This window comes from Physcomitrium patens, chromosome 16, assembly GCF_059467195.1.
Source record: "Physcomitrium patens ecotype Gransden chromosome 16, ASM5946719v1, whole genome shotgun sequence".
In the NCBI taxonomy this organism is placed as follows: Eukaryota; Viridiplantae; Streptophyta; class Bryopsida; order Funariales; family Funariaceae; genus Physcomitrium; species Physcomitrium patens.
The window spans coordinates 6,039,522-6,111,610 of NC_143425.1; the positions used below are offsets into that span (position 1 = coordinate 6,039,522).

At 34.1% G+C, this 72,089-nt stretch overlaps 6 protein-coding genes across 8 annotated transcripts; 2 read left to right on the top strand and 4 right to left on the bottom strand.

The window, feature by feature from the left end:
* The first annotated feature begins 17,423 nt into the window (after nt 1–17,423).
* Nucleotides 17,424–19,822, top strand: LOC112293392 (uncharacterized). The gene is made up of 3 exons (XM_024542714.3): nt 17,424–17,871; nt 18,553–18,871; nt 19,463–19,822. Coding segments are annotated over exons 1-3 (579 nt in total). The 5' UTR covers nt 17,424–17,612; the 3' UTR covers nt 19,464–19,822.
* A 1,725-nt stretch (nt 19,823–21,547) lies between these two features.
* LOC112293389 (uncharacterized) lies at nt 21,548–23,034 on the bottom strand. The gene is made up of 2 exons (XM_024542710.3): nt 22,648–23,034; nt 21,548–21,980 (listed from the first exon to the last, which is right to left on the bottom strand). The coding sequence occupies exons 1-2, from the start codon at nt 22,901–22,903 to the stop codon at nt 21,664–21,666; spliced, it is 573 nt and encodes a 190-aa protein (XP_024398478.1). The 5' UTR covers nt 22,904–23,034; the 3' UTR covers nt 21,548–21,663.
* A 1,556-nt stretch (nt 23,035–24,590) lies between these two features.
* On the bottom strand, nt 24,591–28,893 carry LOC112293007 (protein HIGH CHLOROPHYLL FLUORESCENCE PHENOTYPE 173, chloroplastic). Its single transcript, XM_024542042.3, has 13 exons — nt 28,668–28,893; nt 28,296–28,508; nt 27,860–28,064; nt 27,514–27,589; nt 27,175–27,310; nt 26,796–26,900; nt 26,564–26,662; nt 26,349–26,438; nt 26,144–26,209; nt 25,923–25,979; nt 25,621–25,698; nt 25,283–25,330; nt 24,591–25,115 (listed from the first exon to the last, which is right to left on the bottom strand). Exons 1-13 carry the CDS (start codon nt 28,782–28,784, stop codon nt 25,044–25,046), a joined length of 1,362 nt encoding a protein of 453 aa, XP_024397810.2. The 5' UTR covers nt 28,785–28,893; the 3' UTR covers nt 24,591–25,043.
* Nucleotides 28,894–31,291: 2,398 nt separating this feature from the next.
* Nucleotides 31,292–33,052, top strand: LOC112293180 (origin of replication complex subunit 4). Its single transcript, XM_024542346.3, has one exon. The coding sequence runs from the start codon at nt 31,655–31,657 to the stop codon at nt 32,939–32,941; it is 1,287 nt and encodes a 428-aa protein (XP_024398114.1). The 5' UTR covers nt 31,292–31,654; the 3' UTR covers nt 32,942–33,052.
* Nucleotides 33,053–33,208: 156 nt separating this feature from the next.
* LOC112293182 (protein STRICTOSIDINE SYNTHASE-LIKE 6) lies at nt 33,209–34,767 on the bottom strand. The gene has a single exon (XM_024542347.3). It carries the CDS (start codon nt 34,013–34,015, stop codon nt 33,470–33,472), a length of 546 nt encoding a protein of 181 aa, XP_024398115.1. The 5' UTR covers nt 34,016–34,767; the 3' UTR covers nt 33,209–33,469.
* A 5,333-nt stretch (nt 34,768–40,100) lies between these two features.
* On the bottom strand, nt 40,101–42,386 carry LOC112293128 (NAD(P)H-quinone oxidoreductase subunit T, chloroplastic). 3 transcript variants are annotated; one of them, XM_024542248.3, is made up of 4 exons: nt 42,264–42,386; nt 41,344–41,832; nt 40,839–40,971; nt 40,101–40,729 (listed from the first exon to the last, which is right to left on the bottom strand). In XM_024542248.3, exons 2-4 carry the CDS (start codon nt 41,670–41,672, stop codon nt 40,436–40,438), a joined length of 756 nt encoding a protein of 251 aa, XP_024398016.1. In that variant the 5' UTR covers nt 41,673–41,832; nt 42,264–42,386; the 3' UTR covers nt 40,101–40,435. The 3 variants fall into 3 exon arrangements, with proteins under 3 accessions (XP_024398016.1, XP_024398015.1, XP_024398014.1); XM_024542247.2 differs by lacking the exon at nt 42,264–42,386 and adding an exon at nt 41,944–42,261; XM_024542246.2 differs by lacking the exon at nt 42,264–42,386 and having other exon boundaries at nt 41,344–41,927.
* Nucleotides 42,387–72,089: the final 29,703 nt, after the last annotated feature.

Consider the following 72,089-nt stretch of genomic DNA (forward strand, 5'->3'; position numbering starts at 1 on the left):
ACTAACATCGTTTTCTTACCCATTAAAGTATATGAATTACAAGCACAATTATATTTTTTGATAAAAATACTTGATTAAAAAATCGAACTGATTTTACAATTCTCTCTTGATACATGTACACAACTAAAAATAATTAACTTATGTCTTATAAATATTTTGTATCCCTAAAAAACATAACTTTTAAGTCCAAAACAAATCTTGCATGTGAAATTGAATATACATCATGTACAATTTGCAACTTTTTTTCTTGTTAATATTACTAAATATTAACTTTATTAACATTATTATTAAATTATCATCTGAAAGGGTAAATATAATTAGATTATTTTTTTGTTCATTTCTTCTATGAATCGAAAAGAACTGTAAAAACGTATATGGAATGTTTTTGCAGTACAAAAATATCAATTAAAATAACTCTTGCTTTATACAAAGATTTTTCTAGATTCATTGAAAAATTATGATAAACAAATAAAATTATGGTCTTTTGCATTGATTTCAATCATGAATTTATTTTCAACAATATCTATCCCATGTTTAATGATGTGATTTGATTTCTAGTAACATTTGATGAAAAGAATCAATAAAATACATATCACTAACTTTCATTGAACATTGATTAAACCTTCAACATGCTCATCTTTTAGTTTAATTTCCATTGTTATTTTTTTGTAACCTTTTTCCAATTTAGCTCCCAAAGTAGAATTCAAAATTGCATACATTATCTGCATTAGTATCAATTGCATTGAACAAATTTAATAACATCTTAAATTCAATTACATACTTTAATCTGGTTAAATCAAAATTCAAATTGAAGTTTGTTCCACCTCTATTTTTGATACTTAATGTAAAATAAAAATAAAACATTCTCTATAAGCCTTAATTTTTTTTTGTTATTATTTAGCTTGAATTGGTTTTTTTTTTTTTTTTGATTTATTCTTGATTTTTTAAAAATAATAATAATAATGATTTTTAATTATATATGCATTAGTTTGTTATATATATATATATATATATATGTGTGTGTGTGTGTGTGTGTGTTCTTTACAGAACAAGAGCATGTTTCAAAATGTTTTTATGTTAAGCAATGATAAACAAAATTGAATTCTATGAGAGTGAATTATAATTTTTTATGAGACATCTCTACTTCAGCAATTAGCACAAAAAAACAAGATTTAGACTCAGTGTTTGGGATTCATTTGATAAATGAAATGCAGACATTGATTGAAATGCAGTCTGGTGTTTTTTGTTGCACATTATTATTTATTTTTAAAGTTCATTTTCTTTGTTTGCAATATTATTTATGTGTGCTCTATTCTACCATATATATATATGTATATATACATACATCATACACATACATTTTTTTTGTTTTGTTTTGTTTTTGTTCTTTGGATGATTTGATTTTGGTGGCATAATTATTTTACTATTTTTTTTGTCATTTTTTTCTTCTCTCTTATGTCTTGGATTATTACATCAGTTGCATTAAATTACAAATTTTGTTTGAATTGGTTGTAAAATTTAAAGGGATTTTACTTAGTTATTCCACTAATTGTTTAGCATGAGTATCATTGTTTTAGATGATTTTAAATGTGTGCCTTGATTTATCCTTTTTAGAATCTTGTATGTTCATTGTAACTAGTAATACATCCTTTCTAAAAAAGTCGCCTTGGTCAACCATCAATGTGATTCCTTGCAATTGAGTATTCCTTTTATTAAATCTTTTTTCAGAAGCCATTTTAGTAAACTCTTTGTTACACATTATAATTGAGTGTAATTTGCTACATTTGTTTTTTACAAAATGTGATATACAATAAAATATAAATTCCAATTTTTTAAAAGTGCTACTAGATTTATCCATTTATACATGATTATTTTATTTTTATTTTTATCCAAGCTGGATATTTTAAGTACTTTAACAAACAAAAAATGGAATTTCATTAAATATTACTTGTAAAAGAAATGTAGAATTGAGTCTCATAATTTTAAAAAACTAAACATTATTTAATATATAATATTTTTATTTACATTTATTATTAAAGTCTATTTATTGATATTTTAAAAAACATTCATATTTGATAATGTTACATTAAGAATTGGTTTTGATAGATTTAAATACATAATGTATGAATATATATATATATATATATATATATATATATGCATACATTTATAGAAATGATTCTTCTAACTAATATAAAAGATAAGATACTATTATTTTTTTAAAATATTAAGTTAATTTTAATAATAAAATTATCTAAAAAAAATCTCAATTATAAGATGTAATTTTAAAAATTAAAATTTTATATTCAAATATTTTAAAATTTATATATCAATTTAATATTATTTTAAAAAATATTAAAAAATAAATATATAATATTTTGTATTCAATAATGTATAATTTTTTATTTTATTTATAATTGAAGAAATATTCATGTAATGTATAATAATATAAATATAATATTAATAAAATACATTTTATTCCTAATCTTAGTTAGCAAAAAGTAAGATTGAGCTTGGAAGCACTAAGATGCTCCAACAAGTACGATTGGGCTTAAAATCACTAAGGTACTCCAATAAGTAAGATTAGGCCTGAGAGCACTAAGGTGCCCTTGCTCATTATTGAGTGGGGTTTTTAGGACAAAGTAACAAAGACATGGCAAATACAACACAAAGCACGATTTGATAGGAAAATATATCAAACTCATACCCTCAAAATTAACATAATTAATATGAGGTTCAATGTTGAAGTGAGGGACTAAGAGAGTGTCACGGACATACACATGTAAACCAATAATTACTTAAATGATTTACATAATAGTAGGTAAAAGTAAGTCAATTCCATAATATCTTTTATAGAAGCTTCTTAGAAGCTTCATAGATATTGTTTTGACTTTATAGTTGTCTTTAATTCACTTTTTAGGTTAAAAACGTTGTCAACAAGTTGGCCATGTGCCACACATATTGATAGCTTGAAGAACAAGCTAACTATGTGGCCCACATGTAGAAAACTTGCCTTGTAAGCTAAAGCATGTGTCCTGTAAAGTCAACACATATTAGAAGTCCTATAGAACATTGCCATGTAGCTCCTAGTTAGATAGTATATATAGAGGCAAGAGTGAAGCCTACTTTATTCTTGTCAACTCCTTTCTTGTTTCTAGTGTAGTTTCAAGAGTCTCAAGTTTTCTTGTCTTTTGGCAATAAGCCATTACAGTTTCTTTTTAATATATGTACTTAATTATTTTTATTTTTTCACTTTTTCTTTGATACAGATTTCATTGGCTTATACGTCATATTCCAATTCATATCTTTGATAGATTCACAAGAGTATACTTATAATATCAGAGCTTTGTCTTGTCTCGATTAAGAGTAGATTATTCCTTTCTCATGATAAGACATAAGCATATTAGAAGTTGCAAATTACCCTCTTTTAAACTCATATTGTTCTTAGTATTTTCTTTGTCCTCAAGTCCTTTCTTCTACTTATCTTAAGTAGTATTAGATATTTTTCTGAGTATTATTATGACAGAGCTTGTTGAAATGAAGAATACAATGGCACAAATATAAGAGCAATTGAGGGAATTGATGCTTGTGATGTATCAATTTAGCTTACTACCATAAGAATCAACAAGAATGGTATGAAGTGAGGATATAGAGATGATTAGAGTTCCCTCAACATCTGCACCAAATCATGTCCCTACACCCATGGTGGAACATCCTTCAAGTATTAGAGAATTAAGAATTATAGTGCCCAAGAAGTTTGATGGTACAAGATCCAAATTTCAAGGATTTATCATTCAAGTATAATTTGTGATTAAACTTCAACCTCAAAGCTATCCAACTCTAAGATCACAAGTTAGATTCATTGATACACTTCTTTTAAGTTCAGCGCTATTGTGGTTTTCATCTTTTCTTGAATGATAAGATCTAATATTGGATAATCTAGAGGTATTTTTGGTAGAATTTTGGTCCATGTATGGAAAATATGATACAACTCGTATTGCAACCAACAAAATCCATATTTTGCAACAAGGCAATCGATTTGTAACATAATATGCTTCACATTTTTGACAACTTGCAAGTGATATCAAGTAGGATGATGCTGCATTTATTAACCAATTTTTCTATGGATTACAATATGAAGTAAAGAAATTGATACTCAAGTTATTTGATCCTCAAACATTGAGTCAAGCAATTGACTTTGCTATGAAGTGTAATAATTGGCTTTTTAAATTTTGATCTAAGAGTTGCACAAGTGGGCCTCAATGTAACTACAATTCGACGGTAATACCAACATCTTTTCAACACATACATTTAGAAGTAGAGGATATGCAAATTGATGCGGTACGTTTTAAACTTCTTATTAAATAAGAAAAGACTTGTCGTGGTCAAGAAGGATTGTACTTATATTGTAAACAACCTAAACAAACTGCTCAACATTATCCAAAGAAGCGATGAAACCACAAAATAAAGAACATAACTTTCAAAGAAGACAATGTTTCAGAAAATGAATTTATCCAACTACAATAGGAACCGTGCAGCTAAAATCTTCTACAATTTCTCATGAACATCCTATCCTCTCTTCAAAATCCTCTCCTTATTTTATAATAGATGTGCATTTAGGATCTAACAATTATAAAGCCTCCGCCTTGATAGATTCAAGAGCCTTAGCTTGTTTCTTAGATATAGAATTTGTTAAAAGTCATAAAATATCATTAGTACAAAAAACTAAACTTGTTTATGTAGAAGTCATAGATGGTCATCCGTTATCTTCTAGAGATGTTATTCATGAAACACTTCTTATAGATAAATAATAAGCAATAAGTGGTCATAGTAGTTGCAAAATCTTTAATGTAATTAGATATCCTTCTAATCCAATCATTTTAGGTTTATTGTGGTTAGAAAAGTATAATCCTTCCATAGACTAGATTTCTTGTATTCTTGACTTCTCTAAAAGTATAACTAAGAGTGAAATTAATTCAATAGAAAGTCATAAGTCTACCACAATAAAACCTGTGTTTATAAGTGGAAGAGCTTTCTTGCATGCTGCAAAAGAAGGATCACCTTGTGTCATTTATGCCACACTTATTTCTAATGATGCAAAGACTCCAAGTGGCATTCCAAGCCAATATCAAGAGTTTTAAGATGTATTTAAGAAAAAAAATACGGATACTCTTCGAAAACATCATCCTTATAATTGCTCAATTGACCTTTAAGAAGAAACACAACTGCCATTTGAATTAATCTATAATTTATCACAAAATGAATTAGCTTAAGTCAAAGAATATATTGAAGAAAATTTGGCCAAAAATTTCATACGCCATTCTAAATCACCAATAGGAGCTCCACTCTTATTTGTGAAGAAAAAAAAATAGATCATTGCAGATGTATGTTGATTATCGAGGACTCAATAAGATCACCATCAAGAATATGTATCCTCTACCTTAGGATACATCATTTCAAATGATGGACTTCTGATGGATCCTATAAAAGTTCAAATAATTATGAATTAGAATATTCTAAAAATGATAAGAGCTGTCCAATACTTTTTGGACTTTGCCAACTATTATGGATCTTCATCAAAGACTTCTCTCGAGTTGTAACTCTACTTAAATGTTTGATTTGTAAAGACAAACTTGAGCGGGACAAAGAAACTAAAGCATCTTTTGAAGCTTTGAAATCAACCTTTATTTTTGCACCAATCTTATATCAAGTCAACTTTTTTAAGACATTTTTTATGGAAACAGATGCATCAAACTTTGCTTTAGGTGTCGTATTATCACAAATGGGAACATATGATAAACTTTATCTAATAGCTTTTCATTCCAAAAACTTTTCAACAACCAAGATTTAGTATGAAATCCACAACAAAGAGCTTCTTACAATCATTGATTTATTTCAAGAATGGTATCATCATCTAGAAGGCGCTTCCAATCCAATCACCATATACACAGACCATAAGAATCTCGAGTACTTCATGTCAGCACGTCTTTTGAATCATCACAAAGCCTGTTGGAGTATGTTTTTATCAAGATTTGATTTCAAGATCACATATCGATCCAAAAAACAACAAAGTTTGTCAGAGGTCCTTTCTAGACATTCTTATCTTATACCAAAAGAAGAAGATGCATCTTTTGATCAATAAAGAATAATTTTTTTGAAGCCAAAGCATTTTCATCTTCGAGTAATGAAATCAACATTGACTGTTGATTCAACCCTTGTGAAACAAATCCAATCAAGTATGTTTTTTGATCATCTTGTTCACAATATTAAGAATCCTTCTTCTAAATTCCAAGATACTTTTAAGTTTGAATTCAAAAATAACCTATTCTATTTCAAAGGTCAATTATATGTTCCAAAAAAAGAAGTACGATTATGTGTTCTTTAAGCACGTCACTACTTTTCAGCAATAGGACATTTTGGATACAACAAGACTTTGGAGCTTATATCGTGAGGTTTTTGATGGCCACAAATGTGGAAGGATATGAAAAACTTTTTTCATCATGTAACATTTATTCAAGATCAAAAACTCCTTGTCAATGACCTTATGGACTTCTTGAACCATTATTTATTCTACAACAATCATGGTCTTTTGTTTCTATGGATTTTATCACGGATCTCCCAATCTTAGGTTCTTATGACTCTATATTTGTGATAGTAGATCATTTTACTAAGATGGCTTATTTTGTACCATGTACAAAATCTATCATAAGTGAAGAAATATCTAAGTTCTTTGTTGACAACATCTATTGCTATCATGGATTACTTAAGGATATCATATCAGATAGGAGAACTCAATTTGTATCAAGATTTTGGCGGATTTTTTTTTAAGATTCTAAAAGTGGATATAAAATTATCTTCAAAATTCCATCCTCAAACTGATGGACAAACAAAGTGTGTTAATCAAGTTTTTGAGTAGTATTTAAGATGTATTATCAACTACCAACAAGATGATTAGATAACTCTTTTACCATTGGTAAAGTTTATTTATAATAACACAGTACATTTTTCTACAAAACAAACACCTTTTTTTTTGCTAATTATGGCTATCATCCATAACTTGATACTTTTGACTTTTCAGAAGCTGATAATCCTACGATGGAAGATTTGATAAATTATTTTTAGAACTACATGTTACAATGAAGGCACAGTTAAAAGAAGCTCAAGAATAATAAAAGATCAATGTAGATGTCTATCGAAAGAAACAACCACCATTCTATGTTGGTGACAAGATATAGTTATTTTGTCACAATGTTAAGACTACTTGTCCTTGTGACAAGTTACACTATCATAGGTTTGGACCATTTCTTATTTCTGCACAAATCAATCCACTTTCATATCATTTATACCTACTAGAGTCAATGAAAATTCATCCAGTATTCCATGTATCTCTTCTTGAATCATACAAGACAAGGACATACCAATAAGAAAACAAGTGCCACCTTTTCCTATAGAAGTGGAAAATAATAAAATATTTGAAGTAAAAGAAGTCTTAGACTGAAGGGGACACAAAAATAAGTTGGAATATCTTATTCATTGGCATAGATATAATATTAGTGAATGCACATGGGAGCCAATAAAGAATCTTGTGAATGCAGCAAATAAGGTAGAGGCTTTTCATTGACAACATCCATCAAAATGTCAAGGACAAGAATGTGATAAAGACAAATAAATAAGTCAGACTTCTCTCAAAGAAAGATGAAAAAATAGGAATAACTTGATATATATATATATATTAAAAAAGAAAGTAAAATGGCTATAGTCACAAGCCAAGAAAACTAGAGACCTTTGAAACTAGACTGGAAGCAAGAAAGGAGTTGACAAGAATGAAGAAGGCTTCACTCTCATCTCTATATATATTATCTTATTAGGGGCTACATGGCAACATTCTATAGGACCTCCAATATGTGTTGACTTTGTAAGACACATGCCTTGACTTACAAGGCAAGTTTTTCTATGTGTGGGCCACATAGTTAGCTTGATCTTCAAGCTAATAACATGTGTGGTACATGGCCAACTTGTTGACCATATTTCTAATCCCAAAAAGTCAATTAAAGACACTTATAAAGTCAAAGCAGCGTTGTCGTGTTGTAACACGACTATATGGTGAAAATATAAATGAAAAAGCTATTATTAATATTTATTCATCTTGGATGTTAGAAATAGTGGCCAATTCCACTGCCAATATTCAAGGTTAGTTAATGTCACCCCATCGACGTCATTGAACCAAGTACCCTCCGTACCAACACGACAACCAGGATCATTTTTCAACCCTATATGAAACAAGCCTAGTAGGTATATACCGGTGGAGACACCTAATATGCATGATGGAGGTGCAGGAAGACCACTTCATCATTTTTGTTGAAGATAGGTTGGTCATTATGTTGGTGAATGTTCCAATCTCAAAGCCAATGATGATTATGCGCTAGTGTATGTAGAAATTGCATATACTCAAGGCATACTTATCAGTAATATAATGCTCCGTCCAAATTCAATAAACGGGATTAGGAGATCCAATGTCAAGGAAAAATTGAGGAGATAAATCAAGGTCCTCAAGATTCTCGTGTAAATCGGGTGGAATGAGTCCGAGTCGTTCTTACTAGGAGTCAAAAAAAGAAGAAAGGACCAATTCAATATTTGGGTGAGTCTGATGTGAAGGGCTAATTTGATCCAATTACGGAGATATCCAATCCAGGTCGTAGTATGGGCTTCTTACCCAATATGAGACCTGATTTGGTTGGGCAACCCTATGAGGTCCCGAATACGGAGGCTTTGGTTCCATTTTAAGCTGTTCCATTTTCCATGCCATTTAGAGAGAAATGTCTTTTCCGTGGAAAGATCTTCTTAGAGACAAGAATTTAGGGGAAGCGCCGTTGGCTGTTCCAATTTGGAGTCCGAGGCGGGAGAAAAGGAGACCACACAAAGTTAAAAGGGAGGAGAAGATAAGGAAAGGGACATTTGGAGATCATGGTTTTGGAGTCAGAGAGCTAGCTTCAAGCTCCTTCGAAAGATGTAGAATTGGATTTCATAGGGGTTGAGAGGACTTTTGCAATCGTTACTCAAAGTCAGTGTTTGTATTGGTAAATTGGATTTTTTACAATAAAGTAACAGCTGGTACTTTTGACTATTTTGTGAAATTGGAGAAACTTATGCGGTTGAAATTTAGAGGTGTCTAGAAGGTTGAGTATGTCGAGTGCATGCAAAAGTTTGTGCTAATCTGACAGAACAGATAGAGGATATTTGACCATTAGTATAAAGAGGTATCGAAAGTTAGCAGATTTGAATTATTTAAGGTTTCTGTAATATCTCGAGATCTACCGACTAGAATAAGGTGACTTTTGGCATTGTAAGTCGAGGACTTCTAGACGGCGGTCAAAATACATCAGTGTGGATTAATGGCGTTTTCTTGCAATATGTAAGTTAGATTGGATTGAAACTTCTTGAGCATTTAGAAGGCTTGCAAAGACACTAGTGGTAGAAATTTACAACAATCGGATGGTCAGATTGAGAATTACAGCTTGCTGAAGCTCGCTATCTAGAGTTAGGATTAAAAATAAAATAAAAAAATATAATAAAAACAAAAATAAAATAATAAAATAATAAAATAATAAAATAAAATAAAATAAAATAAAAAATAAAAAATAAAACTAACATATAACAAAAGACTTTGTGCTTATATTATCTTGAAATTATTAAAAATAGTGTTTCTAAGCATTTTATATTGAGATTAAGCTTTTATATTGAAATCCGAAATAGTTTATATTTAGATGGTTGAAACCCACTAGCCTATTTGAATATTTGCAAAATATTGTTTTATCTTCTACAGCCAGACGCCCGGTGCGTTCTCAAGCAAGATAGCACGTAATACGATAATGTCTATAAAGCTTCCAGAAAGCTTCTATACCAAATATTATAGAATTAACTTATTTTTACTTATTTTTACTTACTTCTACCTATTTATACATGTAATTATTGGCTTACATGCATATGTCCATGACATTATCCTCCCTTCTAGAGACGAGTTTTATGAAGAGCGATAATCATATGTTGAGGAAATCTATGATGCGACGAATGGTGTTTGCTACATATTGTGATCTTTATTCTCTTCAAAGATGATTGATAGGGCCTCTCAACCATCGATAGTATCCCATACCAGGGCAGGAAGACCACCCAATTATTTGATCATTATTGAGGCCTTCATAACTTTCTTCGATTAAAACATTTGAAATACCATCAGGACTTGTTCCTACCTCTAGTAAAATCACCAAACATCGAGAGTCCCTTCCAAGGTCATGATACCAAATGCATTGTATCTCGCCATCTATTCGAGGAAGAATATGTCGTTCTTGAAGATCTTCATCTCGATTGTGTCATCTTGAAGGTTGTGACAATCGTAATATCTCATTCGATAAGTCAGCAAACAAAGGCTCTTGAGTCAAATCTGCTGGTTGTTGGTTTTCCATCTCCTAAGCGTCACAACTACAAAGAAGCTACAAACAAGGATTGAAAGTAGAATGTTATCTTACCTAGATCTTATTTCTTTTATAAAGAAGGTTTTTATCTTGATTTTGATGGATGTTGTTGATAAAAAGCCTCCACCACCTTTGTTGCATTTACAAGATTCTTTACTAGCTCCCATGTGCATTCACTAATATCATAACCATGCCAATAGACAAGATATTTCAATTTATTTTGGTATTGCCTTGAATCTAAAACTTCTTCCACTTCAAACTCTTCATTATTGTCCACTTCTTTAAGAAGAGGTGAAGCTTGTCTTCTTCTTGGTATGTCCATTGCCTTGTATGGTTCAAGAAGAGATACGTGGAATATTAGATCGATTTTTATTTACTCCGATAGGTGTAAACGATATACAATTGGATTGATTTGTATAGAAATAAAAAATGGTCTAAGCCTTTGATAGTCCAACTTGTCACAAAAATGAGTGGTCTTGATATTACAAGAAAGTAACCATACCTTATCACCCATGTGAAATGCTAGTTGTTCCTTTCGATAGACATCCACATTGTCCTTTTGTTGTTCTTGAGCTTCTTTTAACTATGCCTTCATCGTTGATGGTACATCTTAAATACTGCTCCAAAATTTGATTAACATGCTCCATTTGTCCATCAGTTTGAGGATGGAATGCCGAAGATAGTTTTATATCCACTTTTAGAATCTTGAAAAGAGTCCACCAAAATCTTGATATAAATTAAGTTCTTCTATTTGATATATTATCTTTGGGTAATTCATGATAGCCATAGATATTGTCAAGAAAGAGCTTAGTTGTTTCTTCACATGTGATGGATTTTGTACATGGTATAAAATGTGCCATCTTGGTAAAACGATCTACTATCACAAATATAGAATCATAAGAACCTGAGATTGGAAGATCCGTGATGAAATCCATAGAAACATAAGACCATGGTTGTTCTGGAATAGGTAATGGCTGAAGAAGTTCGTAAGGTCGATGACGAGGAGTTTTTGATTTCGAGCAAACATCATAAGATTGTACAAAATCTTTGACTGCTTTCCACATTTGGGGCCACCAAAAAACTATGGATATTAGTTCTAAAGTTTTATTGTATCCAAAATGTCCTGTTGTTGAAAAGTCATGACGAGCTTAAACAACAAGTAATAGAGCTTCACCTTCTGGAATATATAGGCGTCCCTTAAAATATGGTAGATTCTTCTTGAATTCAAACTTGGAAGTATCATGAGACTTTGAAGGATTTTCCTTAATATCATGAATAAGAAGATCAAAAGACATACTTGACTAAACTTGCTTAATGAAGGTTGAATCAATAGTTAGTATTGATTTCATTGTTCGAAGATGAAGATGCTCTGGCTTCAAGAGAATTGTCCATTGTTGATCAAAAGTAACATCTCCTTCTTTTGATACAAGGTAAGATCGTCTAGAGAGTGTATCTGATAAACCTTGTTGTTTTTTTAGTCGATAAGTGATCTTGAATTTGAATCTTGACAAAAACATAGTCCAACGGGCTTGACGGTGATTCAAAATATGTGTTGACATAAAATATTCAAGGTTCTTGTGATCCGTATACATTGTGACTAGGCTAGAAGCACCTTCTAGATAATGGTGCCATTCTTGAAACAAATCTCCGATTGTAAGAAGTTTTTTGTCGTGGATCTCGTAGTTGATTTTAGATGTTGAAAGTTTTCTAGAATGAAAAGCTATTGAGTGAAGTTTATTATCTATTCCTATTTGTGACAATACAACACCTAAAGCAAAGTCTGATGCATCTATTTCCATAAAAATGGCTTAGAAAAATCGACGCGATACAAGATTGGTACAGAAACAAAGGCTATCTTCAAAGCTTCAAATGCTACTTCTGCTTCTTGATTCCATTGAAGTTTGTCTTTGCAAGTCAAACATGTAAGTGGAGCTGCAACTTGAGAAAAGTCTTTGATGAAGATCTGATAGTAGTTGGCAAATCCCAAAAAACATTGGACATCTCTTACCATTTTTGGGATCTTCTAATCCATAATAGTTTGAACTTTCTTAGGATTCATCATAAGTCCATCATTTGAAATGATGTATCCTAAGGAGTCGACTTGAGTAGTGTGAAATATACACTTTTTTATCTTGGCATAGAGTCCTGCATCTCTTGGTTTTTGTAATACTTGGCGAATATGAAGTTTATGTTCTTTTGAGTTCTTAGAATAGATTAAGATGTCGTTTAGGTAACATACAACAAAATCATCTAAAAACTCTTGAAAGACATTATTCATTAGATGTTGGAATGGTGCTAGTGCATTTGTAAGTCTAAAAGGTATGACGTTGTATTCAAAATGTCCATACCTTGTTCGAAACATAGTCTTCCATTCATCTCCTTCTTTGATCTGTACCAAATTGTACGCTCTCTGTAGATCTATTTTTGTATAGATCTTAGCTTGATTCAAGTGATCAAGAAGTCTAGATATCAAAGGTAGTGGATACCTATTTTTTATAGTGATTTTGTTGAGTCTTCGATTATCAACACATATCCGCAATGATCCATATTTTTTCTTCACAAATAAAATTGGAGCTCTTGTTGGAGATTTGGAATGGCATATCAAGTTCTTGGCCAAATTCTCTTCAATATACTCCTTAAATTCAGCCAACTCATTTTGAGATAAATTATAGATTAGTCTAAATGGCGGTTGTACTCCTTCTTGAAGGTCAATTGAGTAGTCATAGGAACGGTGTTCTAGAAGAGTATCCGCATTTTTTTTTCTCAAATACATCTTGAAAATCTTGATATTGACTTGAGATGCCACTTGAAGTCTTTCCACCAGTAGCAATAGGTGTGGCATAAATGACAGAAGATGATCCTTCTTTTGCAGCATACAAGAAAGCAATTGCAGCTACAAATATAGGTTTAATTATACTAAATTTATGACTTTCTATTTGATTAACTACACTCTTAGTTATACTTTCAAAAAAGTTAAGACTATGAGAAGTCTAATCTATTTTAGGATTATATTTTTTTAGCCATGATAAACCTAAAATGATTGGATTAGAAGGAGATCTAATGATATTAAATATTACAAAGCTAGTATGACTATAAGTTACTATTTCTATAGGAAGGGTTTCATGAGTAATATGTCTTGAAGAAAATGGACGACCATCTATGACTTCTATATGAACAGGTTTAGTTTTCTTTATTAAAAATATGCTATGTCTTTTAACAAATTTTTCATCTAAAAAACATGCTGAGGTTCTTGAATCTAGAAAGGTAGAGGCTTTGAGATGTTTAGGTCCTAGAATAATATTTATTGTAAATCATGGAGAGGGTTCTGAGGAGAAGATAGGACCTTCACTAGGCATTGTACAAGGTTCCAATCGCACGGTCCCTATTTTATCTAGACAAATTTATTTTTCGACATGCTATCTCCTTTGATTGCCGTACTCCTCATTTTATGGTTGCGTTGCTTCTTTGGATAATATTGAGTAGTGTGCTTAGGTTCTCTACAATATAAGTACAATCTTTCTTGACAACGACGAGTCTTTTTTTACTCAGTAAGAGATTTAAAATGTACTGCATCAATTTGCATATCGTCTACTTCAAAATGTATGTGTTAAAGAGATGTTGGTGTTGCTATTGAATTATAGTAACGTTGAGGTCCACTTATACGGTTCTCAGATCGGAATTCAAAAAGGCAATTGTCGCACTTCACAACAAAGTCGATTGTTTGACTCAATGTTTGAAGATCACGTAAGTTGAGCATTAATTTTTTTACCTCATATTGTAATCCGTAGAAAAATTGGCTAATAAGTGGAGCATCATCCTACTTGATATCAGTTACAAGTTTTCAAAATTATGAAGCATACAATGTTATTGATTGATTACCTTATCGTAAAATATGGATCTTATTGGTTGCAATATAAATTGCATCATGTTTTCCATACATGGATCGAAAATCCACCAAAAAAACCTCTAGATTATCCAATATTGGATTCCGTTGTTCAAGAAAAGATAAAAACCATGATAATGTTGAACCTGAAAGAAGAGTACCAATGAATCTAACTTACAATCTTGGAGTTGGATAGCTTTGGGGTTGAAGTTCAATCACAAGTTATACTTGATTGATAAATCCTCTAAATTTTAATCTGGTGCCATCAAACTTCTCTAGTAGGGCAATTCTTGGTTCTCTAACTCTGGAAGGACGTTCTACCATAGAGGAAGGAACATGATTTGGTGCAAATTTTGAAGCAGCTCCAATCATTTCTATATCTTCACTTCTTGCCAATCTTGTTGCTCCTTGTGATGGTAAATTGAGTTGATGCATCGCGAGCATTAATTCCCTCAATTGCTCTTGCATTTGTGCCATTGCACTTTTCATTTCAACAAGTTTTGCTATGATAACACTTAGAAAAGAGAAGATGTCTAATATTGCTTAAGACAAATAAAAGAGAGAACTTGAAAAAAAAGAAAATACTAAGGACAATATCAATTTAGAAGAAGGTAATCCGTAACTTCTAATATGCTTATGTCTTATCAAGAAAAAGGGGTAATCCATTCTTAATTAAGATTAGACAAAGCTCTGATATTATAAGTGTACTCTTGTCAATTTGTCAAGGACAAGAACATGATAAAGACAAATAAACAAGTGAGACTTCTCTCAAAGAAAGATGACAAAATAGAAATAACTTGATATGTATATTAGGAAAGAAACTGAAATGGCTATTGCCAAAAGTGAAGAAAACTAGAGACCCTTGAAACTAGACTGGAAGCAAGAAAAGGATTGATAAGAGTGAAAAAGGCTTTATTTTTATCTCTATATATACTATATTACTAGGGGCTATGTGGCAACGTTCTATAAGACCTCCAATATGTGTTGACTTTGTAGGACATGTGCCTTGGCTTATAAGACAAGTTTTTTTATGTGCGGGCCACATAGTGAGCTTGGTCTTTAAGCTAACAATATGTGTGGGACATGGCCAACTTATTGACCACGTTTTTAATCCCAAAAAGTCAATTAAAGATACTTATAAAGTCAAAGCAGTGTCTATGAAGCTTCTAAAAAGCTTTCATATTAAATATTATAGAATTAATTTATTTTTACTTACTTTTATTTACTTCTATCTATTTATACATATAATTACTAGCTTACATGCATATGTCTGTGATACAAAATCAAGATGAAGATCTTTTCTATAAAAGTAATAAGATCTAAGTAAGATAACATTCTACTTTCAATCTTTGTTTGTAGCTTCTTTGTATTTGTGATGCTAAAGAGATAGAGAACCAACAACTAGTGGATTCGAGTGAAGAGCCTTTGTTTACTAACCTATTGGACGAGACATTGCGATTGTTACAACCTTTAAGATGACGTAATTGAAATAAAGATCCTTAAGAACAACATGTTTTCCCTCCAATAGATGGCAAGATACAACGTGTTTGGTATCACAACCTTAGAGGAGACTTCCGATGTTTGATAATTTTATTAGAGGTAAAAATAACTCTTGATAGTGTTCCAAATGTTTTATTTGAAGGAAGTTATAAAGGTTTCAACAATGATCAAATAATAGGGTGGTTTTCCCGCCTTGGTATGGGATACTATCGATGGTTGAGAGGGCCTATCAATTATCTTTGAAGAGAAGAAAGATCAAAGTATGTGGCAAATACAATTTGCTACATCTTGGATTTCCTCAACATGTGAAGACCGCTACTCATGGAACTTGTTCCTAGAAGGGGAGGTAATGTCATGAACATACACATGTAAACTCATAATTACTTATATGATTTAGATAATAATAGGTAAAAGTAAGTCAATTCCATAATATCTTCTATAGAAGCTTCATTGATGCTACTTTGACTTTATATGTAACTTTAATTCACTTTTTAGATTAAAAATGTGGTGAATAAGTTGGCCATATGCCACACATGTTGATAGCTTAAAGAACAAGCTAATTATGTGGCCCACATGTAAAAAACTTGTTTTATAAGCTAAGGCATGTGTCTTGCAAAGTCAACACATATTAAAGGTCCTATAGAACATTGCCATGTAGCTCTTAATTAGATAGTATATATAGAGGCAAGAGTGAAGTCTTCTTCACTCTTGTCAACTCTCTTCTTGCTCCTAGTGTAGTTTCAAAAATCTCAAGTTTTCTTATCTTTTGGCAATAAGCCATTACAGTTTCTTTTTAATATACGTACTTCCTTATTTTTATTTTGTCACTTTTTCTTTGATATGGATTTCATTGGTTTATACATCATTTTTCAGTTAATATCTTTGATAGAGAGTTGGAGCCAATAATAGTGGATTAAGGTAAAAATAGATTATAGTGGCATCACGTTGGTAGTAGGATTGATTTTGGCCACTTGTGCAAGACACTTTTTATATGAATATAATGTTTTGGCCTTTTTCTACACTTTCTAATTGTTTCTTACTAATCCGTTGGATTAGCCTTTTAGTGATTTTAGGCAAAGCTCCTTTAGCCTTTAGTTCATCCTAGTCCTAAGTTCTAATTGTCACACGAAGGCATGAACAAGAGCAAACAAAATAAAACATTTGTTAAAATTGCATAAAAGCCATTCATGGATGAAAAAAAAAAAAAAAAAAAAAAATTACCATGGTCTAGACTCAATACCTTATTTATTTATTTATTTATATTACCATGCCAACAAAATGAGCTAGCAGAGGCATGGTAGGACAAAGGGGTAGGCAAGTGTAAAGTAGGGTGGGTTTTGGTGGAAAAAATTAAAAAATGAAAAGACGAATAAGTTAAATTTTTGCATACTTTTGTATCACTTACTTTAAGTCGTCACGGTCTTTCCTGAAATGGCGCCACGCATACGTGCCACGTAGACAGAAGTGCACCCTCCACCGTGGACCCTATGGCCGCGAACAATTCTCGAAGAGGACCCAACCCGCATTAAATCCCGTCCGATGCGCCGCATCGACGGCGCAGCGTCCCCTGCAACACAAGCAGGCAGCAGGGCTCCCCCCCCCCCGACGCGCCTTCTTGCACCGCTCGTGAGATTTCTGCCCGTGCTGCTGTGCCCGTCGCGCCCACGTAGCGAATTCCGAAACCTGGGTTTTGTTTCTGCTGATTTAATTTGTCATTTTCGTTAATAAAACTTTGTGGGTTTCGTCATAAATTTGCACCAATGGCTGCGGTAGTGGAGGCAGGAGTGACATGGCCGCGGCTCGTTTCCGCTCGCTCGTCGTCCTCGTCGTCGTCTCTGGCGGCTTCAGCTCGTAGCTCGCCTTTCTTTGTGGGCTTGGGCGTGCGGGAGCTTCCTGTCTTCTGTGGCCTCAGAAGTAGGTCTTCGAGCGCAGTATCGTCACATTCTGCAAGGAAGCGGATCTCCGCCCGTTCCGCACCGACAGGAATTGTGTGCGAATTCCAGGAAACGGTTACCGGAGGTACTTGAATGTTCTACTTTCTGGGTTCAGACGATCTGGACGATTGTGAGTTCAGAAGATTAGTGCTGTTGATCATTTCCTCGATCCCGTTTGAGAGTTTTAAGTCCATTTTGAGAATAAATTCGATTATTCTCTAGGTATATTTTCTTTAGAGTCGATGAAATTTTGAGGTAATTGGTCAGCTTCTCGTATTTGTATTCGCATATGTGTGGAAGAGGAGTGACGCGAATGATCAGTACAAATTGTTAACGGATATGTGATGTGTGACATTCATCAAAATGATATGTCGGACTTTGAACTCATTTTAGCTGTCAGAGCTTGGTCAAGGTCAATTGCTGTGTGCATCAGGTCAGTAAGCTCTTGCATCGAACGCCCTATTCAGATATTCATGAAGTCCTTCCGCTACACACTCGTTCTACACCAGATCGTAGGTTTATTTCCTTAATCATTTAAATACGAATCAAATGTATTTCAAAAGCAGTGAGAACTGGTAAGCGTTGCTGCTGAAATCAGATGGCGCTAAGTAAGTGCGCATGATTTGTACGGTTGGTTTTCATGTACATGTTGCAGCTTGTTATGTTCAGATTGTTTCCCCACGCATGAAGACATCAGATTATTCTATGTCGCTTGCATCCAAGCACTTATTTAATAAGAACTTATTTTTTACACATGGTTTGGCAGTGGCTGGAGTTGTAAACGAATCTACTTGGAAAGAACTCGTGGTGGATTGTGAGATTCCTGTATTGGTGGACTTTTGGGCCCCTTGGTGTGGACCTTGTCGAATGATTGCTCCAATTTTTGATGAGATTGCGAAGCAGTATGCTGGCAAAGTCAGGTGCTTGAAATTGAACACAGATGAGAGCCCGAATATTGCAACTGAATATGGTATTCGTAGCGTTCCTACTGTCATGGTGTTTACGAAGGGAGTGAAGAAGGATACTGTCATCGGTGCTGTGCCCAGGGCTACACTGACTAGCACCATTGATAAATACATTTCATGGTAAGAGAACACTATCTTATGAGGGGCAATGGGAGTTGAATTATCTCAAATCTGTGGATACGCAAGTGGACTTTTTATGCAATTCTTTTACTTTGATGTATGTTTTAATTAATCTTGTAATTCTCAGTTCAGTTGGACGTGCGTCAAATTGGGATGCTTTTTGTACTTGTATTCACTGCTTTGTTTAGGATGATTTGTTCAATAAGCACTTCAGATTTTCAGCAGTCTCTAGGTATTTCAGTTAGTAGACCTGTGGTGCTCCTCGCGTTTTAAAAAAGGAAACATCAACACATTCTTTAGTTTTTCTTCAAATCGATTATACAAGTGGGCTCGTCCCAAGACGTACTTTCTTGCTTGTCTGATGGAAAACTCAGAAATGCTGACTCAGTCTTTAAAACTGTAATAACATCATGACGAAGTATGCATCGTATTTTTCGCAAAGTTTGCAACGTGATTAATAAAAACCTTCCTTATTTTCTAGCTTTCAAAGTGTTTAGGGTTCCACCTTTACCGAAATTCTTGTTCGTTGTTTCTTAGTGCATTTATTATATGTTTGATTGTGCTGACGTGTGTGGAAATTTTGAATATCAGAGGGGGCTTTAAGGTGGCGCTTGTAGTTACGGTCAGGCAGTTACGCAGCTCCATAACGGGAGTTGCGTCAATGTTGTAACAAGTAGGTGATGGTGGGATTATTATCCTCCATGAGGTTAGAAGTTGTCAAGCCTAGCCAGTTGGTTGCTCAGCAAGGTAATGAGTAATTCCATGTGGCTGGTATGGGCGGGGAAAAGGCAAGCGTAATTTACCAAGCTTCACCTTGCCAACTCTTCTTCTACTGTTGATTTCCTTGGCGTCTATTCCTTATCACTTGCTATGTAATTAAATACCGCTTTACCAGTGCAGCACCTGCTCTGTTCCGGTAACTGATATAATTTTGTTCCTTCAATTTCAGCATATGATGTGACTTCTTCAGTCTTCCATGATTTGAGTAATTTGTGTCAATACAATAGAACAGTAAAGTTGTATATGACTTGAATGTCCTGTATTCACAGTGAGGAAGTTCATCTGTGAGAATTTGTTTACCTTAAGACACTGGGTTTCTTTCCATTGGTGAGTTATTAATTGCCACGCAAATGTTAATCAATTAGGGTTGGACTTGGTAATTTACAAGTAACGTGAATCAGTCAGTCTTGGAATGGGTTAGACAATTCCAAAGAGTACCACAGAAAATACTCCTTCAAAAGACTTCGCGACACATAATGTGTGATCTCCCTTTCACAAGTGAGATTTTGGCTTTTGAAGTACGAAACCTAGGGTCTCACATGGAGGTTTCACACAACAGAATCCATTCAGGCAAAAAAAGTTTGGAGTATCACTCCACAGGATGTTCAATAGTTTTCCAACAGGCTTGGAAGAGGTACACATTCTATCCTAAGTTTTTGTCAATGTTTGATGCACGTATGAACTCAGGTGCCACATTTGAAAAATGACACTCATCATGTTTTCGTTGGTTGGGCCGTGTTAACTCCCTAGTCCTTCAACACCTGGGGTTGTAATTGACAGCACACACGGCACTGCAATAGTTTGAGCGAAGGTTGTTGCGTAGGATGAATACCGCAAAGCATTTCTAATTGCTCCGTATATATTATTTGAATTCTGGAAAGAATACCATCCCGCTTATTATGCTAGTAACCCGAGCATTTTCATGCCAGAAAGTCACCAGCTCAAAGGTGGTGGGAGCAAAGCTTGAGATGGGGCACATGCTTAATCAATTAGAACATCGAATCAACCTAGACAAAATGCTTTGGGGTTCAGAGAATTCTACTATCATCTATTTCAAAATGCTAAAGCCACCAGCATCTGGCGCTTAGGTGCATCTTGTCAACCCGAGGGCTTGGTTAAAGACCACTTCCGCAATTATAAATGAGGCAAGTGTGGCACGTATACAACGAAAGCTTAAGGGTGCAGTGAATACTTGTGGTTCACCCAGAAATTCCAGAAATGATGAATACAAGTTGAGATCTGCGAGGCTCTACTGGGCAGATACCGCCGACGATTCAACTTGAACAAACTCACGGAAACCGAAAAGCAGAGTGCAAAAATACTTGAGTCACACAAACCTCTTACAACTCAATTGCAGGACCACTAAGAAGAAATATAAAGGTATGCTCCTTGAGGAAAACAGGACGTAGCTGTAAACTACTCATTAAGACTATCACTTAACCTCGTGAAAACGTCGATCATCACCTAATTCACACACCTACTACATGCCTCAGCTCCGGAGCCGTCATTATCTGAGGTAACCAGGGTTCAGCTACAGAAATTCCCAACTTGTTTCCACTAACGGTATCGGATTTCAACGCCCACACCCACGCACCGGGCTTATGCAAGCTTTTGTCTGGGGTGATTTCGTTAAAATTCGTTTAAAGACGTAAGAACAAGGATGACAACAAAGAGAGTAAAAGTGGAAGCAGAATGCAGACAAAACAAAGACGCACATGGGAAAAGGAAAATTCCACGCTGGGGTTGACAAGAGGGGAAATCATCTCTCTACACGCACAGAACCAGGATGGCATGAAAAAATGACGCCAGTGGATCCCAGCCGTTTCCCATTACAATTTAAGCAGTCATGGCATTCAATGAAGATTTGATCCAATGCCAGACTATTCACAATGAGGATGAGGGTGAAAGTATTAACTCAATTGATTCTATAAAAGTTAACATACACAACTATTTGTAATAAAAATTCCGAACATAAGTCCCCTCCACCAATGTATCAACACGTTGCATACTTACTACAAGTGCTTTTCTAGAGTTGAGGTCAATGTAGACTTGGGCACAGCTCCAATGACAGTATCCTTCTTCTCTCCGCCCTTGAACACCATGACGGTGGGAATACTACGAATGCCGTACTCTGTAGCAATGCCAGGGCTCTCATCTGTGTTCAGTTTCAAGCACTTCACCTTGCCAGCATACGCCTTCGCTATTTCGTCAATCAGAGGGGCAATCATGCGGCAGGGGCCACACCAGGGTGCCCAGAAGTCGACCAGTACGGGGATGTCACTTTCCAATACAAGTTCCTTCCATGTGGTTTCATTGACAACTCCTGCCACTGAAGAAAGCAAAAAATAATTTAGAATAGAAGTACAATATGCTTGTGACAACAATGTTACCATAACAAAACGAGGAGCAAATGAGACGTAGGGGCGTTAGCAAAACACAAGCATCTCGAATAGGCTAATAGTATCTTTATCCACCGTCAGCGATGTAAGCCACCCAGATGGAGACAAGAAAAGAAATAAAAACAAAAATAAAAATTAGTCATCCATCCAAGCAGTTTTCGTAAACCGTCCCTCTACAGGACTCGTGCACAATTCCAGACGCAGCACCAGCAGAGCAGCTAATTCGTACAAACAGGATCTGTAGATTATTTCAGCTAGGTAGCCTATGCCGTAATAAGAACACATCCTACATTAAACTAAATTCTCTTAGTAAGGCGGATCCTACTTGTAGCATTTACCTCTATCCTATTGACACGATTCTTAAGGATTAGGTTCTCAGTATAACAAAGTTACCTAAGGCAATTGCACTACACGTCGACAACCACTCACTCAATGCGATTATTCAATGGTAAACAATATGGCCAAATTCGACGTACGTACATAACAAAGTAGAAATAGGGCAATTCGCGACACGTATACACTTCCACACCCATTCTACAAAAATTAAACCAAAGGAAAAAAGACCGTAGAAAGAGAGGGAGAGCGAGAAGGAGAGACCTCCGGTGACAGTTTCTTGGGCTTCACAGACAATCCCTCTCCTCTGCGCCCGGACGGAGCTCTGCGAAGGGCCCAGCGACGCCAATTTCGTCCTGGATGCGTCGATTCGGAGGCCACGAGCGACGGGCAGGCAGCGCACGCCCATGCCCACCACGCGGGGCGCATTGGAGCTCGACGCCGAGAGCGACGAGGCGACAGTCTGGGCCAGCTGGGCCGCGCACCCAACTACCACCCCTGCCTCCACCAGCACCGCCATTCCCCCTCCTCCGCTTCCACTCACTCGCACGCTGCTCCTCCTGCTCCTGCTCCTGCTCCTGCTGCTGTTCTCTCTTCTCGCGGTCACGGCCACCAGGGAGCGCTCGCTCCAACCAACATCAACCTCTCGGAATCCGCAACAATGCAGCCTCTCTCGTCTGGCATCCACGATGCAATCAGCGCCACGGAATGCCCCCCCCCCCGCCCTTCTCTGTGGCTCTGGACGGGAGGCGCTGGGCCGTCGATGGCCCTCATCCTAAGACCCACCCCCCCCCCCCCAGGAGGGATAAGCGTGGCTGCCACTGTGCAGCCATCCCATAGTTCATCTATCCAACTGTTCATCCATCCACGTCTGTGTTGGATGATTGGTTTGTTATGGATGGTAGTGTGTTTCTCATTCATCGTTCGTGAATGCGTTTGCTTGAAGCGTGGATGGATGACTGTGCTTGCATCTTCTTTGTGGGAATGTGACCATTTTTTTTTTTATGGATTTTCTGGCTAATATTGTATAAAAATTGGAATAAGAGAGTTTTACGAAATATGAATGTTCTGTTGAAAACATTCAGTGGGAATAACATGATTTAATTCAGCACTCATATTGTGTTTTCACGGAAAATTGTATCATGTATCACCATGAATGATTTTTCACTTTTTGCCTTATGAATTTATTCCTAGATATAGTATAGTGACAAATAAAACCCAACAATATGATTCTAGTTATAAAAAATTATAAAATTTTCTGTAAAACTGACCAATAATATTGTACCATAAATTAACTTAAGAAAATTGTAAACATTTTAGAGCTTAGTAGATGGAATTTACTTGCTAGTTACATATTGTTGTTTATTTTATGATGGTATATGTTTTAAATAGTAAGCAATTTAATTCCTAAAAACTTGTACAATTTTCTTGAAATTCTTTGTTGTGAGAATTAAAAATTATGTGCATGTATATAAATAATGGTATTAATATACATAAGGCAACAAATCATACATAAGTAATAATAGTTATGAAATACTTTTTAATGTGTACCTGATACAACATTATAATGTTTATTCTTAAAAGTGAGTTAATACTGGAAACCTCTGTTTTGGATATCTAATATCTGAATTAATTCTGTTCATTTCAAAAATAAATAAATTATATGCATTATATTTTGATTGAAGAAAAATAAGGTACTTATTAAAATTTACAAGTTGCAATTCATCAGCCTGTAACTTGTTATAATCCAATAAAACTCAATATTGTATTAGAAATAATATTTAAGCATGAGCAGTGGTCAAAACCAAACATGCTCATTTTTAATCTTGATTGAAGGAAATATTCTAAACCAAATTTGAAGGTTGTGTCCTACATATTTATGTCATGTCTAACAAATGCACTACTTTATTTCATTAACAACATTGAATCTTGATAAATATAGTGGAAGATATTTTATGAAGGAAATATTTTAGTTAGATAGTCATTACAATCTATTGCTTCCAATAACCTAATATCATTATAATAATCAACCAAAAGTTTAAAAAGTAATGACATAAGAATCACAAAAAAAAACCACGATATTTCTAGCTAATGAAAGGACTTTTCTGTCACTCACATCATATTCTTCACAAGAATCTCTTCTTTTTATTATATATATATATATATATATATATATACACATTCATGCATGCATAAACAAACAACTGTGCTAACATAAATTACATAAATATTATTTCAAAAGAGTCGTGTTCGACTTGATGATCCACCATGTTTTTAATGTGACTTATTTTCTTTCTATTGTGTTTTTTCAGTAATTATTATTGTTATTATTAGGTTTGGTTAAAGTTAAGAATTCATCGAAGTCTCCCACTTTGATATCTTCTACGTGGGCTTTCCAAAACCGCAAATTGGGTTAAAAAATTCAAGCAAGTGTTTATGAAAAAGCTCATGGAGCAGAACGCCACCATGTGGCTGTTACCATTTTCATTATGGTCAGAAGGCAGTTCTTCGTCTCCGACGTCACCTCCAGTGTTGAATTTCCTATGTAATTTGCTTACTGTGAGTAGGGAGCTTCCAGTAGATACAAGCCCATAGAAGCTCACAGAAGCTGCGAGGCAGAGGGTCCTGCACATCTAGGCCAGCAAGTGTGCAATCCTTCATCACGTATTCGTCTCAAGAACAGCCAATGCTGGAGTCAAGTAATTGTTGGATTTGTCTGGCAAGTGTGCCACCTGCACAAACACAGAAACATCCAGTTCATGGACAACCTAGAATGCACGGTTTGACTACTTGAAAGTATTGGGAAAATGCACCCAAGGTGCATGCAAGAGCTCAATGGGTTTTTTCACATTCTGACATTCACATCACGCAAGGACGAGGAAGGAAATTATCGTCTTACCAGCTCGTAAAGGCCAAGACCCTCCTCTGCTGTATACTCATAACATACCTGAAAGGCAAGATAAACTGATAGTGAAAACAAATTCCAATCGACAGTAGAACTTGATGACACGATGATCGGTTATTCGAGCGTATCGATGGCAATGTGTCACTGGGTATGAATATGCATGTGTCGATGATTGAACAGCTAGTAGCAATTTGGCAGCCAGAAGTGGACTCTTTAAAGCTTATCCAACTTGAGTGTGACAATATATCACTACAAACCAGGGGAGCTTCAGAAACTTGACATTGAAGATTGCTAGTGTTAGTGTGCATACAACCTGTAGGAATCAAACTTACATCGAAGCTCTTGTTGCGAGCAGTAGGATTGTGTAAAGCTTTCACGCAGACATCTGCTACATCCGCGCAGCTTATACTCTGTAAGTGCAGATATAAATGAGTTCATGGACTTCATCGGTTACCACCAAAATTTACTGTTGCAAAGAAATACTGGAAAGACGAGATGTGCAAATTGAACATGCATAACGCTGTTGTTCGCAGGTACACAAGTATGGACATATACTCTGTGAGACAATTAGCATCCACAGTATCTGGAAGGACTTCAATGCTGGCAGTGTTAAAAAATTGGTGGTGAGAATTACCTGAGTAATGCGGTCGCCTTGATCGAAAACAAGAGCTTTTTGGCCTCCAGCCTCTTCCTGCAGAGACATTTATAGTAATCATATGAACCTTTGAACATGATTTACACGCAATTATCACAAAATTGTTGCGCTTCTTAGAGTATTGTTTTGAGTTTTCGGAATGCTTCAAGTGACATCAAGCGATGGCCAGAAGAACAGAAATTACACAATCGCTGTAATACCTGAAGAGGTCCAGGTCGTATGATTGTGTAACCTAGGCCCGAGTTTCTCAAGGCTGCCTCCCCGGCCTGTGAATCATTCAGCGATCAAAATAAGTTTCCTGCAACCTAAGTCTATGTCCAACTTACACGATATTCCACAAACCTCTACAATGGCGTGGAGAAAGTTACTGATTCCATAAGATGCGCTCAGTTCACTAGATTTTACCTGCTTTGCTCTCAAAACCTTCTCCCTCATTTCATTTGGAACTCCCGCACCTGAACATGACACTAATATGAAATCTGTTTCTTGACCTCCCTGCACCAAGTGTAACAAACAAAACGTCAGATCTATCCGTCTAACTAGCATCTGCATTGAAATCCATGTCCCTATTTTGAGCAAACCCACGAATCAAAAATAGAGGGCAAATCACGCAAACTTACTGGCAATGCTTTGATATAATCGAGTACAAGTCTAAAGCTATTATGCTGGTTTTCCTGGGCAGGAGGTAAAGTACTGGCAGGACGATTCGCTGAGGATTTCTGCGTGAGATACGGTAAAGGGTTAATTATCATAGTGATGAGACTAGGAATATAAGTTACTGATATATTAGCGTTTAAAATTACGTCAATGAAGTACATAGCAGAGGCAGATGTCTCTTGGATCGTGACCTACTTGCCGTCTGGGCTCAAATCGGAACATAAGTGAATGCACTAGGAAAGGGTCTAGTGGAGGAGACTCAGGATCCATCGGTCGGAATGAACTGAATGGGATCCTAACCTGCTTGAGTTACGAGCACACAGTGAAAACACACTCGAACAAGACAACTTCTAGTGAAAATTTCGGAGCTCCAAGATAAATACAGGTCAGACGTAGTAGGCCTATCAAATGGTTAGTATGGGTAGAATCAACAATAACGGAGACCAGTGTGTAAGACACTTGTGGGCACATTTCGCACTGAGAACAATTCAAACTAGAAATTCAACCCTAGTCTTATGTGGGAATTGAGAATTTTGGTTCTAATACAATCTATATTAGGAGTTAAACCACCAACCCGACTGTATCCCAGCCGTGTGGGAAAGCGAGAGAAGTACTGTCTACATTTGGGATCGTCCTCTGAAGGGTCTGTCTCCACCAAAAGTGTGTAGGACTTGCCATCGCCGCAGACTGATAGAACCAACACTTCATACCTGTTCAATTGCACAGCTAAAGATAAGCTTTCAACACGGAGCTCGCGTAATAGATGTGAATAGCTTACGACGAGCAGACACTGCCCTACAATTTATTCATTAAGCCTTCACTTAGGTTGCATCGAAGTTCCAAGTGGTCTTGTTCGCAGAAATGTTCAAAGCGAAACTCGTGCATTGGTTAAACACGTTATTGCTAATGGCACCTGTCAAGTGTTAAGCCAGGGGGTAACGATATTCTCTTGGCCAGTTCAACATAGCCTCCTCGTGTGAACACATACCCTGTGATCAAAGCACACCTCTAAAACTCAAGAACGGTGTCTGTGTCTTTATCTCGTGACATGGTGAGCCAATAAACAATGAAAGGATGCCTAAGTGCTTTTTGAGTGAAACTATTCAAATGAATTCTACCAAAGGCTGTCGTAATCGGTGACTGAGATGATCAAAAACGGCCGACGGATTACAAGATAATAGATCGTCCTACCTCACATTGATCATTGTTTTTCAAATTACTAGGAACTAAACTCACAGATGAACTGCCCTCTGACGTACCTGTAAAAACAGCATTTCCGTCCTCACCAACCTCAAATTGTGCGTCCATCCCACCATCATACTTTCCAGCAACGTCATCTGTGAAATAAAAACCTTCTCTAAGTTCCCATCCTTCCGAAGCAGTAGCTTGGCTAAATTTGGCGATGGTTAACTTGCTCTTGCTGCTCCGCCCTGCTCTCGTTTGAGCCAGCTTGTGGTTGTAATCCTGTGGATTCAGAAAATAGTAATTCATAGCTCACTTTCCCAAGAAGTTTAATTGAACTACATTAACTGCGATTTTCAAACGTGCAAGAAAAGTGTAGAGTCTGTCAATGTAGGTGAAATGAGAGGATGTAAGGCAAAAAAAAAAAAAAAAAAAAAAAAAATGAAAGGAAAAGAAACATGGAGTTTTGCTCTAAACACTCAAGCAAAAATTAAATTGCAGCCATCAGATTACCTGAAATGCTTTCGACAGATTGTAAACACCTTGATGGTCCACTCGACTTAAATCTCCAGTTATTGAAGACCGTGCACCGGCGCAGAAGACGATTTTGTTGCACCCTTCAACGGCCTCCTTCATTGTAGTTGGATCTCCAACGTCGCCAACAACAATCTGTACTGATCGAGGGATCTTTTCCAGCGTTTGTTCGTCATTCTGCCTCACTAAGGCCTGCACTCCATTTTGACAGAACTCTTGTGTAACATCCACGTTGATCTCAATCAGGAACTAAAATGCGGCTGCCTGGCAACTGAGAATCTTTGTTCACCAATTTTCGTTCACTATTGCAGGAATGTGCTCGGAGACTTGAACGGAGACGTTTAAACGTACCTTAACTTTGTAACCTCGAAGTTGTAACTTACGAATAAGAATGCGTCCCACACGCCCAGTAGCCCCAGCAATAAGAACGGTGGTAAGTTCAGCATTCGGAGTTTGAAAGTCACACATTGGCCCTCCAACTACCACCGTTTCAAAATCATACTCATCGCTAGGCCTGGAAGCACTCGTCAGCAGTCCAAGCTTAGTTAGGCGGCGCCATGCATCGTCAAAAACCTGTCGAGTTCGTCTCCCTAGTCTAACTGGATTCACATCGTCCAGAGTTATTGTCACCTGCATTCAAATCCACATGTGTAAAAGTGATTTCTGATGCTTGGCTTTTCGATGACAGCGATGGGACGGAAAATCTATTCATCCAACCTGCCAGCGCAACTCATGTACACTTTCCTATTATTCAACCTTATATGAGTTTTCTAAACAAAATCTAGGAGCGATACCTACCTGATCAGCATCATCTTTGCCACTATCCTCGGCTTTCAATCTCTGGATAGTTTCCATCTCTTCAGGCTCATTCTTAGAGGCTTCATTATTGTCTTTGCTGTCCTCAGGTCTAGTTGACGCATTCACACGAAAGCCATTGTGAACACTTTGCACTTTAACCCCTACTGATGAACAACCACGCCTAGCCCTACGAACGCACTTCCCAGATTGCAGGTCCAGCACGGTCGCCCTGCAATCGTAGCAAGTTCAGCTGCACCAAACAACAATTCCAAATCCTTTAACGACGCTATGAACTGACACGCAACATTCTGAAAGCAATGTCATCGAGTTCTTACAATGGTGTAGAAACCAAGGTATCATGACTAGATAGATACATCAACACGAGTAAAAAGGACCTTACATACAGATCCATCACCAACTATGGCAGCAAATTTAACCATCGCGTTATTACAAGTACATTAAACATTAATCTCCTGCACCATGCCGACATATAACATTAAAGCTTAGATTTATTAAGAAAGCACCTGCATTCACAACACAAGTTCACTCAAATTTTATCTGCACATAGGGCTACTTCGATTTCAACAAACTCCCACAGGCAGAACAAGAATTGGATCTCGATTAATCAACACACTCTCTGATAAAATCAAAATACAAAAATTCATATCCAATTACAAGAACCTTGTCCTTTCAACCGCAAATCTTCAATTGAAATCCCTTTTACCAGAGAGAACTCTGACAATTATCTCACTTTACCACAACGTACGCCCTCAGCGTCGAAGGGCAACGACTCAGACGAACTTCTCACCGCTCCCCAAGCGATCAATTCTTGTCCACATTCACCACTTCATCATCACATGAATGTCACTGAATCTCTCCATTCATACCTCCCATTTGTGACCTTCCCGAATTGAGTTAGTGAATTAAATTCTTTCTTTTTCACCGTTGTCATCTTCCTTGCAACGAGTGTCTGTGTGGTGTTGAATCCTATATTTTGTTTCGAAAATCTTTCCTGCTCTTGTAATCAATTTTTTTTAAAAAATAAGTAAATCATTTGGTATATTTTTTTAATAGTTGAAATAATATTTAAGATGATTTTATATTCTTAATACATACGTGTACACGTACACCTTAGATATTATTCAAGTAACTTCAACAAATTTAACAGAATATCTATGTTTAGTTATTTATGAAGTTATTTTATAGCTATGTCTTTATTTTATCTTGATGCCACTTGCTTCACAAACATATTTTCTTGTAACTTATAAAAAGGATTGAAGTCTACCCTCATACTAAGTGTTACAATTATTTTGTCAATACCTCTAAATTTCAACAATAGTAAGTTAGTAGGAACTTGCAAATTCCTTGTTTGATTTACGATTTTTATATTTACATTTTGATTTGAAAAAATAGAAATAAAACATGAACTCTTTAGATCAGTTAAAGATTATGCAACCTTACTACTTTATTATTAATTTAATTGCAGTTGATAGCTTTATTGAAAACTATAATAAAGGTAAAAAAAACATTTGTAAGTAGCTTCACTTAAAACTTTCTATCTCAATCTCCAATTTAAAATACTTCTCAAGAGTTGTGACTTTAAGAATAAAGTTAGAATATGTTTAAAATACATTGTATTAAATATTTTAAAAAAAAATTGATTGAAACTTGTGTACAAAATTTATTGTACCATGGATATCTTCACTTATTTAGATAAAATACTTATAATAAAAAGTAGAAGAAAAAGCAAAGTTGATATAAGTGTTTTTTTTTGTGACGTATCATTGAATTTATTTTTGATTTTTAAAAAAATTAAAAAAATATTTGCAACATGCTTATGCCAGTCTATTTCTCATTTGTTTAATTTAGATGTTCTTCAACAACATCATATTCTCATAAATACCTGCTACTCTCTAGAATCTTGTTATTCTCAATCTCAACCAACTTGAACAATTCATATATATATATATATATATGTTTATTTATCTATATATTTTCCTCCACTTCCTAACAAGAGATTCTCAGCTCTATAGAATTAACATCTTTAGCATTTGTTTTTAGCAATGCTGAAGACCTTCGAAACAGGATTGGGCTACAATGCTCTCCTGGCGATGCACAAGGATGGAAATTACGATCTCCGATGGATGTGGACAGAATGTGAGCACCAAAACTGGGAGAACGGTTCATGTGCAATTTCATGGAAGTGTTGTGAGATTGCAGAGATTTTATCAAGTCGGAAGAGGACCATGCATTCTGAGTTATGCCTCACAGTTTTCAAGCAGTAGTTTGCAGGTTTTGGTGGGCAAGGGTGGGCTTTGAGGAAGCTCAGGTTCGTCATATGTTACTGGAAGTGTAGCCTTCGCTTGTGAGGTGATGTGTGTTGCGAAGAATGTGATTTCTGAGAATCTCCGCTTGGATCGTGCTTGAAATGCGATGCTTGTAGGAAGTTTGGAACTGGGTACTCCTCAGCAGCGGAGTTTTTTCCAGTTGGGTTGGGGACCCAAATTGGAATTTTAGGGTTTGAGGTAGCTGGCGGCATCATGGTGTCCGAGGAAGAAGTGGTGGAAGCTGTGTCGTTTCTGCGAAGAAGGTTGTGTGCTGCGGTTTGGGAGACTGGAGTGGGTGCTGCAGGGCCACCGCTTCTTCCAGATGTGGAGAAAAATTGTAGGAATCTGGAAGCTTGTCTGATTGGAACCATTGAGAATGGCTCGAACAACTCTGTGTTGCTCCTCGGTCCTCGCGGCTCTGGGAAAACTTTGGTTACTGAGCGAGTGTTGGCGCATCTTCAACGGACATTTCCGGAGAGAGTCTCGGTGGTCCGACTTAATGGTCTCCTACACGCTGATGATCGGTGTGCCTTGAAGGCAATCGCGGAACAATTGTGCTTAGATCATCATCTTGTGTTTTCCAAAACTGCCGCGTTCGATGATAACCTACACTTTTTGACCATTATGCTCAAGGAGTCTGCATTATCACACAAGTCAGTCGTTTTTATATTGGAGGAGTTCGACCTCTTTGCTCAGCGGCCGAAGCAGAGACTTCTTTACAACCTTCTGGATTCCATGCAGTCGACGCTAACGCAGGCTGCTGTTGTAGGACTGAGCTGCCGCCTGGATGCAGACGAGCTCCTGGAGAAGAGGGTGAGGTCACGATTCTCCAATCGCAAGCTGCTCTTCCTCCCTCCTTCTTCCGAGGATATCTGCCAGCTGCTTCACGATGTGCTAATGTTACCAACCGACGGATCTCTTGGTGATTCTCCTTTTATTTCAATGTGGAATGAGAATACTAAGAAAGTATTAGAGGCAACCATGCAAGACATCATCGGTCAAACTGTTGCCTTAGACCCTAGTCCTCATCATATCTTCGACCTTGCGCTCCGAGCAGTTTGCAATCTCGATCAAGGGAGAGGACTGCTCACGGTTGCCGATTTTAAAGCTGCCAACACGTTGCTTCACTCTCAGTTCAAGCGCGAAGCTTTACAAAATTTATCAGTTCTGGAGCTCTACTTGCTCGTGTGCATGAAGCGATTGGAGAGCAAAGAGCAGGAGGTTTGTAATTTTACTATCGTCTTCGAGGAATATCAACACCTTCAAGAAACGCACAAAACAAGTGATCATTACTCTCGCGAAATTGCTCTGCGGGCTTTTGAGCATTTGATGGAGAGAGAACTGATCATTTATGCTGACTTCAGAGGTCGCAATGATGCCATTGAGTTCCGGCCTGTACAACTTTTGATAGATAATCTGGAGCTCCAAGAAGGCCTTAGTCTTAACCCTCAATGTCCAGTGATTCTTCGCCAGTGGTTTGAGCACATGACCTTCAAGTAATTCTAGCGTCTAGGTTAGCAGAACATCTTGCCTATTATTCTTCCGCAACACATTTTTTGTACAGAATTTGGGAAACATCCCAGTTCATTGAAGAGGTTTTACATTGCTATATTTGAATTTCGTGTGCTCGACTCCAAATTCCGCGGCCAGAAAATGAGGTCTTTGAGTTTGATTTGCCACTTTTATCTATTCGATGGCTCTGAAGCCTAGCAACTTCTTGGCGCGAAATGTCATGAGGAGTATCAGAAATTGACGATCAAACAGTCATTTACATAACTAAAGATTTTTCACTAATTGATCATATATCCAGGAAAGTGTCATACATCAGCGATTTTTTGGGTCAAAGCGGTCAACTGCCCTGTTGTGACTATCTATCTACGGCTCCTTGGTTGTCTGCTTCGGAGATTATTGATGTGAGGCATTTGCAATTGACGTCCTTGAGTGCATGGATTCAATGGAAGGAATTTTGTACAATTTCGCAGAGTTAAGAGTCACTGATAGTGCTGCGTCCAACTTGAATTCGAGGTCTCAATGCACCTTGATACGACCAGCAAAGCTGTCCCGGAAGCCACCAACATATAGGTACCAATCAACCTCTACCACAGTTGTTACGAAGCCAATAACCTCCCCAGTAGGATCTTCGTACACTTGCAATGGCTTGCCGGAAGGATCAACTTCAAAGACTCTCCCCATTTTCCTCATATCAAGAAGTTTGTACAGAACCGGGGAGAAAGCCAAGATTTGCTTTGCAACAGGCGTCCTGGCTACAAAATCTGTCAGCCCATTCCTGTTGCCCGGAATACCAATGTAGAACCTGCCGTTTTTCAAGTTGCGGTGGATGTTGTCCGGATGGCCAGGCAGATTTTCGATAAACGTTTTGATGGTCCCCTCCTTCTCTCCCCTAAGAAAAAATTTCATACACCTCGCGACGGTTGTTTCGCAGTTGATGAAATGATCCTCTGATTTCGAAAGAGCGATGCCGTTCGGGAAGTACAACTCGTCTAGTAGCACTCTAGTGGACTTGTCCTCAGGATTGTAGACCGCAATGCGCCCCGATACCTGCCCCTCGAGCATGTCGAAATGCCAGGTGCCGAGTGGGTGCTTCGTTGATGCATCAGTGAAGTAAATGAGGCCATTGCTCGACACTGTCACTGCATCAATTAGGCCGAACTCGATCCCTCCCGCTTCAGTCGCTAGAATCTCCTTTGTGCCTAATTTGTCGACCTGCACACTCAAAGTTCCAAAAACAAATCATGCAGTCAACCAATATGTGGCAACTCCTAAAAACAATCCAGACTGCGAAATTTACTGTATCGATGACTGGCCTTGAATTTCGTCGACGAATTCGAATTCTAACCCCGATCAACTGGCCTTGCACAGGCTCGCACACCAAGACTTCACCCTCATTCCCAAGTGCGATGGCCAGTGGTCTCCCTCCAACGTTCACCCAATTCTCCACACTGCCATTTGAGAGGTAATACTTTTTTATCCATCCATCGCTGTTGGTCGTATACAGGAACATCTCAGTGGGATCAGCCACCATGTCCTCCGGTTGCAGCAGCTGCCCATCTCCAAGCTTCGCGAGACCGTGAAGTAACTTGTTGTGGACGTAAACACCTTCGGCTTTGGGATGGACAGGGAGTTAAACAGCAACAGGGCGAATGGGGGAATTGTTGGCTACAAATGAGTAGAACGCAGTCGTAACGAGGGAGAGGACCACGGCCGCCACGACAGGCAACAAGCGCACCATACTCGCTCAAGGATGCAAGACTTTGCGTTGGGATAGTACTAATGCCTTCTCGTTATGCTTGTGCCTCACAATTTGTACAAGCTTTTTCCGAGCTTTGATCATTGCAAAGGTCGTGTTGTGTCTATAATTTGCAGCTTAACATCGACATCTGCCACTGTTGTGACCAGATCAGTGGGCACATGTCTGCATCGGAGAGCAAATCATGCGAGATAGGTGCGTTTCTGGTGCGATTCTAGTTTCGAGAGCGATGGAGTTTATAATGCGGAGCGGGACGTCTGTGGCACTGAATCGACCAGCCATTTATGCGCCATCAAATCAACAGATTTGGGTTCGTCTTGCGATAAATTTAGTAGTTTTCTGGTTTCCACCTATGCTTTCTCATCAGTGAAAATGCTTCGTAGCTGTCACTCCATGCTATAATTTTTGAATATATGTGTATCTTTCTCATTGCAATCTATTAATTCGTAAGTTAAAATGAATGACCAGCTTGTTCATAGAGAGAAACTGTGAAAAGCTTAATTGATTGGTTTCTGTTTTCACTGCCACGTATAAACTACCCCATAGCAATACAAGACAAATGCTTATAATAAATATTGGTCCAATTCAAGTATTCAAGTAAATTTGGTGCATATGTGTATCCTGACAATCTAGGGAGGATGAAAGTAGCCCAAGGATAGTAAAGGTATTGGATTGTAAAGATCTAACCTCTATATTTGGCATTGGAGAAAATAAATATTTGAAATTGATGCTTGTATATATATATATATATATATATTTTTAAAAATTTTGATAAAATTTGTAGAATGTTTGAAAAGTAACCTAAAAATAAAAGTAGTCAAAGGCAAGGTAGTTCAAGGTAAGAATAGCTTAAAAAAACAAAATACAAGGTGAAAGTAATTCAAGTAGAGATGCGGTTTTTTAAAACAAAATTGCATGATTTGATAGTTCAATGCATGAAGTAAATTATAATTAGTACTATCTTTGAGAATTGAGAAAGAAACCTCTTTTTTCTTGAGAATTTTCTTTATTATGCAAAATACTTCTCTATTAAATGTTCTCCTCTTAAAATATAATAATATTTGGAACAAGTCATAGACAATGAACAACAAGCAAAATCCTTTACTTAGATTTGATATTTTATAAATAATAATCTATTGGATGGTATTTGTATATAAATACAATCTAAGAATATTGTTGAAAAATCCAAGATAATAAAGGCAATAATTCAAAAGAATCTAACTATAAAAAAAAGTAAATAAAAAAATATAATTGCAACAACTTTGCCAGTAAGTAAATTTGAGTTTAATACTTCATGCTTATTAGTATATTTTTTTACTACATATATAATATTTTCTATTTTAAATTTTATCTCTTAAATTTAATAACTAATATTTAAAAAATAGTTTTATTTTCAACCTATGGCATATTTGATACACCTCCAAACTTAAAAGGGTATTAAAAGAATAGCAAAAAAATTGAAGATAGGTGAAATAAAATCTATTAAAAATAAAGCAACTAAAATAAAACAATATTAAGGACATGAATTATAAAAAAACTATTGAATTAATACATTCTTGTATCATTAAAAAAATATTAATTCAAAGATAGTTATAATATTGAAACCAAAATAACTATTGCTAAAGATAAAAAGTCTAAAGATTCTTAAAATAAGGCTAAGAATAAAAAAAACATTGACAAGAATAAAGAAGGCCTTTCTATTGCTTCTATATATATATATATTATCTAATTAAGATACTATGTGACAATGTTCTATATGTCATCCAATACTTGTCTAACTTGTATAACATGTAACTAACTTATAAAGCAAGTTTCTAATATGTGAGCTACATGGCCAACTTATACCATAAATAGCCAATATGTACAACATGTGGCCAACTTCTTCACCTAGTTTTCAACCTATCAATTACTTATAAATACTTGTAAAGTCAAAACTATATCCTTACAAGATATAATTAAATTTACCTTTATTTATTTATTTCTAATTAATTCAATTTATTTCAATAATTAATTTGTTAGTATACATGTCTAAAATATTACTATTTATTCTAGTGATGAATTCCATAAGGAGTAGTGATTACATATTAAAGAAGTCTAAGATACAACAAATTATATTTGATTCATACTCTTATCTTTATTTTCTTTGAAGATAATTGATAGGCCCTCTTAACCATTCATAGTGTCTTATATCAAGGCAGGAAGACTACCAAGTTATTTAATTATTGTTGAGGCATTTGTAACTTCTTTCAAATAAAACATTTGAAATTCCATCAAAAATGGTTACTACTTTCAGTAATATCAAATTTTAAGATTCTTTTCCAAAAACGTGATACAAAACATACTATATCATGCTATTTATTTAAGAAAAAATATGTTGTTCTTAAATTATTATTATTATTATTATTATTATTATTTTCCTCTATTAAATTGTATTAAATATTGTGATATTCTATTAAGATTGCTTAATAACTCAACAAATAATAGCTCTTGAGTTGAATGTATTGGTTATTAATTCTCTATCTTTTTAATGCCATAAATACATAATAATTATGAAGGTAAAATAAAATCTTCATTGAACCTATTTTGCTTTATAGCAAAGAATTTCTTGACTTATTGTTTTAGTTTAATAAAAATTATCAATAAAAAAAACATTTCCCTTCTTTGTTATATTTGCAAGATTCATCAATTACTTCTATATGTATTTACTAATATTATATTCATGTCAATGTACAAAATATTCCAACTTATTTTGATAATGCCTTAAATTTAAGACTACTTCCACATCAAATTCTTAATTGTTATTTACTCCTACAAGATGATGTGGAGTTTCTCTTCTTTTTCATATATCCATTGTCTTATATGGCTTAAAAAAAGATATACAAAATACAAGATGGATCTTTGTAGATTTTGGTAAGTATAATTAATATGCAATTAAATTGATTTATTTATAAATAAAAAATTGTCAAAATTTATAATAATTCAACTTGTCACAAGAATATATAATCTTGATATTATAACAAAAAAACCATATATTATTACCAATGTAGATTTGAAATTGCTTAATGCAATAGATATCAATAATGATCTTTTGTCATTCTTGAGTTTTTTTTAATTGTGCCTTTATTGTGGCATGGAGGACTAATAATTTTTTCAAAAAATCTTTTGCATCATGATTATTAACTTTTGAGAAGCCAAAAGCATCAAATTATGGATAATAACTATAGTTAACATAGAAAGGTGATTGTTGAGTAGAAAAATGGATCATATTATTATAGGAAATTTTTACCAATAGCAAAAGAATTATTCAATTATGTTAATGGTAGTTGATGATACATCTTAAAGAGTGCTATAATACTTGATTCAGTCATTTTTTTTTATCAATCAATTTAAAGATGTAAGACTAAATATAATTTTACATTTTTCTTTAATATTTTAAAGAAATCTCCAAAATCTAGACATAAATTGAGTCCCTCTATTTCATATAATATTTCTTATTAATCTATGATAGTAATAAATATTATTAAGAAAAAGTCTAGCTTTTTCTTCACTTATGATAGTTTTTGTATATGATACAAAATATCTTATCTTAGTAAAAAAAATCTACTATCACAAATATAGAGTTATAAGAGTTTGAAATTAGCAGATTTTTAATAAAAACTATAGAAACAAAAGACCATGGTTATTTTAGTATAGGTCATGGTTGAAATTTTTACAAGGTGAATAACAAGGAATTTTTGATTTTGGTTTAAATATTACATGATTATACAAAGTTTTTAAGTATCTTTTATATTTGAGGCCACCAAAAATCTCTTGAGTTTAAATCCAATATTTTATTATATCTAAAATGACATATAATTGGAAAATTATGACAAGCTTGAGGAGTGTGAAATTGTACTTCACTTTTTTTTAACATATAAGTATTTGTAAAAATAAAAAATATTGTTATTAAATTCAAATTTGGAAGTATCATGTGATTTAGAAGAATCATTCTTCATATCATAGACAATTGAATCTAAAAACATACTTGATTGAATTTGATCAAAAAATATTGAATCAACAATAAATGTTGATTTTATGATTCAAAAACAAAATTACTATAATTTTTAAAAAAAAAATTTGTAGATGAAAAGTTGTATCTTCTTCTTTTGGTATGAAATATGAACATTTTAAAAGAATATCTCAAAAATCTTGTTGTCTTCTTTGCTAATTGAGCCTTAATTAAATCCTAAAGAATCTTATAGAAATTCTAAAAAAGTCATTAAATAAACAATATATATATATATATACATATATATATATATATAAATATAAAATCCAAAAGAAATTCTAACTAATTTGTAAATTTGTAAGTAATTTGTCCTCGACTTCAATTATCAATGTGATGGGTTTATACTGTTTTTGACAAAAAGAAAGAAGAAAAAGAAACTATTGAATGAGGTTCTGCCGTAAGCGGCTGCAACAATGTTTGATCGTCACCAGTCAGTTTGAAATGCAATGACATAACATCAAAAAATTGTTTGGCATGGCTTTTAATTGGCTTGGTTGGAATGGCAATGCTAAAGAACTCCAATTTCTACATCATGTTGGCAAGGCTTGTGGTGACCATGGATAACGTTAACTGTTACTAACGTTGAACGAATCCTGCAATGTTGGTGATAGCAGAGTTTGTGTTGTGGTTTAGTTATGTTCGATCAACACACAACTGACCATTGGAAGGCACCGATTAGACTCACAACCTGCAGGTGTAAGCCCTAGGACTCAAATTAAAACTCAGATCAAGTTACGACAATCTGATGGTTTATTTTTTGAGTACTTGAAATAGCGATTCATGTAAGCACCTGTTCCATCTAGAGGTGGCCAGAGTGACATGACACCCTACATTTACCAGTGGTTGCACAGTGCAAGATGCACATGAATGGGGGGTTTAGGACGGCTGCAAGAATTCCTTTGATCAAGGGGTTGTTCCAAGCGATGGACGTATCCCAATTGACGAGCTCGGCATCTCGACTGAGAGCGATGAATAACAAGAATTATTCGAGTTTCGGTCGAATGTTTAGAGTGCCACTTTGAGCAAGCATGTCGTAATTAACATTTCAATTATATATATATATATATATATATATATGATGAGGTAGGTTCACATGGTGTACGAGTTGCAGGAACCCAATCAGATCTTAGTACCACACATCGAGATCTTACGCTGTTTGAGGACAGCATGTGCGTAGGCCAAGCATATTACCAGGGCTAGCCCGCCTTCTAGTGCGCGATGAGGCAGCGACTTCAGGGGACAGCGCCACAGACGGATACACTCATTAAAACTTGCACTCAGAATCTAGTGCATGCAGGCATCACAATTACATATTCCGTTCCTTCTATCATTGAGTCATAAAGTTTTGGTCCTCAAAAATGGTGAATTCCAGCTCCCACGTGCTTCAGATACGTGATGCATATTCCCTCTCATCAAATATTTAGCTTTTCAGTGATACAGGCAATTTCACCGACACTGCTGAGATTTGAGGAGGGCTGGTAAAATTGTGGAGCACATCTCTTTACTACTCCTGCAAGGCCATCCTCTTTTTTCTCAAGGTCGGTTAAGAGCATTCAACTAGGTCACCAAGATGCAACCTACACGGTTTAAAATAGCTGCTGATATGTATCATGTTCATCTCCTGGTGAGCAATCCCGATAAAACAGTGTGATCTTTACCCCTTTTATTCAATGTCGTCTCAAGCAGCATGTTTAAAGTATGCGACGTAAATAATGACAAGAACGCAAATAACAAAAACGAGGAGATCGAAGCCTAGGGCTGTGAGAGCTTGGTCGCTAAGGGGCATGTTGTCACCCCCAAGGGTATCCACATCCACGCGCTCTGGTCTCTTCTGGGTGGGGGAGTTATAGCCTTGCTGGGAGCTTGTTGGGTAGCCATATAAGCTCCCCTCATTGTTCATCACGATCTTATTCTCCAACCGGCTGTCGTAAAGGTTTCTCAATTCTTCGTTGCTAAGGGTATCATACGCATCCTGCACGCGACTCAAGCATAGTGCTATCATTTACTTGTAGCATTTCAGGTATTAAAGTATTCAGGAGAGTTTGAGTGTGCAGAGGTGTATGGAGTAGATGAACGCTAACCTTCAACCGCATAAATTTCTGCGCAGCAATCTCCAGAGGGAGCTGGGTGGTATCAGGATGATAGAGCTTAGATAGCCGTCGGTACGCAGATTTAATCTCCTCCAATTCAGCATCTGATGACAAGCCCATGTACCTGACCAACATTTCATTCCCTCCCTGATTAGTGAAACGCTTTAGCAGAACCAATTGAGCAAAGCAAAAATTTAACAAAAAATAAGCTACCAATCACAGGAAATAAAGAATGGAACTTATTGTCTTCGTAGTTACATAGCTGGATACAAGCTCCACCCAGATGTTTTGTCCAGCCTTTACAACCCGAAATTGGTATGCATAGACAGGAGGTCCGATTGCTGCAACGGAGAATTTGATATCCTATGTCTCGACTCTCATTCCTGAGACGACATTATACTGGTATCGAAGCGTTGCAACCACTTATTTTCCATCAACATTTCAACGGGTTAAGAGTGAGGCAAGAGCAGAAAGAAAACGATACAAACGCAGTCACCTGTAATGGCTGTCAGAGGCCTGATCAAGTAAACTGGAATTACTCCTGCCGCGTCTGCCCCACGACCTAAATTGAGACGACGTCTCATCGTCACAATCTATTCCAATCCATCCTTCCGCTGAATCTCCCCAGTGTATCCTTGTATCAACATGTTTCTTACTGCCACCATCGCCATCGCCACTGGTACTGCCTGCGGAGCTTGTTGATGTTGGGTCTACGCTACAATTAACACGAAGGGGCGGTATGGTTGAGCTCGACCGGTAAACTGAACTAAGGCGGCATGGAGAAGGTGCGCGCCACAACTGGCTTCCAATGAGAGCTATTGCCATAGCCCTACACTTCCTTCTTCGCTACTTCCACTACTCTCATACAATCTGCCAATTCTTCGAATCCAATCTTACCCAACTCCAAAAGTCTTGAGGCAATTCTTTACAATTCCGAAATCCAACCCTTTCTGTTGTCTATCTACAAAAGCGATTGCGAGTGTAGCTGGAAGAGACACACACACACACACAAACACAAATTCAGCAACAGGCCCTGCACACGAGATACTCTGGAGTATTGAAGTGGCCCGCCAAAATGCCACACCGCACAACAAACCTGTGAAGCTGGACGTTCTCAAAATCTACTGCCCTCCATCTCTCCATTCTGTCACACCACTGGATCCCCGCATTCCGCAAGCTCCAATCCAAGACAAGCACCGGTCTCCTTTTTCCGGAATAAAGCTTTGCCACGTCACAACTCCCACCGATAGGCAGATTTCATCACGACAACGCTGATGAAACAGCCACTCAGAACGATGGAATTCAACCCACAACAACCGCATATATCACAAATTGCAGGAAACGAAGGAACCTCTCCTCGCCAAAAACCGTAAATGCGCGAACCCAAATCACTGTGACCCAAATTCCATTTACTACCTTCACAGAAACGATCGACTTGCTTTACAATGGCGCAAATTTGCAGAGAATCGGTTCCGTGTGAGACGTGAGGTGCAGATGCGACCACTCCCGATCGTGACCACGTCGAAGTAGCATTCCATGTCGGTGACTGCGGACTCCGACACCACCGAAGCTTTCCCCACTGGTAACTTACTACTCACAAACTTATTATCTGTTATAAGTTTCATGTCTTTTTATTTTTTTTCTTTCTTTTCGTATTAAAAATTTCTGAATTGACAGCCATATATTTTGTACAAAAATATGATTTGTTTATGCTACGTGAAAGCTTAAAGTAACTTAATTTCAATAATTTACTATTTTTAGGCTTTTGTTATCAACTACAATTTCCTCCAACATAAAACCAAATGAAGCATTGTTATTGTGTCAAAGGCAACCATGATACTGAAGTTTTTGTTCATCAATCAGGTTAATCTAAGGAAATCAAGGATGTTTAGACTACAAACAAACATACAAATAAAATGTAAGTAGAATTTATATTTATCAAGTTATAAAAACTTATTTCTAAAGAACAGCAAAAGAAATCAATTATTAGAATATAGATGCCTGGTTATTTCTAATGCATGTGATTTATGTTGATTCTTTTACATTAAAATTATTTCCATTGTGTAATATTTTATATAAGGAATTATTAAAGCCTTATTAATTATCTCAATAATGTTAAAGCCACACCTCCCTTTGATATTTCATGATTGATTTCATCCATCCCTTGTCTTCATCTTCCATCCCTAGTCCCTTTTCCTTTCTCTCATTGACTATCTTTATCTTTGTTCTTGTCCCGTTTTCATTCCCATTCTCATATGAACTGCTCATTTTCCTAATTTAAGTCCAATATTAATGTTCGTAAGGAGATACCTAGATATTACTCAGATTACTTAGATAGTTTTGGTGTATTATTTAGATTAGTGAAGAGTGGAGGTTAGTTTTTCAACAATGCAATCCTCTAAGGAGGTTCCCCAGAGGATTGCTGATTATTAGACAGTAAGTTGGCCATCAAGGATTGTGAGTCTTATTGCCAATTTTTGGTGGCAAGCGGTTGGAAAAGTAGATTGGTCTTTTGATATTGGGCTTGAAGAAGATAGCAAACACTTAATACACGAATAAAAATCGAAATGGGATAGGAAAGGAAGACAAGAAATGTGATATTTTACAATTGAAAGCAATCTTATTTGGTTTTTAAAAACCAATTCTAGAAACTAAAACTTTTATTATTATTATTATTTAAAAAACTAATGAATGTGAGTTTTTTATATTATAATATATAAATTACACCTATTTTAAAAAAATTTACATATAATAATTTGTGCAAGTCTAAAAAATCTAAAGTTCTATATTGAAATAATTATCAAATAAATTGGTTTACAAAAACTATTATTTATGAAACAACAAATATTTCTTAAAAGAATATTAATTGATACTTTTTTTAAACATAATGATATTTGAATATCTTCTTTTAAATATTTTGATATCTTCTTCTAAACTATTGCTTTTAGACTGAGAAGTAATTGAAGTAGTACTTTATTATCTCCTTCTAAACTTTTAAATTTCTAAACCATTGCTTTTAAAAATACCACTAAGAATTTGTTTCTAAATTTAATTTCCATCTTCTTAATTAAAGAAAATCTTAAAGGCATCAAATATCCAAGAAAGGTATTAAAATATCTATGTTCTTTTAAATAACTTCTAATCAATCACAACTTTTACAATCTTTAATATTTAACTAATGTAAAAAAAACCTAATTAAAATTATATAAAAAATTCTATTTAGTATTATTGATACTTTTAAAAATCATGAACTTATATTTATATACACATATATGGATATTACTTCTTTTTTTAAAAAATATATGATAATTCAACAAAAGAATTAATTAAAAGATTTATACTTAATATATATTAGTCTAATTTGTGTCTAATTTGTATCAACTCAAATACACTTTTATTTTATACTTTAATAAATTTAATACCATTTATAATTACTAAAATACTTTAGAACTCAATAACATAAAAAAGTGATTATTGAGTTATAAAATAATAATTTTTTACCTTTAAACATTTGATTATCATGATGAATCTTAAAATCACCAATAGTTCTTCTATTTTTTGGTACCAAAGATAATTGCGGCATCCATCTAGATAACCAATTAATCAATCTCTATGGTGCCAAACTATTACCAATTCTTTTGTAAGTAAATCTTCACATGATGCTACCAATAATTTATATATTATTGTTAATATTGTGCACATGAAGAAACTACTACAATTACTAGCAACCAATTTATAAATTAAGATTGTGAGATTTGATGAGAAGTTGGAACTCATCTAATTAGATTAATAATTATTGCAAGAAGATTCAAATTTTGTCATTACTAGATCTATTTCAAATGAATAAAAAATATCTTGATTAAATTCTTATTATAGATTTTAAAAGAATAAACTATAATACATATATGTATCTATAAGATAACTTGCTAGTTTATTATATATATATATATATATATATATATATATATATATATATATAAGTATGAATATTAGAATAATCAACACCAATATTATTTATTAAATGTTACAAAAGTGATACTAAAGATATAAATGAAGACAAGAAGAATCTCAAAATACTCTTATGTAATTCAAGAAGACTAAATATTTACTCCAAAAATATTATAATATTAAGTTTAAAATGGTTATTGCTAAAGACAAGAAGAGTATAGATTCTTGAGACTAAATTAAAAACAAGAAAGGCATTGACAAGATTGAAAAAGGCTTTATTCTTGCCTCTATATATACTATCTATATAAGAGCTATGTAGCCACATTCTATAGGACCTCCAACACATGTTAATACACAAGACACATGTCTGACTCACAAGATAAGTTTTTTTATATATGTTCCACGTAGTTAGCTTGTTCTACAAGCTACTAATATATGCAACTTGTGGTTAACTTGTTGATCAATTTTTTAACCTATCAATTATCTATGGATATATATAAAGATGAAAAAAATATCTATGAAGCTTTTAGGATTTTTTAATAAGATATTATTAAATTTATCTATTTTTACTTATTTCTATCTATTCATATTACCTATATAAGTATTAGAGTAAATATATCTGTGACATTATTCTTCCTTCTAATAACAAGTTCCACAATACTTGTTCCTTGTAGAACTTATATTTGTAAGATTCTTTGTTGGCTCCTATGTGTATTTACTAATATTATATTTGTACTAATAAATAAGATATTTTAATCTATTTTGGCATTACTTTAAGTCTAAGATTTCTTGAATTTTTAATAATTATCCATTTCTATAAAAGACAATAATATTTGTCTTTTTCTTAAGATATTTACTATCTTGTAAGACTCAAGAAGAAACATAGGAAATATGAGACGGATCTTCATTGACTCTAATAGATATAATTGCTAAATAATTAGATTAATTTATTTTCAAATAGAAAAAGATTCAAGTTTATAATAATTCAACTTGTCATAAAGACAAATAGTCTTGATATTGCAATAAAGTAAGTATATCTTATTACCCATATCAAATTTTAGTTGTTCCTTGTAGTAGGCATTCATATTGTTCATTTTTTTTATTCTTGAGCTTTTTTTAAATGGCCTTTATTGTTACAAATAGCTTCGACAAATAATTTGTCAAATCTTTTATAATAGAATTATCAACTTTTGAAAAATCAAAGATATCCAATAATAAATGGTAAGCATAATTAATAAATAAACATATTTTTTAAGTACAAAAATATACCAAATTATTCTATGCAAACTCTACCAATCGCAAAAAGTTTGTCCAATCATCTTAATGATAGTTGATAGTACACATAAAATATTGCTCCAAAATTTAATTCATCCATTTTATTTTTTTATTAATTTGAAGGTAAAAGACTAAAGATAATTTTATATCTATCTTCAATATCTTAAAAAGAGTTTTTTAAAATCTTGATACAAATTGTGTCTTTTTATTCAATATAATATCTTTTGGCAATCCATGATACTAATAGATGTTAACAAAGAAAAGCTTAGTTTTTTTTTATGTGAAATAGATTTTTTACATAGTAAAAAATATGCCATTTTGATAAAACAATCTATAATCACTAATATAAAGTTATATGAATTTAAATTTAAAAGATCCATAATAAAATTCATAGAAACAATAGACCATGGTTGTTTTAGTATAGACAATGATTGAAGAAGTCCATAAGATCAATGAAAAGGAGTTTTTAACCTTGAGCAAACATCACATGTATGTATCAAAGACAAGAACTCGATGAAAAAATAATCCAGATAAGTGAGCCTTCACTCAAAGAAAGGTAACAAAATATAAATAAATAAGTATGTATATTGAAAGAGAAACTAGAATGGCTATTGCCAAAAGACAAGAAAACTAGAGACCCTTGAAACTAGACTAGAAGCAAGAAAGGAGTTGACAAGAGTGAAGAAGGCTTCATTCTTGTCTCTATATATACTATCCAACTACGGACTACGTGGCGATGTTCTATAGGACCTCCAATATGTTTGATTTTACATGCCTTGACTTACAAGGCAAGTTCTTCTACGTGTGGGCCACATAGTTAGCTTGATCTTCAAGCTAACAACATGTGTGGCACATGGCCAACTTGTTGACCACGTTTCTAATCCAAAAAGTCAATTAAAGACACCTATGAAGTCAAAGCAGCGTCTATGAAGCTTCTAGGAAGCCTCTATATTAAATACTATAGAATTAACTTATTTTTACCTACTTTTACTTACTTCTACTTATTTGTATATGTAAATACTAGCTTACATGAGTATGTTCGTGAAATTACCCCCCTTCTAGGGACGAGTTCTATGAGGAGCGGTTATCATATGTTGAAGAAATCTATGATGCGACGAATTATATTCGCCACATACTCTGATCTTTATTCTCTTCAAAGATGATTGATAGTGCCTCTCAACCATCGGTAGTATCCCATACCAAGGCGGGAAGACCACCCAATTATATGATCATTGTCGAGGCATTCATAACTTCCTTCGAATAAAACATTTGGAACACCATGAGGAGTTGTTCCTACCTCTAGCAAAATCACCAAACATCGGGAGTCCGTTTCCAAATTGTGATACCAAACGCGTTGTATCTCGCCATCTATTCGAGGAAGAATATATCGTTCTTGAAGATCTTCATCTTGATTGCATTGTCTTGAAGGTTGTGACAATCGTAATGTCTCGTCCGACAGGTCAGCAAATGAAGGTTCTTGAGTCAAATCCACTAGTTGTTGGTTCTCCATCTCCTGAACGTCACAACTACAAAGAAGCTACGAACAAGGATTGAAAGTAGAATGTTATCTTGCCTAGATATTTTTTCTTTTATAAAGAAAGTTTTCATCTTGATTTTGATGGATGTCGTCCATGAAAAGCCTCCACCACCTTTGTTGCATTTGCAAGATTCTTTATTGGCTCCCATGTGCATTCATTAATACCATATCCACGCCAATGGACATCTCTTACCATTTTTGGGATCTTCCAATCTAAAATAGTTTGAACTTTCTTAAGATCCATCATAAGTCCATTATTTGAAATGATGTAACCTAAGAAATCGACTTGAATAGTATGGAATATACACTTTTTTATTTTGGCATAAGTCCTGCATCTCTTAATTTTTGTAACACATGACGAACATGAAGTTCATGTTCTTTTGGATTCTTAGAATAGATCAAGATGTCGTCTAGATAATAGACCACAAAATCGTCCAAAAACTCTCGAAAAACATCATTCATTAGATGTTGAAAAGCTGCTGGTGCATTTGTAAGTCCAAAAGGCATGACGTTGTATTCAAAATGTCCATACCTAGTTCGAAACGCAGTCTTCCATTCATCTCCTTCTTTAATGCGTACTAGATTGTATGCTTCCCAAAGATCTATTTTTGTATAGATCTTAGCTTGATTCAGCTGATCAAGAAGTCCAGATATTAAAGGTAGTGGATACCTGTTCTTGATGGTAACCTTGTTGAGTCCTCGATAATCAACACACATTTGCAATGATCTATCTTTTTTCTTGACAAACAGAATTAGAGCTCTTGTAGGAGATTTAGAATGGCGTCTGAAATTTTTGGCTAGATTTTCTTCAATATACTCCTTGAGTTCAGTCAACTCATTTTGTGATAAACTGTAGATTGGTCCGAATGGAGGTTGTGCTCCTTCTTGAAGGTCAATTGAGCAATCATAGGGACGATGTTCCGGGAGTGTATCCACATTCTTTTTTTTTTGAATACATCTTGAAATTCTTGATATTGGCTTGGAATGCCACTTGAAGTCTTTTCACCAGTAGGAGCAGGTGTGGCATAAATAATATATGGTGATTCTTTCATAGCAGCATGCAAGAAAGCTTTTGCACCTATAAATACGGGTTTAATTGAATTGGACTTATGACTCTCTATTTGATTAACTACACTATTAGTTATACTTTTAGAGAAAGTAAGAGTTCGGGAAATTCAATCTATTTGAGGATTGTATTTTTCTAACCACGATAAACCTAAAATGACTGGATTAGAGGGAGATCTAATGATATTAAATACTACAAAACTATTATGACCATTGATTATTACTTCTATAGGAAGGGTTTCATGAGTAATATCTCCAGAAGACAATGGACGACCATCTATGACTTCTACATGAACAGATTTAGTTTTCTTTATTAAAGATATGCTATATCTTTTAGTAAATTCTTCATCTAAAAAACATGCTGAGGCTCCTGAATCTAACAAGGCAGAGATTTTGTAATATTTAGGTCCTAAAATAATATTTAATGTAAAACAAGGAGAGGGCTCTGAGGAGAAAATAGGACCTTTACTAGATGTTGTGCAAGGTTCCAGCCGCACGGTCCCTATTGTAGCTGGACAAACTCGTTTTTTGACATATTGTCTTCTTTCACAGCCATACTCCTCGTTTTGTGATTGTGTCATTTCTTTGGACAATGTTGAGCAGTGTGCTTTGGTTCTCCACAATATAAACATAATCCTTCTTGACGACGACGAGTCTTTTCTTGCTCAGTAAGAGGTTTGAAACGTACTGCATCAATTTGCATATCCTCTACTTCCGAATGTATGTGTTGAAGAGGTGTTGGTGTTGCCATTGAATTATAGTAACGTTGAGGTCTACTTGTACGGTTCTCATATCGAAATTCAAAAAGGCGATTGTCGTACTTCACAGCAAAGTCAATTGCTTGACTCAATGTTTGAGGATCAGGTAAGTTGAGCATTAATTTTTTTACCTCATATTGTAATCCATAGAGAAATTGGCTAATAAGTGCAGCATCATCTCACTTGATATCAATTGCAAGTTGTCGAAATTGTAAGCATACAACATTACTGATCGATTGTCTTGTCATAAAATACGGATCTTATTGATTGTAATACAAATTGCATCATGTTCTCCATACATGGATCGAAACTCTACTAGAAAAGCCTCTAGATTATCCAATATTGGATTTCGTCGTTCAAGAAAAGATGAAAACCATGATAGTGCTGAACTTAAAAGAAGCGTACCAATGAATCTAACTTGCGATCCTGGAGTTGGGTAGCTTAGGGGTTGAATTTCAATCACAAGTTACACTTGATTAATAAATCCTCAAAACTTTGATCTGGTGCTATCAAACTTCTCGGATAAGGTAATTCTTGGTTCTCTAACACTGGAAGGGCATTCCACCATAGGAAAAAGGACATGGTTTGGTGCAGATGTTGAAGCAGCTCCAACCATTTCTATATCTTCACTTCCTGCCAATCTTATTGCTCCTTGTGGTGGTAAATTGAGTTGATGCATTGCAAGCATTAACTCTCTCAATTGCTCTTATATTTGTGCCATTGCATTCTTCATTTCAAGAAGTTCTGCCATGATAACACTTAAAAAAGAGAAGATGTCTAATATCGCTGAAGACAAATAGAAGAGAGGACTTGAGAATAAAGAAAATACTAAGGATAATATCAGTTTAGAAGAGGGTAATCCGCAACTTCTAATATGCTTATATCTTATCAAGAAAAAGGGGTAATCCACTCTTAATCAAGATTAGACAAAGCTCTGATATTGTAGGTGTATTCTTGTCAATCTGTCAAGGACAAGAACTTGATGAAAAAACAATCCAGAAAAGTGAGCCTTCACTCAAAGGAAGGTAACAAAATATAAATAAATAAGTATGTATATTGAAAGAGAAATTAGAATGGCTATTGCCAAAAGACAAGAAAACTAGAGACCCTTGAAACTAGACTAGAAGCAAGAAAAGAGTTGATAAGAGTGAAGAAGCCTTCACTCTTGTCTCTATATATACTCTCTAACTAGGGACTACGTGGCGACGTTCTATAGGACCTCCAATATGTGTTGACTTCGTAGGACACATGCCTTGACTTACAAGACAAGTTCTTCTACGTGTGGGCCACATAGTTAGCTTGATCTTCAAGCTAACAACATGTGTGTCACATGGCCAACTTGTTGACCACGTTTCTAATCCAAAAAGTCAATTAAAGACACCTATGAAGTCAAAGCAGTGTCTATGAAGCTTCTAGGAAGCTTGTATATTAAATACTATAGAATTAACTTATTTTTACTTACTTTTACTTACTTCTACCTATTTGTATATGTAATTACTAGCTTACATGAGTATGTCCATGACAGTATGTCCAAAGTCTTTTGTAGTCCATTCATGAAAAGAATCCATAATTACAAGAAGTTCTTTATTGTGGATTTTGTAGTTGATGTCTTTTTCTGATTTTTTTTGGAAAAGAAAGCTACTAAGTAGAATTTATTATTTGTCACAATATTACATTTAAAGCAAAGTTTAATACATATTTTTCTATAAAAAATAATTGAAAGAAGTTGATACAATATAACATTGGTGCAAAAATAAATTCTTTCTTCAAAGTAACAAATAATGCTTCAGCTTATTTACTCCATTCAATTTTGTTTTTATAAGTCAAAAATGTAAGTGGATCTGTAACTTAAAAAAAGTTCTTAATAAAGATTAGGTAGTAATTGCCAAAGTCCAAAAAACATTGTATATCTCTTAATGTGCTTAGAATCTTCCAATTTATGATAGTTTGGATCTTTTTAGAATCTATCATGAGGCCTTTCTTAAAAATAATTTATCCTAGGAAGTCAATTTGAGTAGTGTAGAATACACACTTTTCTATTTTGGCATATAATATTACATCTTAAATTTTTTTAATATACGATAAATGTGATGTTTATATATTTTATATTTTTAAAATAAATTAAAATATTTTTAAAATAATTTATAATAAAATGATCAAAAAATTCACAAAAAATGCCATTCATAAGATGTTGAAAAGGAGTTGGTACATTTATGAGTCTAAAAGATATGACATTATATTTAAAATATCCATTTCAAATTCAAAAAATAATCTTCTATTCATCTCTTTCTTTGATGTGGATCGGATTGTATGCTCTTTGTAGATCTATTTTTATATAGATCTTTTTTTAATTGGATTGATCAAGAATTCCTAAAATTAGAGATAAAAGATAACTATTTTTAATAATAACCTTATTAAATCTTTGATGGTCTATATATATCTATAGAGATTTATCTTTTTTCTTTATAAATAAGATAAGAGCTCTTGTTGGAGATTTTGAATAGCATGTGGAGTTTTTAACTAAGTTCTTATCAATATACTCTTTTAATATAGCCAATTCATTTTGCAATAAGTTATAGATTGGTCCAAATGGTGATTGAATTCTTTCTTAAAGATGAACTGAAGAATCATAAAATCAATGCTTTGGAAGAATGTTTGTGTTTTTTTTTAGAAACGTCTTAAAAAATCTTGATATTAGTTAGAAATATCACTTGATGTCTTTTTACCATTAAAAATAGATGTGGTATATATAACAAAAGATGACCCTTCTTTTGCAACATATATGAAAGCTTTCAATCTTACTAATAAAGATTTGAATATATTAGACTTATGTATTTCTACTTAAAAAAAGAATTTTGAATTAACTACAAAAAAAACCAAGGTTATGAATAATCCAATCTATTTGAAGATTATATTTTTTTTAACTATGATAATCCTAAAATAATTAGATTAAAAGGAGGTCTTATTAAATTAAATATTAATATACTATTATAATCTTTAATTACTATATCTAAAAGAATAATCTCATAGGTACCATCTTTAAAAGATAAAAAATGACCATCTAAGACTTCTACATGTATGGATTTAGTTTCCTTGACTAAAGGTATTTCTTGATTTTTGACAAAATCTTTATTTATAAAATAAGTTGAGGCTTTTAAATCTAATAAAATAAAGTCTTTATGATTTTTAGGTCTTAAACATACATCTATTATAAAATAAGATGAAGAATATGAAGAGAAAATAAGACCTTTACTAGGTTTTTCTCATGATTTTAAGTGCACAATCCTTATTGTAATTAGACTAACTTGTTTTTTGCCACGTTGTTTTTTTTTGCAATCATATCCTTTATTTTGTAATTTTATTATTTCTTTAAATAATATTAAGTAATATGCTTAGCTTCTCTATAATATAAGAACAAATCATTTTAACAATGTCAAGTCTTTTTTTGCTATGTGAAAGATTTAAAATATATCATATCAATTTGTATTAGTCCCAATCTTGATAAATAAGTTTATAAAAACTTAAAAGCTATCATCATTACTTGATTTGTTCTTCAACTGCACAACTTCTTAGTGTAGACTTTGGACTTCTTCCATAGGCATAAGAATAGTACTTCTATGCTTGGCATTATTGATGTATGAAATTTCTACCTTAAGAATGTTAATAAACTCATGAAGATCTATAACAGTTACGAATCTATTCTTACTTTTATCAAGTATAGCATCCATAGTTTTTTCTTCCATTTAAAATAATTTAATAAATTTATAAATCAAATAAATGAAAATGATCTATAATCTCTAATATCAAATAAAAATTTCCACAAAGAGAGGTGATTTACTTTCTTTAAAGAAAAAATTAAGGTTTAAAAAATAAAGTATATTAGTTTAAAGGTGGATAGTCTACAATCTTTAACTTATAATAATAGACATAGAATAATCCACTTGTTTTTAAAAATAAGATAGGAAAAATGAGTTTGCACTCTTGTTAAATTATCAAGAATATAAATTAAGATAAGAAAAAATTCAAAACACTCTTATATAATTCAAGAAGAATAAATATTTTTTCTATTAATATTATAGTATTAAGACTAAAGTAGCTATTATTAAAAATAAGAAGAATATAGACTCTCAACATTAAATTAAGAATAAAAAAAGCATTGACAAGAATAAAGAAGGCTTCACTCTTGCTTTTATATATACTATCTACATAATAGCTAGGTGACCACATTCTATAGGACCTCCAATACATATCTAATTTACAAGACATGTGTCTAACTTACAAAATAAGTATTTTATATATGTTCCATATAATTAGCTTATTTCACAAGTTATTAACATATGCAACAAGTGGCTAATTTTTTGGTCAATTTTGTAACTTGTTAATCACCTATAGATATGTATAAAGATAAAAATGTATATATATATAGCTTTTAAGAAGTACTAGATTCACCTAGTAGAATGAAGAAAATAAGTTAAGTATCCTCTCCTTCAAAATACAAGTGGGGCAATGGAATTCTCATTTTGAAGAATTTTACAGGAATTGCTAAGATCCTGGGAGGTAAAAACTTTCATAAAAATTGCACTTGAGCATGGATTGAGGCATGTCAATAGTCGATCTTAACATAAAAAGGTGTTTTGAACACAATGGTATAGTTAGATTTATCAAACAATACTTTCTTGATTACATACAAGAGCCATCAACCTCAGTAATGAAATTGGCTCTTGGATGAATGAAGGCCATAGATCTATATGAGGGATCTTAGAGATCAAGGGTGCACATATGGCTGCCCTCTCATAAGCCATTACTTAATTTTATAAGAGTGGCTTGGTTCCCCAAGCTCTCCCTTTTGTCCTTTTTTGGTGAAGGGCGAAACCATGTTAAATTTTGGTCCTAAACCTTAATCTTAATTTTGTTTTTGATTTTTAATCTCATTGTAAAATTGTGGTTGTATATGCATGGATTTTGAATAGCAAATGGTCATTGGGTTTTAAGACATAGATCATTGTGATAGATAGCTCCTTCGGCCTTCCAAATACCCCAAGGATTCAAGAACCTTGGATTTTCCTAAATCAGTCATTTAATTTATTGAGTTTTAATATTAATTTTTTTACAGTTATAGATTTTGGTATTAACTTTTCAACAAGATAAGGATTGCTTGATTTAGAGTAAGGACAAAATTTTGGTGGAATTTTGAGTACGTAGGAATTGGTTGCCTTAGCAGTTTAGTTTATCTACTTTTGAAAAGGAATTTCTTAGTGCTTCATAATTGGATTATTATGAAATTTTGAAAGTAAGTGTATATTTAAGCTAGGCTTCTAATGGCATAAATTTCACTCAAATTTAATGACAAATTGAATTATTGGTTAATTTTCAAGTGGAGGGAGGTTGCCTACTATAGCAATCTTAGTCATTCAACTTTAAAGGAGCATTTCTTGTAGTTTAGTTACTAGATTTAATTTAAATTTATTAGAGCATAAGCACCTCTAAGTTAACTTTGCAAAAAACTAAAAATTATTCAATTTGGAATTTATCAAAATTTTTGAAATATTTTGGAGTAAAAAGCGTTTGCTGCCCTCAATTCTTGGATGTTATTTAGGTACCTTTGCTTTTATATTTCTTTAGTCTCACTTTTACTTTTATTTTTACGGTAATTTATAACTTTCATATTTCAACTTTTAGATTTTAATTTTTCACTTTTAACCTTTAATCTTCTCTCTTTTACTTTTGACTTTTACTTTTAATTCAATCTTTAAGTTTTTTTACTTGTATTATGGATTAATGGTAATAATTTAATCAATTAATTTTACTATTAATTATTTAAGGACTAATAATTTATTATTTTTAATTAATTAATTAATAATTTATTATAATTAATTATACTTTTATAATCACGTAAAAATTAGTAATTAAGGATTATATAAATGATCTTGAATAAACCATTGAGATTTAAGTAGAGATCATGCAAATAGCCTTAAAGACCATAGAAATTTTATTAAATATTTTTTTATTAATATTGATAACCATTGCTTAGAAGGCTTAAAATTAATTAAATTTTTAACATTAAGATTTAAATCAACTTAGAAATTACACAATTAGGAGTTCTTCTATTCTATCTCTTGAACTTATTGTAGAGCATCAGTTTTATTGAGTGGTGAAATTTGGGCTTATAATGGTACATATACTGATTTAAAAAAGTAATGAATAAATTCATCCATAAGCCTAGTTGTCTACCAGTCTAATTGAAAAAATCCATTGATTCAAAGTAGATTTTTTCAACACCACTCTCTTCTTCCTCCTTTCCTTCCACACTTTGAGTCTTTTAAAATTTATATTTTAATAAAATAAAAGAATTTAGTCATTTCAAGTTTTTTATATTGTAAAAAGATTCATAGTCAAATGAAATTTAGTTGTCACAATGCCTAGTTGTTTTCACTGATGAATTTATATGTTTGAATCAAAGATGAAGAAATGAGATTCATTGTAAATGTTTATCTTTAATGGCAAGATGTTTTAATTATTAATCAATATTTTTTTAGTTTCAAATGTTTATTTTGAGCTTATTGTTTCTTATAGTAGTTGTGCATTAGATTTACAATTAGTATTTGGACAATGTCTATTTATTGCTATGTCTCCCTATAAGTAATAAACTTTTGGTAGTCAATTGTAATTTTATATTTTTCATTATGATCAATATTATAAAGTCTATTATAAATAATTGGATTGCGAAAAGCAAGTGACTAAGTTTAAGAAAGCCATCTATAAGAGCTTTAAATAATAGAAGAGACAAAACTTTTTATGCTTAAGAATTAGAGTTCTTAGAATTTTTGCTATATTATAGTCTATCTTAGGAATTTGATAATAAAGTTGAGTCTCTTATTTCCATTGCACCGCTTAGCTTTATATATCTATTTTCTCTAAAAGTCTTAAAAAAGATGTCAATAATCTAATCATGGATTGAAATATAAAATAAATCTATTGTATCAATAAGTATATTTTCTTATATATAATGCAACCACATCTCTATGTGTTTAAATCTATCATGACATATTAGAGTTTGATTAGATTTTAGTATACTTTGATTATTGCAAAAAATTGATATAGGTTCTTATTTTGTTTCATGAATTTTAGATGCTAATATCTAAAGCCAAATAGATTTGTAAGCTTCTTGTACTAGTACTCATGTCTTTGTATTTATTGATAAAATTGCTATATTTTGTTATTTTTTTTTAATGTCTACAAAATTGGTCCTCTTAATTATTTGAATATCCATCTAATGATTGATTTTTTATCAATCTTGTAATTAGTTCAATCAAAAACTATAAAACCTAGAAATATTGAGCAGTAGCATCTTTCATAGAACATTTTGAAATGTCAAATATCTTTTATATATTGAAAGACTCAATTCATAGCTTGTAAGTATAAAGTTGCTCCATGAGCTTTAGATTAGGCAAAAATCTACTATATTCCACTTACAAACCTTTAGATGTCTTAATTATTCTCATATATTGAAAGGTCATTGCCAAAAAGTAGATCTCAAAAGCATCAAAATAATATTTGTTAGATAGCATATCAATAAAGAAAAAGTTACCTTCTTTGAGATTTTTTAAAAATAACATAAAAAATAACATCAACGTAAAATGCTTGTAAGCAATTATATTATTTTTGATGAGATATTGATCCCTAAAAAAATAATTTCAAAGAATTTTTCTAATTTATTGTCAATCTAAGAGATTTTCAATATTTTCTTTTAAAGAACAAGCACCTTTGTTGACTTTATAAACCATCAACCAACCACCTCTCATGGACATATATATTTATTTAAATAAGTATTAGGTGGAAGATAAATATAGATAAATTTGATATTATATTGTAGAAATGCTTCTTAAAAGCTTCATAGACACATATTTCACTTTGTACATATTTATAATTGATTGATAGGTTAAAAATTTGGCCAATAAGTTAGCCATGGATCACATGTGTAGATAGCTTGTAATAGAAGTTAATGATGTGGCATACTATTATATTACATATGTTCTTACTTGAAAATACACCAAGCACTTAATTGTAGAAGATAAATAGAAATGCAACAACAATCCTACCATTTCTAATAGAATCTAAAATAAACTTTAAATAGACCTTAATAATTCTAATCAAACTCTAAATAATTCAATATAAATTTAAAAGAAGTTATAAATGACACATAAAGAAGTTTTAAACTAATTTTAAAGAAAAATAATAAGAAATATTAAAAAAATATAAAAATAAATCTTTAAAGAAATAAAAATAATTAAAAAAAAATTAGAAATAGAAACTTTTAAAAAAACAAGAAAAAATCTTGAAGAAATATTGAAAATAAAAATTGTAAATATATTTTAATCAAATTCTAATTCAATCCTAATTAAAATTCTAATGAATCTTAATCAAATCTTAATTTAATTCTAATTAAAATTCTAATGAATCTTAATCAAATCCTAATTAAAATCTTAATAAAATCCTTATTGAATCTAAACCAAATCATAGGTTTACCATCAATTAAAATCTTAATTAAACTTTAATAAAACCTTAGGTCAAATCTTAATTAAAATCCTAATTGAATCTTAATCAAATACAAAGTCAAATATTAATGAAATTCTAATGAATTCTAAATCCTAAACAAATCTTAAATCAAATCCTAATGAAAATCTAAATCTTAAACAAATTCTTAACAAACCCTATAGCAAATTGAAATCTCAACAACAAATATTCGAATTGTTGATATGAACTCAAATTTTTCACACTTCTTAATTACTTAGTTAGAAACAAGTACAAAAAAGAAGAAATCGATTATACTTACCAACTAATTGAAATTCAAGATAATCCAAAGAGGTATTCAGTGGCCTCCTACTCCAACTTGAATGTTGAACTTCTAGCATCAATATCTCTTTTTTGAATCTTTGAATTGCTTTCAAATTTCATCCAAACATTGGAAATTAAGTCTAATATCTATAAAAAATAAATTTACTTCAATCCAATTAATAAATTTCTAAAGAACTTAGAAATACTTGCTAACCTTTAAACTCCAATTTTTGAGACCTCAATCTACAAAAATCTTCATAGACTTCAATCTAAATGTTTGGTTGATATCAAAATTTTCATACACATTTACAACTAGTATACCAATAAATTGCCCGAATTCCACTTATATATACACTACAAAACTTAAGAAACCCTCAAATTTATAAACATATTTTTATTTTACAAACTCTTATTCTACCAACAACATCACTAATTTTAAAAATCTCAAAATTGATTCGAATGATATGAAATCAATGCCTAATAATCCTTCTTCTAATTTTCTTTCAACTTACACTCTTTAATCTACCGAAAAATCCTAGAATCACCATATGAATTCAATTTTTTACCTTAAAATGTGATTTGAATCCAAGTTGACAACCACTCTTATTCAAATATTAATTTTTGATAATTTGAGGTAATTTTTATTTTAATCTATTATTAATTATATTTTAAATATTTATGTATTAAATTATTATCTCATTTACTTTGATTTGGCTCAATTATGCTTCTATAAAGAAAATAAAAGTTTTTTCTATAAAAAGTAGTATTAAGATTAAATCTTTTATTACCTTTCTATTATTTATTCTTATTTTTCTATTAAATCTTTCTACTAGGTTTTTCTATAATAAAATCTATATTTTTATTTTTTACTATATAATCATGTTCATACATGACAATAAATAAGAAACTTACCTTACAAGTTAAAACATATATCTTATAAATTAGACACATGTTAGAGGTCCTACATAATATCACCATATAATTCTTAGTTAGAAAGTATATATGGAGGTAAGAGTAAAGTCTTTTTTATTCTTGTTAATTCTTTCTTGCTTCTAGTCTAGTTTCAAAGGTCTTCAATTTTTTTTATCTTTTGGCGATAGCTATTCTCATTTCTTTTTAATATATATACTTTTTTATTTCTATTTTATCATCTTTTTTTAAAAAAAGACTCACTTGTTTATTTTCTTTCATCAAGTTTTTATCTTTGATTTTTAGTCATGTTATTAAATATAAATCAATTTGTACTATACTTGCTTTTGATGCATAGCAACATATGATGATGGTATAATTTATTGAAGAAACACAATAAGCAAGACACAAGTAAGTAGAAATTAGCAAGGTTAGACACAAGAAAAGTGTGGAATGAGATGCCTCTGACTTCCAACATCCTTTACTTATAGGTAGACATTACATCCATTTTGGCTAATATTCATCTTATTTTCATCCAAGTAAACCTTAGATTCCTCTTAACTTAGCCGCCACCTATAATCCTAACCACCACTTAAAACCCTAGCCACCACCTTGGTAACTTTCCTTCATCCCTTTGCTACTGTTTGACCATTAGCAACTTATCTAAGATAATATCTTTTACCTTCTAACTTATCCTCCATTTACTTTAATACTCCCACTTTGCTATTGGTCAAAGGCTAATAAATCTAATTTCTTTGTCTATTTATAATATCTATCCTTCACCAATGCTTTTGTGAGTAAATCAGCAAGCATGTCTTTCATTGCACAATATTTCATGTCAATTACTTCCATCTCAATCTTCTCCCGTATGAAGTGATTTTGAATGTCAATGTGCTTTGTCCTTGAATGATGCTTTGGATTCTTGGTAAAAGTAAGGCATCCTTAATTGTCACACTTCATTGGAGTTGCTTCCAATTGCATAAGTCCAATGTCTTCTAAAACTTGTCTTAGCCATATTGCCTCTATTGCACCATGACTTGCTGCCATGTATTCCGCTTCCATTGTAGACCTTGTAATTGTTGGTTGTCTCTTAGAATTCTATAAAATTGCTCCCATTCCAACAAAGAACACATATCCCATTGTTGATTTTCTATCATTTGCATCTCCAGCCCAATCTGTATGACAATATCCATGCAATGTAATACTATCACCCCCAAGACACAATTTGAAGTTCAAAATGCCTTTTAAGTACCTCAAGATCCTCTTAATGGTTGCCCAATGAATTGGTCCAGTTTTTGACATGTGTTGACTCACAACACTCACTGCATATGCAAGATCCACCCTTGCACCAACCATTGCATATATTAGTGAGTCTATTGTTGCCTTGTATGGAACATCTTTCATTTCTTCTTCAACTTCAGCAAATTCCTCATCCATGAGCTTCATCAACTTCAAATTTGCCTCCAAAGGTGTTCCAATGGACTTACACTCCTTCATATTGAACCGTTTCAACACTTCTTCAATGTACTTCTTTTAGCTCAATGTAATGATCTTCTTAGTTTGATCTCTTACAAATTCCACTCCTAAGCAATAGTGGAGCTCTTCCAAATCACTCATTTCAAATTCTTTTGCTAACTTTGCCTTCAATCAATCCATCTTTTTTAAAGTATTGGTCAAAATGATCAAATCATCAACATAAAGAATAACAATCAGCAAGAAGGCTTTTGATTGCATCACATACATGGAATGATCAGCCTCACTCCTTACAAATCCTTCATTCATAAAGAAGGTGTCGATACGTTGGTACCATGCCCTTGATGATTGCTTAAGCCCATACAAGGATTTCTTCAACTTACACACAAGGTGTCACGGCCATAATCATGTAAGCTAATAATTACATATACAAATAGGTAGAAATAAGTAAAAGTAGGTAAAATTAAGTTAATTCTATAATATTTAAAATAGAAGCTTCCTAGAAACTTCCTAGATGCTACTTTGACTTCATAGGTGTCTTTAATTGACTTTTTGGATTAGAAACGTGGTCAACAAGTTGGCCATGTGCCACACATGTTGTTAGCTTAAAGATTAAGCTAACTATGTAGCCTACACGTAGAAAAACTTGCCTTGTAAGTCAAGGCATGTGCCCTACAAAATCAACACATATTGGAGGTCCTATAGAACGTCGCCACGTAGCCCCTAGTTAGAGAGTATATATAGAGACAAGCATGAAGGCTTCTTCACTCTTGTCAACTCCTTTCTTGCTTCTAGTTTAGTTTCAAGGGTCTCTAGTTTTCTTGTCTTTTGGCAATAGCCATTCCAGTTTTTCTTTCAATATATATACTTGTTTATATATATTTTGTTACTTTTCTTTGAGTGAAGGCTCACTTGTTTGAATTATTTTTTCATCAAGTTCTTGTCCTTGACAGATTGACAAGAATACACCTACAATATCAGAGCTTTGTCTAATCTTGATTAGGAGTGGATTACTCCATTTTCTTGATAAGATATAAGCGTATTAGAAGTTGCGGATTACCCTCTTCTAAACTGATATTATCCTTAGTATTTTCTTTATTCTCAAGTCCTCTCTTCTATTTGTCTTCAGCGATATTAGACATCTTCTCTTTTTTAAGTGTTATCATGGCAGAACTTCTTGAAATGAAGAATGCAATGGCACAAATATAAGAGCAATTGAGAGAGTTAATGCTTGCAATGCATCAACTCAATTTACCACCACAAGGAGCAATAAGATTGGCAGGAAGTGAAGATATAGAAATGGTTGGAGCTACTTCAACATCTGCACCAAACCATGTCCTTTTTCCTATGGTGGAATGCCCTTCCAGTGTTAGAGAACCAAGAATTACCTTATCCGAGAAGTTTGATAGCACCAGATCAAAGTTTTGAGGATTTATTAATCAAGTGTAACTTGTGATTGAAATTCAACCCCTAAGCTACCCAACTCCAGGATCGCAAGTTAGATTCATTGGTACGCTTCTTTTAAGTTCAGCACTATCATGGTTTTCATCTTTTCTTGAACGACGAAATCCAATATTGGATAATCTAGAGGCTTTTCTAGTAGAGTTTCGATCCATGTATGGAGAACATGATGCAATTTGTGTTACAATCAATAAGATCCGTATTTTATGACAAGACAATCGATCAGTAATATTGTATGCTTTACAATTTCGACAACTTGCAATTGATATCAAGTGAGATGATGCTGCACTTATTAGCCAATTTCTCTATGGATTACAATATGAGGTAAAAAAATTAATGCTCAACTTACCTGATCCTCAAACATTGAGTCAAGCAATTGACTTTGCTGTGAAGTACGACAATCGCCTTTTTGAATTTTGATCTGAGAACCGTACAAGTGGACCTCAACGTTACTATAATTCAATGGCAACACCAACACCTCTTCAACACATACATTCGGAAGTAGAGGATATGCAAATTGATGCAGTACGTTTCAAACCTCTTACTGAGCAAGAAAAGACTCGTCGTCGTCAAGAAGGATTATGTTTATATTGTGGAGAACCAAAGCACACTGCTCAACATTGTCCAAAGAAATGACACAATCACAAAACGAGGAGTATGGCTGTGAAAGAAGACAATATGTCAAAAAACGAGTTTGTCCAGCTACAATAGGGACCGTGCGGCTGGAACCTTGCACAACATCTAGTAAAGGTCCTATTTTCTCCTCAGAGCCCTCTCCTTGTTTTACATTAAATATTATTTTAGGACCTAAATATTACAAAATCTTTGCCTTGTTAGATTCAGGAGCCTCAGCATGTTTTTTAGATGAAGAATTTACTAAAAGACATAGCATATCTTTAATAAAGAAAACTGAACCTGTTCATGTAGAAGTCATAGATGGTCGTCCATTGTCTTCTGGAGATATTACTCATGAAACCCTTCCTATAGAAGTAATAATCAATGGTCATAATAGTTTTGTAGTATTTAATATCATTAGATCTCCCTCTAATCCAGTCATTTTAGGTTTATCGTGGTTAGAAAAATACAATCCTCAAATAGATTGAATTTCCCGAACTCTTACTTTCTCTAAAAGTATAACTAATAGTGTAGTTAATCAAATAGAGAGTCATAAGTCCAATTCAATTAAACCCGTATTTATAGGTGCAAAAGCTTTCTTGCATGCTGCTATGAAAGAATCACCATATATTATTTATGCCACACCTGCTCCTACTGGTGAAAAGACTTCAAGTGGCATTCCAAGCCAATATCAAGAATTTCAAGATGTATTCAAAAAAAAAAGAATGCGGATACACTCCCGGAACATCGTCCCTATGATTGCTCAATTGACCTTCAAGAAGGAGCACAACCTCCATTCGGACCAATCTACAGTTTATCACAAAATGAGTTGACTGAACTCAAGGAGTATATTGAAGAAAATCTAGCCAAAAATTTCAGACGCCATTCTAAATCTCCGGCAGGAGCTCTAATTCTATTTGTGAAGAAAAAAGATGGATCATTGCTGATGTGTGTTGATTATCGAAGACTCAACAAGATTACCATCAAAAACAGGGATCCACTATCTTTAATATCCAGACTTCTTGATCAGCTGAATCAAGCTAAGATCTATACAAAAATAGATCTTCGGGGAGCATACAATCTAGTACGCATTAAAGAAGGAGATGAATGGAAGACTGCATTTCGAACTAGGTATGGACATTTTGAATACAACGTCATGCCTTTTGGATGTACAAATGCACCAGCAGCTTTTCAACATCTAATGAATGATGTTTTTCGAGAGTTTTTGGATGATTTTGTGATTTGTTATCTAGACGACATCTTGATCTATTCTAAGAATCCAAAAGAACATGAACTTCATGTTCGTCATGTGTTACAAAAATTAAGAGATGCAGGACTCTATGCCAAGATAGAAAAGTGTGTATTCTATACTACTCAAGTCAATTTCTTGGATTACATCATTTCAAATGATGGACTTATGATGGATCCTAAGAAAATTCAAACTATTATAGACTGGAAGATCCCAAAAACGGTAAGAGATGTCCAATGTTTTTTAGGATTTGCCAACTACTATCGGATCTTCATCAAAGACTTCTCTCGAGTTTCAGCTCCACTTACACGTTTGACTTGTAAAGACAAACTCCAATGGAATCAAGAAGCAAAAGTTGCTTTTGAATCTTTGAAGACAGCGTTTGTTTCTTCACCAATCTTATATCGTGTTGATTTTTCCAAAGCATTCTTTGTGGAAACAGATGCACTGGACTTTGCTCTGGGTGCGATTTTATCACAAATGGGAACAGATGACAAACTTCATCCAGTAGCCTTTCATTCAAGAAAATTCTCAGTAGCAGAAATCAATTATGAGATCCACGACAAAGAACTTCTTGCAATTGTGGATTCTTTTCAAGAATGGCATCATTATCTAGAAGGCGCTTCTAGTCTAGTCACCGTGTTTACGGATCACAAGAACCTCGAATATTTTATGTCAGCACGCGTATTAAATCGTCGCCAAGCTCATTGGAGCATGTCTTTATCAAGATTCGAGTTCATCGTCACTTATTGGCTAGGAAAACAATAAGGTTTATCCAATGCCTTGTCTAGAAGTTCTTATCTTGCACTAAAAGAAGGAGATGCAGCTTTTGAGCAACAAAGAATGGTTCTCTTGAAGCCGAAACAATTTCATCTTCGAGGAATAAAATCAACATTGACTGTTGATTTAACTTTCCTTAAGCAAGTCCAGTTAAGTATGTCTTTAGACCCTCTTGTTCATGATATCAAGAACAATTCTTCTAAATCTCATGATCCATCTAAATTTGAATTCAAAAACAACCTACTCTATTTTGAAGGATGCCTATATGTTCGAGAAGGAGAAGCACGTTTATGTTGTCGTGTTGTAACACAAGTATACAGTGAAAATAAAAAGAAAGGGGAATTTTATTAATATTCAGTTACCTCGAATATTAGGAGCATCGACCAACTCCTGTACAAATACTGAGTGGCCAGGATCAGTCACCCCGTTACAGTCATTCGAGGCATACTGAAATGCTCCATTCAATTCCAATAACGGGAGTCAGCAGGAAGAGAAGGACCAATTCACACGACAGGTTCGAAGAGCCAATTGGATCCAATTTCGAGAATCCAATCTGGGTCCTCTTACCCAATATGAGACCTGAATTGGCTGGGCAACCCAATACAGACCCAATTATGAGAACATCCAGGTTATTACGGGCATCTTATTCAATATGGGACCTGAATTGGTCGGGCGACTCAATGTGGTCCCGATTACGGGGTTTCGATTCTATTTCGGGCTGTCTTGTTCTCTGTGCCGTTTCAGGGAACGTTGTTTTCGGTAAATGGATCTCTTAAAGGTAAAAATGGAGGAGAAAGCTCTGATGGCGAGAGTCAATTTCGGATCCAAGCTTGACGGTGGGAGCCAATTCCGGATCTAAGATGGAAGATTGAAGAAATTCAGAGGATAAGGTTAGGAGGGATATAGTTTTGAAGAGGGGGTTTTTTTTTTCTGGAAATTAGGGGGAGCTAGTTTTCAAGCTTTTGCAAGGTTACTAGTTCGGTTTTCATTGGAGGTTTTTGAAGATCAAGGGGATTAGAGAAGAGGAGCTTCATGCTTTGGGTCGGGGAAGGAAAGACATAGAATTTGGATTTTTCTTCTTTGTAGAGTTTTGGGAAGACTGAGGCAATCGCTGCTGAAGTCAGTATTGTAATGGTGAATCGAGATTTTTAATGAAGTGGGTTTGAATACTCTTGACTGTTTTGTGAAATCGAGTTACGTCTGTGATTGAAGGATTAAAAGGGTGTCTATAGGATTGAATATGCAGAGTGAATGAAATTTATTGGATTAATCTAACAAGACAGTCAATGGATATAAGATCGTAAGTACAAAGCGGTATTGAAGATTAACAGTTTGGGTTGTTCGGGGTTCTCTGTAACGTCTAGAGACCTACGGGCTGGGGCAAAAAGGACTTCGACAAGCAGTCGAAGAGCATCTGTATAGATTTACGGTACATTGTTGCATATTTATATTTCAGCAGTCAAAACTGATAGACTGCTTGACTATCAGCGAATCTCCATACTACCTTCTACAGCCAGACGCCCGGCGCATTCTCGAGCAGGAAAGCACGTAATACGACAACATGTTCTTCAAACTTGTTGTCAGAATAGAGAGAGTTTGCCTCATGAAAGCGCTGGGCTTCTGGCTGTCACTAAATACTCAATCAAGTTTGAAATATAAGGGTAATAATTTTATATATATAAACTCCTCTCCTTTGGAGCAATTACATCAATACACAAGCCTTAAAATCCTAAGAACACCAAAATACTTGATAAGGTGTTATAAAAAACTTATATATCCTTATGAGGAATTTTTCCCGAAGTTCAACAGCTCATAACTTACGATCTAACCGTCTAAACAACTCCAAATTTTACATGGACTACTGATATATCTTTAGCAACTACCACACCAAAATTCAACTAAAAATTCGTCTTGGATCTTGTGATATCTTGAAAACCCTAACTATAGCTTCAAACCCTAGCTTTTTTACACCCATGTACAACTTCCTTCATATCTCACAAAGTAATTATTCAAATACTATGAAACTTTGATCTAAAGCTTCTTATCCCAATTACACACACTTGTAAAAATTTTGAGCCAAAAATTCGTCTAGAAACTCAAGATATGGCTTCACCCATAACTAGCAACAAAACGATATACTTACTGCCTTCAAATTACAAGTGCTGTCTTCAATGCCTCATAACTCCTTCACCCAATCTTAGAATTCACTATACAGTAAGTAGAATGCGTAGCCGAGAAAATGCTCCCTCCAAATCCAGTCGTCGATCTTCCGTTGCTTTCCGTATTCGTATGTGATGCCCAAAAGAAGTGACAGTAGGTACGAAATTGACACCTTATCTTTGAACATTCATATCTTTTCCATAAAAACTCGAAATTATACAAAATCTTCACCCAAATTATACCCAAAACCCTAAACCTTCTGACCCTAGCATCAAAAGCTCGAATGGCCTCGAAAGAGGAACCCTTATTCCTAATATGGCCTCGGGCAGCCTCCTCAAAGTCCATTGGGCATGGTATTCGACCAATAGGGATGAAGTTCTTCACCCCTTGCCTTCATCCAACCATGCCTTACTTTCATCCTTCCCAATAAGCCTCCTTCTAGTTATATTTTCATCTTTTAACTCCTCCCTTCCTTTAATCTTTATACTAACTATCTAAATCCTATATAATATAAACTCTATAATCAAACTAGATTAACTTCCAAATAATTTTTCTTATTTCAATTCATTTTAAATTAACATACTAACTATTCTAACTCACATTAAGACTTATAAACATATTACATGTTTTCACTAATTTTTACATACTATAAGTAATTACCGTACGACATCGTCACGACTTCCCACTAGCACAACATTTCGGATATAATAAGACTTTGGAGCTGATATCTAGGGATTTTTGGTGGCCTCAAATGTGGAAGGCAGTTAAAGACTTTGTACAATCATGTGATGTTTGCTCAAGATCAAAAACTCCTCGTCATCGACCTTTTGGACTTCTTCAGCCACTACCCATTCCAGAACAACCATGGTCTTCTATTTCTATGGACTTCATCACGGATCTTCCAATCTCAGGTTCTTATGACTCTATATTCGTGATAGTAGATCGTTTTACCAAGATGGCACATTTTGTATCATGTACAAAATCTATCACAAGTGAAGAAACAGCTAAACTCTTTCTTGACAATATCTATCGCTATCATGGATTACCCAAGGATATTATATCAGATAGGGGAACTCAATTTGTATCAAGATTTTGGCGGACTCTTTTCAAGATTCTTAAAGTGGATATAAAACTATCTTCGGCATTCCATCCTCAAACTAATGGACAAATGGAACGTATTAATCAAGTTTTAGAGCAATATTTAAGATGTACCATTAATTACCAACAAGATGATTGGACAACTCTTTTGCCATTGGCAGAGTTTGCTTACAATAACACGGTACATTCTTCTACAAAACAAACACCTTTCTTTATTAATTATGGTTATCATCCATGACTTGATACTTTTGACTTTTCAAAAGTTGATAATCTTGCTGCGAAAGATTTGGCAATTCATTTATCAAAGCTACATGCAACGATGAAGGCGCAGTTAAAAGAGGCTCAAGAACAGCAAAAAGCCAATGCGGATGTCTATCGAAAGGAACAACCATCATTCATCTTAGGTGATAAGGTATGGCTACTTCATCGCAATATCAAGACCACTCGTCCTTGTGATAAGTTGGACTATCGAAGGCTGGAACCATTTTCTATTTCTGCATAAATCAATCCAGTTGCATATCGTTTAGATCTACCAGAGTCAATGAAAATCCATCCAGTATTCCACGTGTCTCTTCTTGAACCATACAAGAGAGTGGACATACCAAGAAGACGACAAGCTCCACCTCATCCTATAAAAGTGGACAATAATGAAGAGTTTGAAGTAGAAGAAGTCTTCGATTCAAGGCGGCGCCAAAATAAATTAGAATATCTTGTCCATTGGCGTGGATATGATATTAGTGAACACACATGGGAGCCAATAAAGAATCTTGCAAATGCAGCAAAGGCGGTGGAGGCTTTTCATTGACGACATCCATCAAAATCAAGATCAAAATCTTTTTTATAAAAGAAACAACATCTAGGCAAGATAACATTCTACTTTCAATTCTTGTTCGTAGCTTCTTTGTAGTAGTAGCGCTCAGAAGATGGAGAACCAACAACCAGTAGATTCAACTCAAGAGTGTTCATTTGCTGACCTGCCGGATGAGACATTACGATTGTCACAACCTTCAAGACGACGCAATCGAGATGAAGATCTTCAAGAACGACATGTTCTTCCTCGAATAGATGGTGAGATACAACACTTTTGGTATCACGATTTGGGAAGGGACTCCTGATGTTTGGTGATTTTGCTAGAGGTAGGAACAACTCCTGATGGAGTTTCAAATATTCTATTCGAAGGAAGTTACGAAGGCCTCAACAATGATCAAATAACTGGGTGGTCTTCCCACCTTGGTATGGGACACTACCGATGGTTGAGAGGCCCTATCAATCATCTTCGAAGAGAATAGAGATCAGAATATGTAGCGAATACAATTCGTCTCATCAAAGATTTTCTCAACATATGATGACCGCTCCTCGTGGAACTCGTCCCTAGAAGGGGCGGTAATGTCACGGCCATAATCATGTAAGCTAATAATTACATATACAAATAGGTAGAAGTAAGTAAAAGTAGGTAAAAGTAAGTTAATTCTATAATATTTAATATAAAAGCTTCCTAGAAACTTCCTAGACGTTGCTTTGACTTCATAGGTGTCTTTAATTGACTTTTTGGATTAGAAACGTAGTCAACAAGTTGGCCATGTGCCACACATGTTGTTAGCTTGAAGATCAAGCTAACTATGTGCCTCACATGTAGAAAAACTTGCCTTGTAAGTCAAGGCATGTGCCTTACAAAGTCAACACATATTGGAGGTCCTATAGAACGTCGCCACGTAGCCCCTAGTTAGAGAGTATATATAGAGACAAGCGTGAAGGCTTCTTCACTCTTGTCAACTCCTTTCTTGCTTCTAGTCTAGTTTCAAGGGTCTCTAGTTTTCTTGTCTTTTGGCAATAGCCATTCCAGTTTTTCTTTCAATATATATACTTGTTTATATATATTTTGTTACCTCTCTTTGAGTGAAGGCTCACTTGTTTGAATTATTTTTTCATCAAGTTCTTGTCCTTGACACAAGGTATTGTTTGCCTTCTTCAATAAATCCTTGAGGTTGATCCATGTAGATGTCTTCTTCTAACTCTCCATTCAAGAAAGCCGTCTTCACATCCATTTGGTGCATCTCCCAGTCCATTGCTGCCCCAATTCCCACAATGATTCTAATGGTGGTGAATTTGGCCACGAGAGCAAATGTTTCATTGAAATCAACACCAGCAACTTGTGAGTAGCCTTTGGCAACCAATCTTGTCTTATACCTCACAATATTGTCCATCGCATCCCTTTCAGTTCTAAATACCCACTAACAATCAATTGAACCTCGATTTGGTGGAAGTTGAGTCAATTTCCATGTTCCATTGTCTATGAGTGATTTGTACTCTTCTTTTGTAGCATTCTCCCACTTCATAGCATCCGTGGACTTCATTGCATCACATAAACTCAACGGATCAGCAAAAAGTATAACATTGGCATATTCTTTACTTACTTGAAGAAAAATGTGGTCCTTCCACCATTCACCACGTTTTTTTTTATCTCTCAAAGGATATCTCCTTTCATTTGAAGAAGACTCAAGTTGTTGCACTCCATAGTCACCTCTAACCTTTTTTTTTTGAAGATAGTCTTTTCTCACTCAAAGGTTCATAATTCTCATCACCATCATCATCAACATCTTCATGCTCTTCATTGCTGGTCTTAGCAATTGTAGAGGCCTTCTTGTCCACCTTCTTTGCCTCTTCATCTTCATTTCTACCTTTACAACCATCATTGTCTTTGTCTTCTTCCTTCTTTGCTGAATTTGAAGATGTGTCCATAAACACACCATTACTCTCACTTGGGTACATCTCCAAGTACTCACAAGCACTCTTGTGCTCCAAAAACTCAACATCACGACTTTTGATGATCTTTTTAGTCTCCAAACACATGAGCCTATAAGCCTTTGTACCTTCACAATATCCAACAAACACACATTTTGTATCTTTTGCATCAAATTTTGATCTCATACAATCTGATATCTTTACATATGCTATGCATCTAAAGGTCCTTATGTGAGAAACACAAGGTTTTCTCTCACTCTAAGCTTCTTCAGGTATCATTGATGCAAGTGCACTTGTAGGACACCTACTTCTTGTGTATACTGCATTCACCATTGCTTCCGCCTAAAACTTATGTCCAAGGTGTTGTACATGAAGCATACTCCTTGTCATCTCCACAATGGTCCGATTTGCTCTTTCAGCAACTCCATTTTGTTGTGGAGTGTAAGGAGTGGATGTTTGTCTTGCAATACCATGCAACTTTAAGAAATCATTGAATTGCTTTGATATATACTCACATCCATTGTCTATACACAATACCTTGATTTTGCATTCACATTGCTTTTCCACAAGTACCTTAAACTCCTTAAACCTTATGAAACATTCACTCTTTACTTTGAGAATGAAAATTCTTACTTTTTTTAGAAATTCATCAATGGATGTGACAAAATATCTTATACCTCCTATTAATGGTATCCTCATAGGTCTACAAACATCAAAATGGACAATCTCCAATAACTTGGTTGCACGTGTTGCAAGTCCACTTAAAAATGAGGCCCTTTGTTGTTTGCCTTGAATACAACCTTTACAAGCAAGTGTCATAATATTGTGGCTTATATGACCAAGATCTAAGCCACTTATTATAGATTGGAGCTCTTTCATGCTCTTGGCATTCAAATGACCAAGATCTCGATGCCAAATGCCAAACTCGTCTTGATCTTGAAGAAATTCAGCAAATGCTGCCACTTCAACTCCATTCATCTTCTTACACTTGATGAAGTAGAGGTTGCCATCTCTAAAGTCCTTTATAATATGATCTCCTTTCAATGTCTTCACAAAACATCCATTCTTATCAAATTGCACTTTATAACCATGTGAAACAAGTTTACTCACTAAGAGGAGGTTTTTCTTTATCTTTGGCTCATGTAAGACGTCCTTCAATCTGATCCTCTTGATTTGGCCTTTCATAACAATCTCTATAATAATGGAGCCCATTTCAATAGCTTATACTATGCCATTGTCTTCCATGAGGATATTTGCTGTTGAAATCTCTTCATAAGTATCAAATGAACACTTGTATGGAATCATGTGCTTGGTGGTACTAGAATCAATGATCCACT

What these genes read in the sequence shown, in the direction of transcription:
- LOC112293392 (XM_024542714.3), top strand. Translation starts at nt 17,613, where the DNA reads ATGGCTGCGGTAGTGGAGGCAGGAGTGACATGGCCGCGGCTCGTTTCC. An exon ending in CCAGGAAACGGTTACCGGAG is followed by an intron (nt 17,872 to 18,552) that starts GTACTTGAATGT and finishes ATGGTTTGGCAG; the next exon opens with TGGCTGGAGTTGTAAACGAA.
- LOC112293389 (XM_024542710.3), bottom strand. Translation starts at nt 22,903, where the DNA reads ATGGCGGTGCTGGTGGAGGCAGGGGTGGTAGTTGGGTGCGCGGCCCAG. An exon ending in CCAAGAAACTGTCACCGGAG is followed by an intron (nt 21,981 to 22,647) that starts GTCTCTCCTTCT and finishes TGCTTTCTTCAG; the next exon opens with TGGCAGGAGTTGTCAATGAA.
- LOC112293007 (XM_024542042.3), bottom strand. Translation starts at nt 28,784, where the DNA reads ATGTGTGACTTTCAAACTCCGAATGCTGAACTTACCACCGTTCTTATT. An exon ending in CCTGGCTTAACACTTGACAG is followed by an intron (nt 27,311 to 27,513) that starts GTGCCATTAGCA and finishes GCAATTGAACAG; the next exon opens with GTATGAAGTGTTGGTTCTAT. An exon ending in GATTTGAGCCCAGACGGCAA is followed by an intron (nt 26,663 to 26,795) that starts GTAGGTCACGAT and finishes TATCTCACGCAG; the next exon opens with AAATCCTCAGCGAATCGTCC.
- LOC112293180 (XM_024542346.3), top strand. Translation starts at nt 31,655, where the DNA reads ATGGTGTCCGAGGAAGAAGTGGTGGAAGCTGTGTCGTTTCTGCGAAGA.
- LOC112293182 (XM_024542347.3), bottom strand. Translation starts at nt 34,015, where the DNA reads ATGCTCGAGGGGCAGGTATCGGGGCGCATTGCGGTCTACAATCCTGAG.
- LOC112293128 (XM_024542248.3), bottom strand. Translation starts at nt 41,672, where the DNA reads ATGGCAATAGCTCTCATTGGAAGCCAGTTGTGGCGCGCACCTTCTCCA. An exon ending in GCCTCTGACAGCCATTACAG is followed by an intron (nt 40,972 to 41,343) that starts GTGACTGCGTTT and finishes AATGTTGGTCAG; the next exon opens with GTACATGGGCTTGTCATCAG. An exon ending in AGAAATTTATGCGGTTGAAG is followed by an intron (nt 40,730 to 40,838) that starts GTTAGCGTTCAT and finishes AGTCGCGTGCAG; the next exon opens with GATGCGTATGATACCCTTAG.